Source organism: Notothenia rossii (genome assembly GCF_949606895.1).
Source record: "Notothenia rossii genome assembly, chromosome: 7".
In the NCBI taxonomy this organism is placed as follows: domain Eukaryota; kingdom Metazoa; phylum Chordata; class Actinopteri; order Perciformes; family Nototheniidae; genus Notothenia; species Notothenia rossii.
The window spans coordinates 5047138-5119226 of NC_136905.1; the positions used below are offsets into that span (position 1 = coordinate 5047138).

At 41.5% G+C, this 72089-nt stretch overlaps 2 protein-coding genes and 1 long non-coding RNA gene across 3 annotated transcripts in view; 2 read left to right on the forward strand and 1 right to left on the reverse strand.

Annotated features, from left to right (window-relative positions):
- atg5 (ATG5 autophagy related 5 homolog) overlaps window positions 1–12255 on the forward strand; it is a 49189-nt gene extending 36934 nt beyond the window's left edge. Inside the window, exon 8 of the mRNA XM_079640032.1 lies at window positions 10531–12255. Coding sequence (XP_079496158.1) covers window positions 10531–10667 — 137 coding nt within the window. The 3' untranslated portion in view covers window positions 10668–12255. The remainder of the gene's footprint in view (window positions 1–10530) is intronic.
- A 23265-nt stretch (window positions 12256–35520) lies between these two features.
- Window positions 35521–51634, reverse strand: prdm1a (PR domain containing 1a, with ZNF domain). The gene is made up of 7 exons (XM_079694812.1): window positions 51275–51634; window positions 47539–47859; window positions 45132–45251; window positions 44297–44549; window positions 38839–39899; window positions 38569–38697; window positions 35521–37821 (listed from the first exon to the last, which is right to left on the reverse strand). Exons 1-7 carry the CDS (start codon window positions 51299–51301, stop codon window positions 37243–37245), a joined length of 2490 nt encoding a protein of 829 aa, XP_079550938.1. The 5' UTR covers window positions 51302–51634; the 3' UTR covers window positions 35521–37242.
- LOC307012883 lies at window positions 39789–54711 on the forward strand. Its single transcript, XR_013800758.1, has 2 exons — window positions 39789–39925; window positions 54173–54711. It is a non-coding gene; the product is annotated as an uncharacterized lncRNA (long non-coding RNA).
- Window positions 54712–72089: the final 17378 nt, after the last annotated feature.

Genomic DNA, 72089 nt, shown 5'->3' on the forward strand with positions numbered 1-72089 from the left:
GTTAGTCAAACTGGGAAAAGTAAATATCATCATCCATCACTGTTTTCTTCTTTCACGTCACATATCTGCCGATGGTTGTCATGCCTGTGGCTTTCAGCTTGAGCTGTTCCTGAGAGGGTCAAACAGAACGAGCCCTAAACACGGAAATAAGTTAGCATTTTAACACCGGTTCCCTTGTTTTAAAGGTCACCTATTATACAAAATCCACTTCTTCATGTCTCTTCTACATCAACATGTGTCCCCTCTTCTCCATGTCTCTTCTACATCAACATGTGTCCCCTCTTCTCCATGTCTCTCTTACATCAACATGTGTCCCCTCTTCTTCATGTCTCTTCTACATCAGCATGTGTCCCCTCTTCTCCATGTCTCTTCTACATCAACATGTGTCCCCTCTCCTTCATGTCTCTTCTACATCAACATGTGTCCCCTCTCCTTCATGTCTCTTCTACATCAACATGTGTCCCTTCTTCTTCATGTCTCTTCTACATCAACATGTGTCCCCTCTTCTTCATGTCTCTTCTACATCAACATGTGTCCCCTCTTCTTCATGTCTCTTCTACATCAACATGTGTCCCCTCTTCTTCATGTCTCTTCTACATCAACATGTGTCCCCTCTTCTTCATGTCTCTTCTACATCAACATGTGTCCCCTCTTCTCCATGTCTCTTCTACATCAACATGTGTCCCCTCTTCTTCATGTCTCTTCTACATCAACATGTGTCCCCTCTCCTTCATGTCTCTTCTACATCAACATGTGTCCCCTCTTCTTCATGTATCTTCTACATCAACATGTGTCCCCTCTTCTTCATGTCTCTTCTACATCAACATGTGTCCCCTCTTCTCCATGTCTCTTCTTCATCAACATGTGTCCCCTCTTCTTAGTGTCTCTTCTACATCAACATGTGTCCCCTCTTCTTCATGTATCTTCTACATCAACATGTGTCCCCTCTTCTTCATGTATCTTCTACATCAACATGTGTCCCCTCTTCTTCATGTCTCTTCTACATCAACATGTGTCCCCTCTTCTCCATGTCTCTTCTACATCAACATGTGTCCCCTCTTCTCCATGTCTCTTCTTCATCAACATGTGTCCCCTCTGTGGAAAGAGACTCTGAAAGTTTCAGGAACAAAGATTCTCTCTCTTTTTGATCCATTTCTATAAAAACCTGTCTGAAAATCAGCTGATCAGATTTTGGCCACTTTATGATGTCATAACGATGTTTTGTCTTGAGTAACCATTAGCCAATCAGCAACCAAGGTACCCCCCCCCCCCCCTTATCTCCTGAATCTCCTCCTAGAGCAGAGTTTTTTTTCCCAAGAGCCCCCCCAAATGACTCCGGTTGGAAGTTGCTCTCCTCCCACACACACACACACACACACACACACACACACACACACACACACACACACACACACACACACACACACACACACACACACACACACACACACACACACACACACACACACACACACACACGGATTTTGCCGACGTGTTTATGTGGATTCAAAAGTCATAAATAATCTACAAAATGGAGGAGACCGATCTGATCGGAGCAACTGAGACAAATAATCCAACTGAAACCGGCATGGACAATGACTATGTTTTAAAAATGCGCTTATCCAGACAAGCCCAGTTTGGACGCTTTACGGGCAGAAGAAACATTTCTATTTAAGAAAAAATTATAAATGTCTTTCTTTTTATGCCTTTAATACTAACTTGAATTTGTATTCAAATGAATGAATCAATTCTTTTTTATATTTTATTGTAATGTAGAGACAAGGCTTTTTAGTGACAATCATGTATTGCATTACAATTATATGTAAAAAATATGATATTTGGCCTCAAATCATCTGAGGCCTGGCGCCCCCCTGCGATCTTTTGCGCCACCCCGAGGGGGGGGGGGGGCCCAGGTTGGGAACCAGGCTGGGAACCAGGTTGGGAACCACTGTCCTAGAGCACCATTGAGTTCTTTGTAACCAAATGTCTCTCAGAGGGGCGTGGGGAGGGGCTCCTTATTTTCATCTAAAGTAACAGACAGAGAATCAGCACTTTTGAAACAGGGCTGAAACAGAGGGGATTATGGGTAATGCTGCATTGATCTGTTTGGTGTTTCAGCCAATCAGAGACATGTTCTGGATATATCTGAGACCTATAATATATTGATGAAAAACAGTGTAATAGGGGACCTGTAAATTCAATAGTTTTTTCAATAAGGTTTTGGTTAGACTTTGGTTAGGCAATAACCCAATGTTGAATCCCTGCAGACATTAACAACATATTTGTATCAGTAATTCATTCTGATGATGACCAACATCCAGCATTTTTCCCGTGTACATCATTGTGATCGGTATGTGCGTGAGACTGTACGTGTGTGTAATGATTTACAGAAACTGTGTGTGTGTGTGTGTGTGTGTGTGTGTGTGTGTGTGTGTGTGTGTGTGTGTGTGTGTGTGTGTGTGTGTGTGTGTGTGTGTGTGTGTGTGTGTGTGTGTGTGTGTGTGTGTGTGTGTGTGTGTGTGTGTGTGTGTGTGTGTGTGTGTGTGTGTGTGTGTGTGTGTGTGTGTGTGTGTGTGTGTGTGTGTGTGTGTGTGTGTGTGTGTGTGTGTGTGTGTGTGTGTGTGTTTTGAGGGGTTGTGGGGTTGTGACCCATTGTGAATTTCCCCCATTTCTCATAATGAGACTGTAAGATGTAAGAATACACCCACTCCGCCCACATCAGCCAACTTCATCAACAAGTGTGAAAGTGTGTTATAGGCAGGATCACACCTTTTGCTTTCATTTAATTGTAACATCCGTTTGTCATCTCCCTATAAAATAATACAAGCAAAAGGTCATTAGAATAAAATAACACATGATAACGAAGAAACGTGGATGTTAGAATGTGATGCTCCAAAGTGTTTCTGCTGCACAGTTGGGTTTAAGCTGGTGATTTTATTTTTGCTCACCCTTGTGGTTCTGTGGTTTTGTGAAGAAAGCCAACCATGCAAAACAAGTCTTCGTATGTTTAAACAGGTGTTGGTTTGGAGTACATGTATCACGCTAAATCAGTGGATTTTGATATTTTTTATTCGTCATATTTCACAAAATAAATTCTGACTCAATTTAGTTTTTAAGTGCACTTGTTATCTACTCACTTGGCCTTGCTATAGTGACTTTAAAATCACCTACAGATACTGAAGTTAAAGTTGAAATGTTATTTAATTTACTACATTGTTTAACTCTTCACTTTCCACTTACACATCTGCTGCCTGCATTCAACAAACAATCAGTAAATTAAATTATGATTACTAATAATACACTTTCTGGTTTATGTTGAAATCTAGCAGCCAAGCTATTAAGGCCTTCACTTGCTAAACTTTAAAAAACAGCTGATAAATTAATCAATACACAAACCTACTTCTTAAAACAAATCTATAAAAATATCCAAAATAATACGGTTATTGTTTGCTTCTGATTACAGTAAAAAATCAGCATTTTATTGCCGATTAAAATGTAAATATTTAGTTTTTTGTTGGAATCCCTTCTTTCGGTGCTCGAATAAACCAGTCATGTCTAAATCTGTATCATCTTTTTAATGTTATGTCTATATTAGGTGGCAACAGTGAAGATATTAATTAAAAAATAAGAGAAATAAATAGAGTTGTTGAAAATTAAACATTATGATTTGTGTTGAAATATTGCAGCCAGGCTGTTATAATAGCTTTAATTGCACAACTGTAGTTTAAAAACAATTGGTACAGCTGATAAATTATCATTAGTATGTATTTATTTATAGGACCATGCATACAAATACATTAATCTCAGAAAAGAGAAGAAGTGAATTATGCCAGATTGTAGCTAATAGCTAATTTCCATCTGCAGTCCTTAGGTAACAATGTATACATCTTATTTTATTCAACTAATTCAATATGAATATACAGTCAAGGTCCTGTGTCAACATTTATATTTTAAATAAAAACATTTGGAATACATGACTGTAAATTGTATTCCATCTATTTCAATGTAAATACTGCTATATTTTATTTTACTATCTGTGTCATTATTTTTTATGTTAATATATTTGTCTTAAAATATCTGTGTTTTTAAAAATCGTTTTACTTTTATGTATGCACCACGACACCAAGTCAAATTCCTCGTACGTGTGAACCTACCTGGAAATAAACCAGTTTCTGATTCTAATCATTTTTTCACAATGTTTTGCTTTATTACACGTCCACAGTCACCTCTGACCGAAACGTTCACATCTGTAATTTAGCAGAAAGTAAACTGCTGAGTTTTGCTGCAGGTGCCGGGTGGAGTCGCCTCTCACATCGTCGGTTAGCGCCTCGTCTCAACCGTCCTCCTGATATTACGTGGAACCAAAATGTCGTGTGTGTGTGTGTGTGTGTGTGTGTGTGTGTGTGTGTGTGTGTGTGTGTGTGTGTGTGTGTGTGTGTGTGTGTGTGTGTGTGTGTGTGTGTGTGTGTGTGTGTGTGTGTGTGTGTGTGTGTGTGTGTGTGTGTGTGTGTGTGTGTGTGTGTGTGTGTGTGTGTGTGTGTGTGTGTGTGTGTGTGTGTGTGTGTGTGTGTGTGTGTGTGTGTGTGTGTTTGAGAGAAACGTGGTAGACGGGAAAATGCCCACTGTCTGTCTTTCTCACGCACATGCAGAACATCCTGAATTGAAATTAACATGTTTTTGTTATTTTTCAACCAACGTTAATAATACTTCTGTTAAAAACAACAACGAAAATACACATTTTGTAATAAGAATATACAATAATTAAACATATCACAAGGACTTGGTTAAAAGGTGTGTGTGTGTGTGTGTGTGTGTGTGTGTGTGTGTGTGAGAGAAACGTGGTAGACGGGAAAATGCCCACTGTCTGTCTTTCTCACGCACATGCAGAACATCCTGAATTGAAATGAATAATACTTCTGTTAAAAACAACCAAAATACATTTTTTGTAATAAGAATATACAATAATTAAACATATCACAAGGACTTGGTTAAAAGGTGATAACTTTATAAATTAAAATTATAAAAAATCCGGTTAATCATATTTTTCGGACTATCAGACAATAGTTGTGAATAATGGGTGAGATATAGAACATTATTTGTTTTATAATTAATATTATTTTCTATTATTATTTTATAGAAAATTAATGTGTATTAAGTATGACAGAGTATTTATGTTGTATGAGTTATATGTCAAGTATTTTAATTGTATTTCAATCAGGAGAGACGGTTTTGATGTAAGAATACTTATTTATTGCCAGGAATACACAAATGAATGTGATGGAGTTTTGGCGATTAGGCCCCGTTGTGCTGGAGTATCATTCGGGAGGGGAGAGCCGATCCGATGAAACCCCCCGGGGTCTAGACCCTGGTGGTGGTGAATGGATATTTGATTTCGTTCTGAAGGGGAGGGGCTTAGCTTGACCCTGGTGGTGGTGGTGAATCGATATTTGAGTTCGGTCTGAAGGGGAGGGGCTTAGCTTGACCCTGGTGGTGGTGAATGGATAGTTGGGGTCAGTCTGAAGGGGAGGGGCTTAGCTTGACCCTGGTGGTGGTGAATGGATGGTTGGGGTCGGTCTGAAGGGGAGGGGCTTAGCTTGACCCTGGTGGTGGTGAATGGATATTTGAGTTCGGTCTGAAGGGGAGGGGCTTAGCTTGACCCTGGTGGTGGTGAATGGATAGTTGGGGTCGGTCTGAAGGGGAGGGGCTTAGCTTGACCCTGGTGGTGGTGAATGGATAGTTGGAGTCGGTCTGAAGGGGAGGGGCTTAGCTTGACTCTGGTGGTGGTGGTGAATGGATGGTTGGGGTCGGTCTGAAGGGGAGGGGCTTAGCTTGACCCTGGTGGTGGTGAATGGATAGTTGGAGTCGGTCTGAAGGGGAGGGGCTTTGCTTGACCCTTGTGGTGGTGGTGAATGGATGGTTGGGGTCGGTCTGAAGGGGAGGGGCTTAGCTTGACCCTGGTGGTGGTGGTGAATGGATAGTTGGAGTCGGTCTGAAGGGGAGGGACTTAGCTTGACCCTGGTGGTGGTGAATGGATAGTTGGGGTCAGTCTGAAGGGGAGGGGCTTAGCTTGACCCTGGTGGTGGTGAATGGATAGTTGGGGTCGGTCTGAAGGGGAGGGGCTTAGCTTGACCCTGGTGGTGGTGAATGGATAGTTGGGGTCAGTCTGAAGGGGAGGGGCTTAGCTTGACCCTGGTGGTGGTGAATGGATAGTTGGGGTCGGTCTGAAGGGGAGGGGCTTAGCTTGACCCTGGTGGTGGTGGTGAATGGATGGTTGGGGTCGGTCTGAAGGGGAGGGGCTTAGCTTGACCCTGGATTCAGAGGGACAGGAGGTGAAGAGGGGGGGAGGAGGGTTGCGTTCGAGTCACCTGAAATGACAGCTGTCGGAGGGGAGAGCAGATTTAAAAAGCTTAGCAGAGCGCTATGATAGGCTTGTGAGAATAGAGCGAAGTGATTGGTTAAGCTGGGGAGTGACGCCCCCGATCACTTATTGAGAGGAGAGAGAGTGGTAACATGGAAATAGTAAATTAATGAGTAAAGACGGTCTCCCTGGTTGAACTTGCGCTGAGCTTCATTTAGTTTTACTGTATCTCATTTTGTTATGTATGAGACCATAACCTTTCTTCAAATTCAATGCATAAAAAAAAAAAAAAAGAAATACAAAAATATTTTAAAAACTACTTTTTTTAATATGTTTTTTCCAGCAGTGCAAAAATAACTACCTTGAAATATGATCAGGCTGTAGATAATACACAACTGTTTTCTGTGTTTTGCAAAATGTGACTTGTTTTTATTGAAAGTGAAATCGAAACAGTTTTATTTTCAAACACACAGATTTGCATTCGGACATTAAACACCTGATCTAGCCAGAATGTTTCATACAAAGACAAAGGAGAATAATCACAGAAAATGGCTAGACTAGATTACATTGCCACTAAACATTGCTATTTTGAATATGTAGGTATAATTGTATTCTGCAGCAGGGATACAGTCGCTTCAATAACTGAGTAGAAATCAACATTTGAAGTTGTCATACGAATAGAAAATGTTAATAATGTGTGCGGGAGGTTTTTTAATACTTCAATTATCTTGACTTTAGCTTCAAGAGGGCTGTCGAGTTTTCAAGTCCATTGAAACATGGGATACTGGTGTATTTCATTTTAAGAGCATGGATGTAGCTCTGAAAACAATACGTGTTACTATTTAATTTAATACATTTTTAAAAATATAGAAATAACGCATTAAACTAATAACAGGTTGTCTTTAAGCCTTAAATTGAAAATCACACACGGACTGCAATATCCTGACTAAGTTCCAAGCTCGAGAAAGACTGGATCCTACATTTCCCATGATGCATCTCTGATGGTTATTCCATTTGAATCTTCCTGCTCATGTCTTGCTGACTTTCTGAAACGAGCTTTCTGTAAAAAAAAGCTCCTAAATGTTTCTCTCTGCAAATCAAACAACTCTGGGTCGAGAAAGTTGCTCCTCCTAAACAACCATTTTGTTGAGGTCGTGGCCTTTCAGCGCCGGGCGGGGTCGGTCACAGGAGGGCATCACACACACACACACACACACTCTCTCTCTCTCTCTCTCTCTCTCTCTCTCTCTCTCTCTCTCTCTCTCACACACACACACACAGGCATTCTGAAACCACTAACTGTCAGAGTGAGAGTTAAAAGTTTGAATCCTATCAACGACAAACACAAAAAACAATCAACTGTCACTCTCCTCCGCTCTGTAACTGAACACACACACAAACACACACACACACACACACACACACACACACACACACACACACACACACACACACACACACACACACACACACACACACACACACACACACACACACACACACACACACACACACACACTCACACTCACACACGTGTACTTTCTCTCCTCTCTCTCTCGCCCACCACAGCAGTGTCTGATGTGGTCTCTCTCACCTCATGTAACCATCTCTTCCTCTGTTCTCTCCACCACCTTCATCTTTGTCTTTTTATCTTCTCTTTCTTCTTTCTTTAGTGACACACAGTCTTCATTTTCAATCTATTATCTTCTCTACATGCTCTCCTTTCTTTTTCCTTTTCTCATTGAACTTACATATTTCCTCCTTGACCGCGTATTCATTTCTCTCTCTCCATTATAACGTCTTCCCGTTATGTCCTCCCATACTTTCAGTTCCTATGCTGGCTTTTGACAACAGTTTTTAATATTCAACATTTCTTCCTCCCAATGTTACTTTTCCTACTTTTAAAATATGAACTAGAAGCACAGAGAACGGTGTCATGTCCCACCACGTTAACAAACGTTAACCAAACACATATTTCTGGTATCCCTTTGCACAAACGTCATCCGTCAAACCAGTTCAATGAAAATCAGAACAGTAGTTTTGATGGAAATCCTGATGCATGATGCAACATCCAGGAGTTTAAGTTAGAAGTAAGCCAGTTACAAAAATATTGGAACAAGACCCCAATTGCTGTAGATTAAAAAACTTTTGAAAGATATTGAAGCGACTGTTATTTTGTATATATTGATTGTTGTGTCTTAATGTGTGCATATGTATAAATGTGTCTGTTGATTGTGTATATACAGGTATATACATGTTTTTATATATATTTGTATTTTTGTATTCGGGATTGTGGGAAACGGTATTTCGATCTCTCTGTCACAAACTGAAAAATTGACAATAAAGTGGGGGCGGGGACTAGTGAATTAATTTCAGTTTTCCACACTCTCGCGGGAATATATCCGCAATGGAGCGAGCTTAAGTTTCACTTTCGATTGCACGATACGGCCCAGCGCAACACCTTCGTCAAACATGTTGCCACTTGTTTGTACCATTTTCAGGCGATTTGTAATCTGTCCTCGAAAAACAATGTGTTTTTTTGGATTTGAAGAAGCATATAGAACAAACAATGGATGTATTTCATGAACATTTATCCGTGCTGAAAGTAGATTTAGATGTTAGGAGTGAGATTGAGATTATTATCTAATATATGCATCTGATGAAGCAGTGCATGAAGTCTGTTGATGATCAGAGGCTGTTGTTAGACCATGCAGGCCTCAGAGAGTTCAACTTGGGCCTGCGACCAAAGTTTTACTGTCTTTTGTTTTGAAAATCCACAGCGGAGGTTTGTGTCGTACTACATGCGGTGCATTTTGCATTTCTCTCAGTAGCCAACAATCTGTGAGTCTGTTGGCTCGGACATAAACTCGTGTTTAAAATAATACTACATAATAAATGTAGTCTACATTTCATAATAAGAGGTGTAAAACCTGAGAGGATTTTAAATCGAATTTGAACTAAATGCTTATACAATCTGTAGTTTTATTTGTATTGTTGATTTAATGTGTGAACGAGGCGATATAGAGAAGGTTAAGCTGTCATTATTAGGCTGTAATTTGTTATATACTGTTGGAGTGGGTAAGCAGGCCTATTGTTTTTGGATATTTGTGGAGTTAGAGATTGTCAAAGGGGGAGCCTCGTTGCGGGGAAATTATACAGATGGCTAGTCCGCCCCTGAAAATGTCTATGCAAACGTTATTATTAATAATAATTTAAAAAAAAATGTAATTATAAAAAAAATGAATCCATTTTTTTTTATAATTACATTTTTTTTAATTTTCCATTTTAATTTTGTAATCATCTCGCGACCCCCACTTTGGGAACCCCTGCTCTATCGGGGTTGTGGGTTACGACGCGCTTCTCTTTGCTTCGGTCAAAATACTTTACCGCTTCCCGTCTAATCACACACTCAGCTGTGAACCAATGTCACGCCATATATAGGCATATAGACATGCACGTTGTACCTGACCATTTGACATCAAATAAGTGACCCTAACAAGAGCTTGCAAAGAATTTAATAAGGAGAACGTTGCCCATAAACTACATGTCCCACAATGCATCTCATTTTGTGACATGCGCAATGAAGAGACTTGCAATTATTTTCCCTAGACTTCTGCTTTCAGACGTAGTTCATTATGAGGTTATTACCCTATCCGATAATAATCCAATGCAGAGGAAATATTGTAAAGTAATACATTATTTTACATTGATTATGTATATTTATATAGTCTTAAAGTTACCACCGGCCCTTTGAGTTTGACACCCCTGCCCTATCCCTAAATCAAAGTCAACTTTATGGTCAATCTTCCAGTTTGTGTGAACAGACGGAGAGATCGAAATACAGTTTCCCACAATCCTGAACACAAACATACAAATATATATAAAGATATGTGTGCAAATGTGTATATATACACAATCAAAGACACATTTTTACACATGCACACATTAAGACCTAAATAAAAACACAACAATCAATATATACAAAATAACAGTCACTTCAATATCTTGAGAATGTGCATTAGTGCAAGATTTTCCAAACATCTTTTAAACCGTAGTGTGACTCACACAAATAAATAGTTACTCTAAATCCTTACATTATGAAGCCAAACATTCAAGCCATAACGATGAAAGGAAAATGGCTCTAACCCTCCCTCCTCTCCCCTCTCCTCCAGGCGGGCCGAAGCGCTTCCAGGTGGTGATCCACGGCATCGAGCCGCTGCTGGAGACGCCTCTGCAGTGGCTCAGCGAACACCTCAGCCACCCCGACAGCTTCCTGCACATCTGCGTCATCCCCGTGCCCTCGGACTGAGGCCCCGCCCCCCCAACACCTCGTTGTCTCCGTGACAACAGACCAACCCGACCCACGCCTGCTCGGTAACCGCGGCGCCGGCGCTAAAACGTTGGGGAAAAACTCTGAAACTCTTAAAACGAGAAGGAAGCGTATTGATAGAGATGAACAAAAGGATGAAGAGGAGGAGGGATTTAACAAGCCTCCTTTTCGTCTATTTATATTTCTACCACGAAAGAAAGACATTTGTTTAGGTGGCTGAGGATTCCTCCTTTTTCTACTCACTTCTTCCCCTCCTCTCCCACCAAACCCTAGGGAGGAGAGGAGGGGGACAGATCCCTCGTGTCCTTCATCCATCCTGCCACACATCTTTCTCCGTGTCACGATATGTTGGGCGATTTGGGGAATCCTCTCCTTCTGAAGTTGCCTTAGTTTCCACGATCATGCACTAACCCCCCCCCCCCCCCTGCAGAAACACCTCTGGACACAAAGTTTACATCACAGCCTACGAACGTTATCGCCATCTACAAAAAAAAAAACTCTCCAGGAACTTCTGGTGCTTCGTGTTTGACTTTTAACCGAGGATTTTTCTTTTTGTCGGATGCTTGTGTGCTAACGCTTGATAAAGTGCGAGGGACGGACACTTTGGGTTTCTCTCCACTGATCCCAGAACACTTGTTGCCACTGTTTAAATCGTATTTTTAAGTTATTTGATGAAGCAATTTAACAAGCAGACATGTGTCCTCATCTGGTACTCATCCATAATTAGCATTACATTGCAGCTTTAACAAGAAAACGAGATTTCTTTGTTTCGTTTTGTTGTTCATTTCACCTTTAAAATAAAAAATTCAAACTTATTTTCAAAGCTGGAATAAACAAATAAATGTATCCTCAATGGGTGATGGGATCTGATACCATGAAAGAAGGAAGGGATTAACAATAAATGACATGTTGTTCTTTGATTTTAACTTGTTGTTTTTGCAGAAGACAGATGGGTGAACATGGTTTTTCCACAGGGTGTCTTATGAGAGCCAGCTATTTTTATGGAGCTAAAAACAAAAAGGGGGTCATGGGAAAAAAAATCCACACGTGTTTTCAATAACAGGTGTTGATTTCTGTCCGTCAATACAAACACAGTTTAGCGGTTTCACTGTCTGTTTTTGTCAGGTTTGGCTCGAGCCTCTTTGTCTGCAGCCAAACTTAAACGAGCATCTGGTTTTCGTTTCGTTTTAAGAACTCTGCGTCGATAATGAGACAGCAGGAAGGATTAGCGCTAAGTCTGCAGGCTGTCGGGGTCCACGGTGGTTCGACATATGCTTTCGTTGGCACATTTTTGTTTGTTGTTGAAAAAAAAATGGCAAAAGAAGACATGACTTTTGGCAGGACATCACGAGGACCGCCCAGATCGGAGGACTTCGCCGGATATTAAAACCATAACCAATAAATCACTGTATGTTTATGTTTTTTTTTAGCAAAGTTTGCATTGTACAGCAGCCTCTCGTCATCTCTGGGGTTTTTTTTCTACATATCTTCATACTGAAATAAAATGTGACTCAAAGGATTCAACTATTAACCCGGAAATGACTTCAAATAAAAGTTTATTCAACCATTTGATTGTCAGACATTTTTTACTGAAACCCATTTTACTTTCTCACATTTTCACTCACAGCAGAACTCTCCCGAATCACAAATCTCTAAATATTTGGCGACAACATTAAATTGTAAACGCTTAGAGCAGGTGCACTGACTACCAGCTAGATTTTGCAGTATGGATCAAATGTGGTATCTCCTATAATAAGGCACATTGCATTTTGTGATTTAGACTCAAAGGAGATCAATTCATCTTTCAACTGGACCAGAGAAATTCATATTTAATACAAGAAGAAAGACTTTGGGTAAGGTGTCCCTTATCCTAATGAATTTATCCAGTTTTGTTTCTTCAGTTTTGGTGTCAAACTGGTCTTGAACTTTATTCTGAATGACATCAAAACGTCTTAAATTAAACGGGCATTAGGCTGCAGGAATAAAGACTACATTGTCCAGCTGGACCTAACTGGAAATGTTGTTTTAAAAGATGTATGTCTCCAGGAACCAATGGTCTTTGAGCTTAATCCACAGACAGGAAGTCAGAAGACAGAGTTACACATTTTTGGTTTTGGTTTTTCAAAGGGATTTATTGACTGTAAACAAAACAAACTATTAAATAACACCAGCCTTATGATTAAAAGCACCCGTCATCTTCAAACTGTTTTCCTGTCATGCTGCACATCACTGTATCCCTGTGTGTGTGTGTGTGTGTGTGTGTGTGTGTGTGTGTGTGTGTGTGTGTGTGTGTGTGTGTGTGTGTGTGTGTGTGTGTGTGTGTGTGTGTGTGTGTGTGTGAACCCGTCAGACAAGACAGTCCGCTTCCTTTCCCTCCGGCAGTTCACCGTCTTTTCACTTTATCCATCCCATAAAGAACATCTCTCTCCTGGGTTTTTACTGCTGACACTCGCCCCCTCCCGCTCTTCATCTCTCCTGTTAATTATCTGTTGGCACTCCTCCCGCTGCTAATGAGACCGCTAAACTGTCAGACAGGCCTCAGGCTGTGTGTGTGTGTGTGTGTGTGTGTGTGTGTGTGTGTGTGTGTGTGTGTGTCGACGTGAGCAAGCATGGTTTCGCGGAATCAAACCGTGCAGTGTGAGTGTGTGATTTGTGTGTGTACATAATTACAGACGCCATTTATAGCTCCCCGCAGGTGTATGTGTTAGTATGAACTCCCTCACACACATTGGTCTCATGTAACTGCCAGTCTGCCAATTCAAAGTGTGTGTGTGTGTGTGTGTGTGTGTGTGTGTGTGTGTGTGTGTGTGTGTGTGTGTGTGTGTGTGTGTGTGTGTGTGTGTGTGTGTGTGTGTGTGTTGTCTTGTGTTGTGTGAGTGATGTCACACACATCATGTCCTCACACCAGGCTTCCTCACCGCTGATGCTGCCGCCGAGCATGATGGGACGGCGGGTTTATGGAGTTGAGTCAGGGCTCGGGGCTCGGCGTGGGGTACTGTGTGTGTGTGTGTGTGTGTGTGTGTGTGTGTGTGTGTGTGTGTGTGTGTGTGTGTGTGTGTGTGTGTGTGTGTGTGTGTGTGTGTGTGTGTGTGTGTGTGTGTGTGTGTGTGTGTGTGTGTGTGTGTGTGTTTGTATACACACTGCAGCCCTAGACGCAGTGATGTCTGTCTCATCTCGCTGACACACACTCTTTTATGGGATTTCCCCGACCCCTGTACTGTACACACTCTGAGGAGAGAGTGAGATGCTCACCGAGGTGTTTGGATGGGATGAGTCAAAGCTAAATTGTTTGCAGGGATGTGTGTGTGTGTGTGTGTGTTTTTACAACTCTGTTTTCTCTCTCCTTGAATCCCTGAGTGTCAGTGGAAAAGTTGACTCGAATTGTTGTATTTTTGTTCATCATAGCGACCTGTTTCTTTAGGAAAAAAAAGATTATTTGACAGTTTTTAGAACACAAGGCATTACTACGTCTCTGTAAATCAGCAGTTTTCCAAACCTACGGTCAGCCTTCCCGCTCTCACCACTTTATATTTAGGACTGCATAAAAGAAGTGGACAGAACCAGCATCGCCAATTAGGTTGTGGACTACGGTTTTGTAACCTGTCTCAAATACTACGCGTAGCTCACTGCTATATCGTGCACTGTCTGTGTCTACACTTATTAATTACATTACATGATAGACGCTTGTATCCAAAGCGACTTACATACTCAATACTGTGGACAATCCCCACAGGAGCAATTTGGGGTGAAGTATCTCAGGGACACAACGACATGCTGACTGCAGTGGGACTCGAACTTGCTACCCCCTGATACGAAGTCCAGCACTCCATCCACTGAGCCACAGCTGTCCAATTATTATACAGTGAGTGGGTCAATTTCGTCCATAGCATTGGCGCAAATCAGCTGCTTTAAGCTCTTTTTTTCCCATGATGGCAAAGCGTAGGTAGGGGAGAACGGGGTAAGTTGAGCCAGTGGGTAAATTGAACCACCCCCTGTAACTAGGCAACCCCTTATAGTTGTAATCAAGTGACCAGAAACTATGCAAGCTCCACCCATTTCTCATTTCCTGTGAAAGAGAGATACTCATTGTGGTCTGGTAAGTAAACATTTTTACAAAAAAACGTGTTTTGCTTGTCAAAGTGCATTTTCTAGATGTCAGCTGTATCGGATATCATGTAAAAAAAAAAGTATCCAGGTTTAAACACATATATTGTATATCTTGATGTGTTGGCAGCGTATTAAACCATGTGAATCCTTAAGCTAAAGATGACTCTGAATTTTAATGCTAGGCTATTTTTTCTAAAATGGTGGCTATGGGGTAAAGTGAGCCATGGGCCTTGGGGTAAGTTGAGCTAGTTTTTCAATGGAGAAATGAATGAAAGTAGACCAAGTTGATAATAATATTTAATTGAACTATTCATATCTTAAACTGCACTGTAACTTTTATCCATGTATTTTTTCTTTTAATGTTTATTTGATTAGCTCTTTTTAATGACTGATTTTAAATGCCATTAACTTAATTTATTTCATTTTTTGTAAAGCACTTTGAATTGCCTTGTGTTGAAAAGTGCTATATAAATAAACTTGCCTTGCCTTGCCTTACCTGTCAATCACAAGGTAGCCCTGAAGCATATCTCTTTTTTACTCAAAATGGGAACATCATTCACAAAATAAACATCATGTTGTTTTGAGGAACACTTGGAACTATAGTAAAAAAAGTTATTTTCTCACAGACTTCTATTCAATTATATTTTGCAACCGGTGAAGTCGCCTCCTGTTAAAATAAAAACCTTCATATTGGCTTCACTGATGTTGCTTAAAGTGTGCAATGCTCTTTTTTCCATGCATTCAATCACAGCACTCATCCACACCTTCAAATGTATTTCCTCAATCAGAGTTTGAGCAGGTTTGTCTTTTCCCATGAGAGATGTATCTATGTGTTGTTTACTCACTGAGTCACTGGTTTGTAGTGGGCTCTTATGGAAAGTAATGATGCAATGTATTTCTGTGACATATTAAGCAACATTTGGATAAAACCTAATGACCGTTAAGGGTTTGTTTGCTTATGTTGCATGGTTACACCACTAACATGCCCACACATGATGACGCAGATTAGCTGAATTATTACTAACAATGTTTGTTTGTTTGTTTTCTAAACCGTTCATGTTTCTTAATGTCAAAGATATTTAATTTAGTGAGTTTTTAAGGGGTTTGTTTTTTGTCGCAACTACCCTGATAAAAAGAGTATTACAATCAAACAGGACATTTTTTATGTGTTTTTAATAGTGTTTAGAATACAGAGACTGTGAGACTGACCGTTGAGCGGCCCAGACCAAGCAAGGAGGCAGAGGCAGAACGTCCAAAAATATAACCCGACGTGGGCATTTATTAAAATAATGTGCACAAAGTTCACAGCCTCAATCCTGCTGTTCTCCGTGAACACATCCTGCAGCCACAAAGATCTCACATACACTACCAGCCTAACAAGAAACAGCACTTAAATACACAGACTAACAAGACACAGGTGAGGGGGAGCAATTACAAACAGGTGAGGGGGGAGGAGACAACACAGGGCACCAGGTGAACACAATTGGGTAATCAGTAGGAGGGAACACAGAGACGACCGGAAGCAACAGACAAGATGGGGGTGAACACTTATACCAAATAAATACTACATCAATAAATTATATAAACATGTTCACGAGAGCTCTAGTAACGGCGTCTCGTCGTTACAGAGACAAAGCAACATCAGGATGTACCTACGTAGACAGACAGACAGGGGCTAATATTAGGGTTAAAAAGCACGTTAATATAATACCAACGCAGATGTGACAGCAGGAATGAGTCTGAAAAACATGGAAATGAGTCAGCATTTCAGCACTTGCAGACCCCTCCCCCATTTGGTGAGAAGCCTGAAATAATGTCTGTGGATGTGTGACACAAGCCGAAGAGATTTTAACGTTATGTTCATCAAAATGAAACACATCAGTAAATACTTCACTGGTGAATTTAAAATTGTCGGTTGCTAACAAGTGACGGCAATTACGCTTTGACAAAAATCATAGTGCTTTTTTTTTGGAAGATTTTCGAAGTATCATAAACTTTTGTTTGCCATAAAAAGTATGGAAGAATCCCATTGGCTCTTTGCAGAAGGAACCATTGAAATTAAAATGTTCTGTCAAAAATGTCTCTGTCTGTTTTGAAAATTAGACCTTTACCTAAACTTTACCAGACAACTGATTTCCTGCAGATTCTGCGAAACACACACACACACACACACACACACACACACACACACACACACACACACACACACACACACACACACACACACACACAGACAGTCAGTCACATACACTTTTACCATCAGCTCAGACCGCAAACTATGCCCTCAAACTACATTCAGTCCCTACTGTCCTGCCTTATTCCGTGAAACCACAGTCTCTCTCACACACACACACACACACACACACACACACACACACACACACACACACACACACACACACACACACACACACACTCTTAGTCTTTCAAAGCGTCCCAGGGGGCCGCGGCGCTCCGCTGTGTATCAGACAGCAGAGCAGAGATCAAGAAGATCAACAGATGAGAGTGATTAGTGATGAAGAGGAAGTCATGAGTGTGTTCCCACTCTGAAGCCGCACACACACCCACACACACACCCACACCCACACACACACACACACACACACACACACACACACACACACACACACACACACACACACACACACGGACCATATGCGGCGGGTGTAAATGACAACATTGTGAGTTATAACGTGTTAAATGTGAGCACGATGATACAAACTGCAGGATGGAGTGAGAGAGATAGAAAGACGAAAAACAGAACATGTGGAAGAAACCAAATTATTGTAAATAACACAATATATTATATCTTTGTAGACAGGTAGCGTAAGAGATCAAATACGTCACACATTTATCCGCACTAAGTATCGAGGCTGTTTGAAAATACACAACCGGAAAGAATCTGCCCCAGAATGAAATTATTCTCACATTGGCTTTGCTCGGTTCTCAGCCTAACGACGTCAACTGGTTCTCTATAGCCCAGTTTTATTACAGTTTATTCCTGATTATTCCCAATTAGCTGCCTAACAAAAGGCCTGAGCTTATTTACAAATCCCTGTGACATTTGACCTCTTGCTTCCTGTGAATAGCATTGCTAACACCTGCAGTGGTGGGATGTAATAAAGTGCGTTTACTCAAGGCCTGTTATTAAAGGTAGGGTAGGTGAGAATGGAGAAACCAGCTCGAGAGCGCTAGAATTTTAAAATACACAGACGAAAACAATCTGCCCCTTCCTTCAGACTTCCTTACAGAGCCCCTCCTCCTACACATACGAACGCGCACATGACCAATGAGGGCACGAGATAAGTTTGTGGTGGAAGGCTGACAGGCAGGTAGGCCATCCAGTTATTTTAGCCGGACCGGTGTCAGTACCGTATGTGTTCGCCCTACCATATGTGTTCGGGGTCCGTCGCTTACCAATGACGTCACGCATTGTGATTGGCTGTACGGTAATCGCACGCTGATTGGTGTAACTAGGGGCGCTGACTAGGGTATGCCGGGGGATAGCGGGTCACAAGCGTAAGCGACCTGTTATCATTCAGGAAACGACAGCGAAGCATCTGGGGTGTTTTCTGGCATTTATTCTGAGAATGAACACAACATTCTCTTTACATCCGCGTTGCATTTCACATCTCCACATAACTGCTCACGTCACTGTCACTAGTATTTATTTATACAAACTAGGGTTGTACCCGAATATCCGAATATTCGCTCGTTGGAGTACTATTCAGGTTTCAATTTCGTTTTTTGGATATTCGTTTCGGAATTTGGCCATATAAAATGTCCTCTTGGGTTGCCGTACAGCCAATGCGTGACGTCATTGGTAAGCGTAACGGACCCCGAACACATCTGGTAGGCCGAATACATATGGTACCTACACCGGCTCAAATTATTGGTCGTGCTTTTTACAGCACTACGGCTTCCACAGATGACATTTTTTTATGGATTTAATATCAAAGCATTTAATATATTCTTTGCTCTCGGGATGTTAAGAGCATTCCATGGAATATAACAACAAGTGTTTCTGAAGTGAATTACCTACCCACCTTTAATTTAACATTTTGTACCTTAAACTTATCTTTGAAGCTCCTGTTAAGTAACCATTGACGTCCATGCACAAACACATCAACTCAAATCAAATCAGAACTCGTCCTAAAGACTCAAATAAAGCATGATTAAGAGTCATTCATCATATTTATTTGACATCAGATGTCAATAATCCACGTGTAGTTTGTATGAGTGTGTTTTGGTGGCCATTGTTATAAAATTGAAATTGTTCGTCTTAATATTTTTGGGGAAAATTTATATTTTTCACTTAATTCTTAAGAAATATAACCTTTCATTTGCAATATTTCTACTGTATGCTAGATCTAAGATACAACCAATTGGAAAAGTAATACTCTGCCATAAGTAAACTATTACATTTCATTTGTCTCATTTACAATCTTATTTGAGGGAACCACAGAATTTTCACTCCTGCTTAAAACCCAACATCACCAACCTGCGTTTTATTTAATTTCCCATAATCCCTGAAGAAAAGCGAAGTTCTGTTTATTTATTTATTTTAATCTTTTTTTTATTGAGTCAGGCACAATGAGTTTACATTTATACAGTCAATATTTTCATTTATTGTTCCCCCTTTCCCCCCCTCCCGGTCCTAGCTAGTAAATTAAATAACTAACTAATAAAATAGATACATGTATGGGTAAAAGTTAAGTAATGTAGAAAATAATATGAAAAGAAAAAATGTATAGATAAGGGAATAAAGAATAGTAACAGTAATACTTGTACCCATATACTCACATATACCCACATATACACATACGTGTGTGTACATACCCACACACATGTACACATGCACATACATACACGTACCTACATACATACATGTATACAAAGACAGAACAAATAAATACAAATAAATAAATACAAATTAATATAACAAAAACAAACAGATCAAAAGAGACACAAGAAAAAATAAATAAATAAATAAGTCCTGTTTATTTAGCTGACTTTGTGTTGGTTTCTTTTTCAGCTCTGAAATCCTTTGTGCTGTGTGCAGAGGTAACTGGATAATGAGAGTGATTACTTGTTAACAGTTTACCGGCAGTCCAACTTTTATTTATTCCTGCTGCAGGCAGTAAACACATGCTGCTGCACTTTCAACTCATTATTGAACTGTGTTTCTGTGGCAAACAAATGTTTCATATTCCATATATGTTTGTTTTCTATTTGTTGTGCGGGTTGTAAGTGTTTTACATGTTGAACACTACCAGTCTCTCAGGAAACGTGCAGAAAGGAGCCGTTAAGCTGCTTGGGAACACTGAATCTGTGGGTATCAAAAGTCATTTGAGATTATAAAAATAGTGAGCAAACAAGTGACCTCTGATTTTGTAATCTGAAACAAAAAAACATCCACAAATCTGTGATCGAACGTGGCTAAATCGGGTTGAAAATGTTAGGTTTGAACAGCTTTTGAATAACATTTATATATGGTTATAAAACATATTTCTACAGAACAGTTGTAACCTAAATAACACACAGATTATAATCAAACTTGGCCCAATTTGAACTGTCCAGCATGTCAGTGTGTGATTAAGGACAAAAAATTAACCAAAAATAAAGGAACAGATCATTTAGTTTTTCATGAATATAAACGCGGTTTGTTTTCTGAGTTCATAGTTCAAATATGTTCCACTTTTGGGGCTGAAAATACCTATCAAACTTGCCTGTGACACAAATGTAGGTTTGAAAACGTTGTACTGTAACAACTGATCGATGAGACTCCACTGAGTGATTTAGGGATTTCATTCCCTCCATTTAAACCAGTAAACGATTAGTGTTTTTTTTAAACTTTCTTTTCCTGGCAGTGTGACACACACACACACACACACACGCACGCACGCACGCACGCACACACACACACACACACACACACACACACACACACACACACACACACACACACACACACACACACACACAAGCTCCCCTCTGTGGTTCTCTCTTCTTTCTCAGAGGATGGAGGACTGGACGTTCATTTTTAACGAGAGCGACAATCTTTTGAAGTTTGTAATAACTCAAAGGAAGCAGTTGACTCTCTCTTCTTCTCTCTTTTTCTCAACACACACACACACACACACACACGCACACACGCACACACGCACACACGCACACACACACATCTCCTCCTTCTTTCCTCTCACTCTTGTATTCTAATAAAAAGTCCCTCTCTGTTTCCTCCTCTGCCTCTCAAAGGAAAAACATCCCATCTTCTCCGGTTTGTCCCGTGATGCAAACATACGTAACTTTCCTTTTGCTGCACGAGAGATATAACTTCATCTAAACCATATTAATGACAATCAGAAAAAGTTCCTCGAGCATTTCTATTAGTTTGTTATATATTATAGCTTAAGCAAACATTTACCTCTGAGTTTTGTTACTTTAAGGCCCAATTCCAAACCGACCCTGTTTGTGTCCGTCATGAATCACGCTGTTTACAAAAAGTCCCGTACAAACATTTACTATCAAACTGCACGAAACAACACAGACATTTAATATCGTCACACAGATGTTAACAACTTCATGATGACCTCGTTTTTTCTTGACTTAGGATCATATACCCGTGTCCAGTCTAGAAAACGGTAGATGTGTGAATTTGATTGTAAAGAGTTTATATTTACAGGGACTGTTGCAGAAATCAAGCAGCTTATAAACATCAGATTTAAAAACAAAAAAAGGTTTACAAAAAATAAACGCCACTAAAGATTTTGGGAGTTTTATTTTATTTTTGTTAAGATTTCTTGAAATAAGACGGAATATTTAAATATATATGAGATCTTGTTATTAGCCGGGAAAACTTATTTTGAACCACCAGGATCAGGAAATGTTCTGTTACCAAATAAACCAATAGCCTCTGATGTCAGTTGGTGATTTTCCAATAAAAATGTCTGAGATACAGACAACTCCAAATAACATGTTTTCAGGAGCGTTTGACTAAACAAGATACTTCTGTCTAAAAACCAGACCCTATATCTCCCTGCATTGTAACTTATTAAAGGTCCCATGTCATGCTTTTCCGGTTATTACCCGTCCCCTTGTGTGTTATCAAGGTGTTTCTGCATGTAAACGGTCTGCAGTGTCACAAACCCTCAAAGTACACCATGTAGCCGTAGCGAGTACAACTCTAACACAGAAAATACCTGTCTATGCTGCCTGTTAGTGTATTCTAGAACCCTGAAGGCAGGAGAGACTGAAAAGAGTCAAGGGAAGCTTATAAAAGTTAACAGCATTTAATTACATAAAAGACACGGTGGTGTACAAATGAAATGTGCGAGTGGAGACGGTCTCCTCATCCGACCGGTCAGTACAGGTCAGGGGGTAGAAGAGATCAATTATTGGCTTGCTCTTCCTGTTGTCATCTGAGGTCTTCTCCTTTTTGCCGGCGTCGTCGAGGGGCGGGTCCAATGCAATTCCTGCGTTTTTCTGTTGCTAAATTACATCATTCTGGTGTCTGTGGTTATTTAAACATTCCCTGATAAACGTTATTCAGCGTCAATAAATGAGTGCTAAACCCAGTGTGCTCAGTGTACAACATCACATGTTATTTCACCTTCGATTCACGGTTTGAAAACGTAGCATTTCACCACATGCTAATGCTAACCGGAAATGAAGAATTTTCAGAATAAAAGTGTTAAACTAATAGTGTGAAGTTCCGGTTTTTCAGAATAAAACTGATTTAAATTAAATAGTGTATTTAATTCAAATTACGCCATATCAACATTGATTTTAACTTCTAACATGCCCCAGAACGCCTCGTTGGAGATTTCTCTTTTTCTTCCTGGGTACAGTGACGTGCCCATACCCAAATGGACCCATTGGACGGCGGGACGCGGCGAGGCTGTGAGTCAATGTGTGAGCACCCCAGCCAGGCTGTGGGTGTGTGTGTATGTTCGGGCTGGTTTCGGGCTGGGTTTCGCTCTCTCGCAGACGGCCACTAGGCTCACAGGGAAGGGAGGGGGGGGGGGGTCAGGAGCTCCAAGAAGCCGTTTAGGACAGAGAGTGAATACACATACTATACAGAGATGCTGTATGAGAAACCAATGTGAGTTTGGAACATTTAGCACAATTTAAATCTGTTCTAGTAGACCTCAACAATGTAAAATATGATCAGTAGAAATGGCCATGACGTGGGACCTTTAAGTTATCAAGTCTTATATCAAGTGTGAAGAGATATTCTCACTAGAAATTAGACGAATATTCTTGGCAATATTTAAAGTTTTTAGTAGTGAGAGTGGGAGTGGATAGGGGGCGGTTTGGAATTGGGCCTTAGAGCACATTTACTCTCAGTCGTGTCTCACTGAGAAACCAAACAGACCTCCATGGATGTTTTTCTCTTAATTTAAATCCTATAATCTCTCCTCTTCTTTCTGGAGAGAGTTGTGACATCCCAGGAAACAATACTGCCTCAATAATGAGTGAAATAAACTGTCTTCACGCAGCATTAAAATGTTCCTTTAAATATTTGTGCTTCTGCACCACAGACTGAGCGGACTGAGTCACAGGGCTGAGTGCAAACACCTGTTGGCTCCAACAAAGACACAGGACAAGGAGAAACAAACACAGCTTGTTTATTCTACGTGTGCATCGGTCTAATGTCTTATTAGCTTTGAAAAAAGTAGTCATTTTAATGTGTTTTAATGGATCAACCATTTATCACATTAGATGTATATTTATTGTTTATTTGATATGCTTATATTTATGCTTATTATGCTTTGTTTTTGTTGGTAAAATCACTGCTTTTCAGACAATCCACAGCAGTTGGTTGTGACAAATTCCAGCCAGCCAGTCACGCACACACACACACACACACACACACACACACACACACACACACACACACACACACACACACACACACACACACACACACACACACACACACACACACACACACACACACACACACACACACACACACACACACACACACACACACACACACACACATGTTGCCAACTCTACATCCTGATCCCAAGGCTACGAAGGAAAGGGACAGACACTGTTTTTTAATAATAGTGTTTGTGTGTGTGTGTGTGTGTGTGTGTGTGTGTGTGTGTGTGTTTGTGTGTGTGTGTGTGTGTGTGTGTGTGTTTGTGTGTGTTTGTATGTTTGTGTGTGTGTGTGTGTGTGTGTGTGTGTGTGTGTGTGTGTGTGTGTGTGTGTGTGTGTGTGTGTGAGAGAGAGAGAGAGATCAAAGTGTTAGAGCTCACCAGCACCCATCATCCACATCCTCCTGTCATTCTCTCAATCTGTGTGTCCATCTCCCTTTCTTCAGCACCTGCCCATTAAAGTGCGGCGGGGTTAATAACAGGTCCCTCTGTGTGTGTGTGTGTGTGTGTGTGTGTGTGTGTGTGTGTGTGTGTGTGTGTGTGTGTGTGTGTGTGTGTGTGTGTGTGTGTGTGTGTGTGTGTGTGTGTGTGTGTGTGTGTGTGTGCAGGGGGAGCTGCTCTTGACAAAAAGGCAATAAAATGGCTCCCAGTTTTAGTTTCCTTGTGTTATTTGTTGTGTTAATTGTATGGCACAATGTTCAAACATGTTTTTTAATATACAAAAGATCAGCAGTAGGCCTGTAAAATGTGCTACCGATTGAAAAAAACATGCAGCTTATAACTCATACCGCACATACAACATAAGTGTAAGGTTAGTCTAATCTCTGACCCTCAGTGACAACCGGGAGATGTTAACTAGCAGCACTACGCAGCAGTTGCATCACACACACACACACGCACGCACGCACGCACGCGCGCGCGCACACACACACACACACACACACACACACACACACACACACACACACACACACTCCTCCCGTGTTCCAGTAACCGTATAAAACACCTCCCCAGTGACCGGGTCAACATGGCGCAGGAACAGCAGCAGCAGTTTGTACGACATGTGGACGTCTGCAGGAAGAGGCTGCTGCGGTTTAAAGATGAAGAGAAGAAGAACCAGGATCCACATGTGGAGATACAGGAGGGGTCAGCGGGCGACGCTTTCTGCTGACTCATCCTCCACACATGTGTGACAGTGTGTGAAAGGCACAGACAGATTAATACGATTTAACAAAAGTGTACATTTGTGTTTGCCCCATGACTCCAATCCTCACTATAATGTAATGGTTCCTTCCTTGGATCATGTTCAACATTTTCATTAAGTTTCATGAAAATCGGGTCGGTATTTTTCTCCCTAATCTTTTTGAAAAACAAACTAAGCTGTAAACATTTCACCCTTTTTGTTCATCCCTGTGAGTTTGTCTTTTATTTGGTTCGGGGCTTTCAGTGTGTTTGCCTGAAGTCTACGTCTGTGTATTGTATCATCTCATGAATGTCTACATTACATATTGAACAGATTAACAAGACACATCTCAGTGTATGTGTTTGTTTGTGTGTGAATGTCATATTTATATATTTTGTATTTGTATTTTTTTTAGCAGAACAAAATCAAATGTATCTGTTTTTGTTTCATATTGGTTTGATTTCCTCTTTAATTGTTACCAGATGTCCATGATGAACAAATGTAAGGACAAATATAACTATAATCAGAAATGTTCCAGTACTTCAGGTTTCCTTCGTTTGGGAGACTTCAAAAAGACAAAAAACAATAGAAACATAAGTATTATTTGGATTATTAAAGAATAAAGCTCAGACTCTCCTCCAGACAGAAGCACTGTTTGGTAATTTCCCTTTTCTTGTTTGCATCGTCATCTGTTGAACTGAGATGAAACAAATGAAGGAGTGTGTGTGTGTGTGTATGGAATCGTTTCATGTTCATGTACTTGTGTGTGGGCGTGTGCATTGGTGTACTGTATGTGTGCGTGTTTTTCAATAATATCCATACAGAGCGTGTATGTAGAAAGATTGCACGGGGGTGTCTTGATTGAACAGCTTGTGATTTTTATGAGCCACATGCAATTTATGAATTATTGTACACACACTCACATCCTGTCTTTTATTGTAGGAGATGCCTGTTCATATGTCTGCATATTGCAAACACACACACACACAAACACACACACACACACACACACACACACCCCCCCCCCCCACACACACACACACACACACACACACACACACACACACACACACACACACACACACACACACACACACACACACAAAGCTACTGTATATTGTATGGAAGTATATGAGAAAATCAGCCCATTATTGTTAGCATTCAAATACTTTGTTTATTATGTCAGTAAACATTTGCTGGATTTAGGTCTTCATCTTTTGCTATGTTGTGTTCTGTTACATTATGCTATGTTATGCATTATATATTATGTTTGGTTATGCTGTGATTTGCGATCCTATTTTATGCTATGCTATGCTATGCGATGCAATGCTATGCTATGTTATGGCACAGCATTTTTGGGATGGTGAGAAACTGAATATTGATCGCCCTGTCTAGGAATATAGGAATTGAAAATGAAATTGACTCTGAATTTGACAACGCTAACATCAGCAATGCTAACATGCTGATGGTAGCGTAGCATATTAGCTAGGGCTGCATGATTTGGGGAAATAATCTCATTGCGATTTTCCTGACAGATATTGCGATTCGATTTGCGATATTTGTTTTTAAGCGACCCAACGGAAGTTTATTGTAAAATGCGGCCATATCTCCGGCTAGGAAGGTCGTATCAACGTGCTCCCGTCTCTAGCACCCCCGCAGCCCGAGCTACGAGTGAAAGAACTAAACTTCCATGAAACTTCCGTTGGGTTGCTTTAAAGTCAAGCTTCAGTTTAAGATTCACCCTGTGATAGAAACATGTAGCATTACTAACCTGACTCAGATGGTTTGTTTCACCATCTAGGAGAGCTCCATTGGAAGCCATTTGGAAAAGTATTTCAAAAATACTTGGCAGGTGATTGGATCAATCTGTCTATCACCTACTATCATGGGCCACTTCTGATTGGTTAACAATGGCTGGTATGCGGAACACTGCAATTCTGATTGGTTAACAATGGCTGGTACATGTGGAGCACAGCACTTCTGATTGGTTAACAATGGCTGGTACATGTGGAGCACAGCACTTCTGATTGGCGTGGATGACTGACACACAAGAAGCAAAAAATATATATATATCGCAGGCTTTACGATTTGATGATCGCATCATTTAAAATCGCGATTTAAAATCGATTAATCGTTCAGCCCTAATATTAGCATGCTATGTCTTCTCATAAGCACTACACACATTACAGCAGAGGTTGATGGAAATGTTGTTGGTTTTGCAGATTTTCGATCATAAACCAAATATATTGGGTGTATTAAATAGTTTGCTCTACCAACAACGTGATCATTTGTCACAATTATCAACTACAGAAACACAAATACATTTGGCATAAATGTCTGCTGTTCAAAGGTTTCACTGTAACAGCAGGCGACAAAGACCAAAGAGAAATTCATGACCAACATCTTTACTATCTCCTGTAAAGACGAAGAGGCAAAGCTCTTACTGGTGACAGCTTTTATAGGAAACGTGGTCTTAATTTAAAGAAACATTTCACTCCCAATTGTTTCCATAATACTCTCATTTGTTTTGAATTACTTCTGATGATGTACTGCACTAAATGTAATTTTGACATTTTGTTGTTTGATATTGTCCCCGTCTCCGACTCCAACTGTCTCTGTTCACTCTGAGCCAATCGGAGACTGTATCCAACACAAAAAAAGACTTGTGACTTCCTGTCTCAGAGATTTTGGGAGGGGAAAGTGAGTTTCGGGAAGTGGGAGGGGGGTGATGAGTGTGAATCACCCGTCCTGAGCGATGACCTTCCTCGAAGCGACGTGATGATGGGCTGCGGCGTGTTTACGGTAAGACAGGCGCCGGGGACGCAGAGAAACTTCTTCAGTGGCGTCACACTGGAACACAGCATGGAATAGAGACTGTTTGTGTATGTGTGGCGTGTGAGTGTGTGTGTATGTGTGTGAGTGTGTGTGAGTGTGTGTGTGGGCGTTGAAGGGTTTGTATAGATAGTGGTTTCGTTATGAGAGAAACTAATCGCAACAATTCAGGGGAAACTGACGAAGAAGATCTCCTGAGACAAACGAATCAGAAAATGAAGACATGAAAGACAATAATTGTTGAATGTGTGTGTGTGTGTGTGTGTGTGTGTGTCTGTCTGTCTGTCTGTCTGTCTGTCTGTCTGTCTGTCTGTCTGTGTGTTGTATATGCCTTGTGTTTGGATTTGTATCTATTTATAATTTTACAGTAAGTGAATGCGCATTTCCTGGTTTGTTTGTGAGTTTATTTAGATGTTTCCTAATAAGTGCTTGTGTGAATGTGTGTGGGCATGGGTGTGTGTGTGTGTGTGTGTGTGTGTGTGTGTGTGTGTGTGTGTGTGTGTGTGTGTGTGTGTGTGTGTGTGTGCACGTAAATCATAAAGCCTCTTCTCTGAAACGATGCCAGCAGGCTGTTGCTGTTTAGAGTCGAATCTCTGCCTCACAGTCTGAAGCTGCATCCTGATGGAAGACGTTCAAAGGACTTCGTCGAGGGGAGATTTCGGTCATTGTGAAAGCACATGAAAGGTCAGGAGTGACCAATATTTCTAGTATTGATACTACTATGAGTGTGCAAAACTAATGACGCGGCATTCTGTCTGAAGGGTCTTACTTTGTTCCAAGAGTCTTTACATTTGGTTCCCACCATCTCTGCTTGTTAGCAAAAAAAACTTTGAAAAAAGCAATCAGAAAAGATCAACTTCTGCTGCACATCTTCAGAATTTGTAATTGTGATAATAATTATTCTTTTGAATTAAAATCTTTATTAAAATGCCGTTATGGGATACATGTGATTTATTGGTTTTCATTTATAGAGTTTAAAACATTATTCCAAAAAGACCAAAATCGGCATAAAAAAACGACTTCCTTTGTGAGATAGTTCAACTCAGTCTCACGGCATTTCGTGTTATAGTCTCAAAATCTATTTAATCTATTGATTCGGGTTCACCAACATGATTTTTGCATTTTTTTCATGTCACACAGAACGATTTTAAAAGCAATGTATTTCTATTGGTAGCATGTTTCGTGTCCACCACGTGTTTTTGTCCGGTCGGGTCTTGGGATACCGGAAGCTGTGTGGTTCATAAAAACATTTTTTACTCAATATCTTACCCTAAGCCTAACCCTATCCATTTTATTTTGTATAATATCTGAATTTTTTTGCCATCCGCGAGGAAAATAAATGAGCCTCAGAATACTGAAATCTGTATTTGTTGCTATTTGGTGCAGGCACGAAACATGTAGTTACCAATAGAAATACATTGCTTCTAAAATCGTTCTGTGTCAGAATACTGAAATCTGTATTTTTTTTAATCAGTTTTTTCTTCTAATTTGTTATTATTTACATTGCTTTTAAAATCGGTCTGTGTGACACAAAAAAAATGGCGAAATCGTGTTGGTGAACACGAATCAATAGATTAATTTCGTGACTATAACACGAAATGCCGTGAGACTGTGTTGGATTGTTACTGATCTCCTATCATAGCTGCATTTCAATCAGGAGAGACTTAATTTTGTTTAAAGAACATTTATTGACACATGTCATAACTGATAAGTCTTTGGCGATTAGACCCCGATCCTGAAATGGTATATCTAAAGGGGGAAATGCAGCCGTGAGCATATAGGGAACCCCCTGGTGTCTAGACACTGGTGATGATGCTGAAGATCTGGATTCCATGAGGAGATGGGTTGAAGAGGGGGTGTGATGAGGTCTTTGGGTTAGCTCTCCTGGCTCTGGATGAGATGAAAGGAGGTGGATGGGGAGGAGGCGGGCGGCAGCATGAACACCGGAAATCACAGCTGACTGCAGGAGAGAGGAGAACCATTTTAAAGTTTGGCTGCAGCTCAGTCATTGGCTGCTGGAGAATGAGGCGAAATGTAATAGCTTAAAAGAACGCCCGTGATGAGCTGAGTACATGCACCTGCGGAGTGAATGTATATATGTGCCCAGGGTGTAATGTCCAGCATACTTTGAATTCTACCGAGCCCGGCGTACTTCGTTTGGAGAAATTTCGAGGCTGCACATGTGTACACTCCGCGGTCTTAAAATCCCCACAATGCTTTGCGCACGGACCAATTTCCCCAAATCTGTGGCGGAAAATATAAGGCGGGGCCTCTCATATGAAGCACACCTGCACACTTGCTCGCCTGTTCCACTCTTCGTTTTCCGAATGCCAGGAAGGATTCTTGCCTCGCTTCTGAAGCAAGACGCTCAGAAGACGTGCTACCAAGCAAGCGTACTCGACATTGAGAAACACCCCCAGTCTTCCTGAAAGAACTTGAGCTGAGCTTCATTTCAAACCCTACAAAAACAAATCTAATCGAAATGTTTCAGTTTTTCCCAATTCTCCGCAAAGCCATAAGACCTTTTATTTTATTTTCTGGTAATATTGGCCTATTTTGGCTAAATCGTTTGGTGTCCTTTGGAAACATTTACATAATCATGATTCCATAAAAGAGTTGAGCAAAACGAAGCAAACAAACCAACACAAGGGTCAGGAGGTGTATTTTTTCCAAACTTTGTCTAAGGGTTGACCTACAGTCTCACACTTTGAAAACCCCTGGACTACACAAATGTCACCTGTAATCTCCCCTATACCACCAGCTGTCAGATGGACATCAGTTTAACATTTAGTTTGTGGGTGTCCCTTTTCTTCAAAATCCCAGGTGGGACCCAGGTACCCCTCAAAAACACACCTGTTTGCTCTCATGGCTCCTGAATGGTGGAATGAGCTCCCCATAGAAATCAGGACAGCAGAAGCTCTTCATAAGTTCGATCTATCTAATCTATTTCCATTGTTCAGTACCATGGCAATTACATTTAGCACTTTAGAAATTCCATTTGTAACTAATTCACCAGCACTTATAATGTTATGACTTGCTTGATGTGAATACTCTTCACTTTCATGTTGTTCGGAGTTTGAATCTTTATCGTTTTTTCACTTATTGTAAGTTGCTTTGGATAAAATCATCAGCCAAATGTAATGTAATGGACGCTCTTCATGTAGAAGAGAGGGCAGTGTTAGACGAGGTACAGTGGAGGAAATAAGTATTTGATCCCTTGCCCACTTACAAAGACATTAACAGTCTATATTTTGTATGGTAGGTGTATTTGAACAGTGAGAGTAAGAATGTCAAAAAGAAAATCCAGAAATGGACATTATGTTGGGAAAATATTGAATGTCCTCTTCCAACATCAGAGTCCACATGATAACAAAGGTATCCCAACTGTAGCTGTGAACATGACAGGATGTGTGATTACCTAGAAGAGCATCAGGACTGTTTGAGGCATATGATAGCTATGTGATTAAAATGATGATTCAGCCTCTATGGAGAGAGACATGTGACAAGCATGATCATTTCTGACGTGGAGCTAATCTGAAGTAAACATTGAATACTGCTTTCTATTCCTCCATCTTGTGACTGTGGAACTCCCTCTCTTGGATATCAGCATGTGAAGGACACTGTTCAGGAACTACTTGATGCTCGTATGTGATGACTCCTTCCATTCTGGAGAGGATCACAGATACATGGATCCTGAGATGGAAGCTCAAGCCGGGGACCAGTGATTATTAACATTTAAAAACTCGGTACATTACTTGGTACATGACAGGATGTATGATGTATGATTACCTACAAGAACCGGTATTCCTCCATCTTGAGACTGTGGAACTCCCTCTCTTGGATATCAGCATGTGAAGGACACTGTTCAGGAACTAGTTGATGCTCTGTATGTGATGACTACTTCCATTCTGGAGAGGATCACAGACACATGGATCCTGAGATTGAAGCTCAAGCCGGTGACGAGGGATATTTTCCTAACACATTATATAAAAGATAACAATTGATATGCATTTCACTGTGGGAAATAAGTGTTTGATCCCCTTGCAACCAACAAGAATTCTGTCTCCGGTTACATACGTCCGCTGTAACTCTATCAAAGTCTCTGTGGAAATTGGACAGCAGAAGAACAAACCAAACGTCACCTCAGGCGAGTTGAACGCAGGCCTGGGGTTTCGGTATATGTCTGTCTGTGTGGGATATCCCCCCTCCCACAGTGGAGGTGGGTGTCGTCCTCCCACGTTCAGAAAATATCTGTGAAACCCCGGCGTCACTGATCCGATGCAGTGGAACCTGCTGTGTCAACGGGTGACTTGAGAAGTTTCCCTGATAGTAATAATAAGACGGAACAAACAGGAAGGAGAGACGCAAGTGTGCAAAAGTGAAAGATGCTGACTCAAAGGGTGGGGGTGCACAGAGGCCTTTTCTGTTGCCTCATGATACTACTTTCTCATATGGTGACTTTATGGTCTGCGTGGGATCCTTAATAACACGAAGAAGGAATGGGTTTCATCACTTCCTTTCAGTCAGTTAGATAAGATTCAGAAGAAATCTGCTTTGGACGTGTCAAATATGAAGTTGGCATAGTCATTTAATGATACAGGATTGACACTGACAGTGTGTGGGTTAATGTAATGATATTGGAGGAAATAATATGTATAAGAAGCGTTCAAATGAACTGTGGGGATCACAGTTATGTTGTTTGAATTCGATGTTTCAAAGACAATTTTCCTGCAAACATGGCCTACATTAATTCATAGTCTTCCTTTCTTTGAATAACTCAGAAGAAACCCGTTTTAAATTGACCAAATTTGAAGTTGTCATAAATCTGAATTGAAACATTGAAACAGAAAATCTGCGAGTATGGAGTTGTAATCTTAATGAAGGACACTTAAATAATAAATACAGTTACAAATATATATTCTATGGGAATTTATCTCATTTTAAAATTACAGCGGTCAATTTATCTTACATTGGTGATTTTATTTATTTAAATGTAATTTCATTATCATAATTATTTGTATTTATTCAATCAATTTTATTTTAAATTGTTCCCAATAAATTGCATATGACTCACATAGTCTACATCTTTGTATGTTGTTGATTTATTATTTGTATCAATAGTTTTTTGTGATGTATTTAAGTTGCTTTGCTCTATGACATGTAATGTAATGTAATGTTATTTAAACCCTAAGTGGTTCCTTCGTGTCTCTCTTACTAATATACGATCAGAGAGTTGAGCCTTACGGTTGGGTGTCAGGACAGGATGCTGAAGTCCACTTTCTACTGAGATTGAGGACTACATGCAGGCTCTAAAATGAGTCATGTAGTCTGCATGTCTCCAGTTTGCAGGATAAAAGACAGACCACAGTTACTGCAGCCCATAGGGCACAGAGGGCTGGGTTCCCATTTCCTGCTCCAGTCTTAAAGTTCGGCATCGCACGGAAATGGACGTTAAGATTGACGACTTTCCACCAGAGAGCCTGGTTTACTACAGAGGTAAAATATGGTGATCAATGTGAAAGGAGGTTAAAACATGGCTGGTGATTTTTTAGCCCGAACTGGTTGGTCTGCAGTCTCTTTATTTTAGTTTATTGTCTTCCTTAACCCTAACCTGGCCTTCAAAGGTGCAACAGCAGCCAATCAAGCAGAGTTTGAACACACCCAAAGTGTTTTGAGAAGAAGTAAACCCAGGTAAGTTGAGTGAAAACACCTGTGTGGATTACAGGCCTTTCTTGCCTTAAATCATTTTCTTAAACATGTTACAGATCACACAGCAATATTATTCTTCTTTTGAAATATTTAATGGTAAACTGGTCTCAAAGTGGCAGCTTAGAAGCCACAACCTGTTAAACCCCGAGCCTGTTTTCCAGGTCTCAGGCTCGAAAATGACATTCCCAGAACAAATGACCATAACTTCCCTTCTAAAAGGGGAGAATTAATAATCTTGGAGTTGGATGTAGAAGAGTCAGAATCAATATAGATTTTTTTATTTTAAAGTAATTTGAACATAGTAAAAAAATGTAAATTATCGTGTCCATCCAAAAAAAATAAACATTACTTATAGTTTCATTTCAAACCTTTATTTATCCAGGTGTATCCCATTGAGATCATTGATCTCTTTTTCAAGGGAGACCTGCTCAAGTAGGTTCCACATGAAACATAAAATAGTGAAAACCACCCTTGAATGATGGGATGGTAGACTAAAAGCTTGAGGAATCTAACATATAATAAGCGCCCTATATCAAGATTGATGCAAAACAAGTGAAACGTGACCTTTTTAGTGAGTATTAGCAAAAAAAAAACATTTCTGGGTTCATTTGGGTGGATTTTCCATATATCTGGCCCCCTTGGTCGATTTTGATGATTGACATCTCTTTTTAACCGCTAGAGCCAATAGAATCGAGGGGAAGTTCCACACGCACACACACACACACACACACGCACACACACACACACACACACACACACACACACACACACACACACACACACACACACACACACACACACACACACACACACACACACACGTTACCAAATAAGGAGTGAGAGTGACGGGTAGCCCAAACAGGAAGCTGTCATACACTCTGGAAGCTATCATTAGCAGCTAATATAAAATCTCCATTTTTGACATAAAAATTGAATTATGGATTATCAATAATTTTTCAAAGTGACAGACACATTGGATTAACCTACGGATTAACCTTCAGCCGCGTTTTTCTCGTTTTATTGCGATTGAACAAAACTTTTGATCAGAATAACAGCTAAGGTGAGCATATCTCCGTGTTTTGCTACCTAAAGCTACGTCGTGTGTTGTCTGTATTTGCTTCCCCTGTCGCGAGTTCTGATCGTTCAGTGATGGTACTTATATTTCTAGAATCTGTGGAATCTCAGCATGTTAGCTAAGCTTGTTTGTGCAGATCCGATAAGTATATCGATCGATTCATATCTAGAGTTTTGTGCTAAGTGCGTTAGCATTTTTTCGCTCAGGGCTCATTTAGACCCTTCTTGTGAGACTTTTGTTTCGATAAAAATGGTTCATATCATCAGTTATCTGAGTTTCTTCCCGTTAGGAGGATATGACACATTCATAGTTTTTTAAATATTAGGAAGCCCAGAGACACAGTGTCGTGAAAAAAAAAAGTCTTTGGGGCTTAACAGGTTAATTCTAATCCTGGCTAACCCTAGAAAAATGTCTCTTGTGATCCAGACTTGGATGAAAGCAGTCCAAAATGCTGTTAAGCTTTTACCCAAATCCTATAAAAGGTGTTGACATAACATGGCCTTGTATAGTTGTATTTTACAATTTGTAGTAAGTACGTATGTATTTAATTTGCACCTTAGTGCTGGCAGACAATGCATCCAAGTTTATCTACAGCTAATTTGACTGAACACACTCCAAAAAGTTGTAAATGGAAAAAAAAGGTCTTTAAAAAGTCAGGATATATTGTCAGCAAATTAAAACAGTGGTACAGTAGCAAGTAGTAAACTTGCTAGGTTATGGCTAATTAGTCTGTCGCTAAATAGTTAGCATTCATCTAGCATCCACGGTGGATACAGGTATTACAACTACAGAATGAGTCTTTAGCTGACTTCACAATAATCTTAAAATATTCTAGTAGGAGTTAGGGTAGGGATCTTTAGCATTTTTCTGATGAGTTTCTATAAACTACGTTCTCCAAATTGCTGGAAAAATGTCTGCCGAGTAAAAAAAGGGCAAAGCTTTATACAAAGAAACCTATTAGCTTCACCACTACATAAATAGTAATATAATCTTATACCAAAGTAATACAAAGAATAAACACACAGAGTCGTAGGGTTTAGATTAGAGCAGTGAACATTTATATCATAATTTACACTTTTGGACATTTTTGCACATAAATAACTATGTAAACCAGTATGTAAACAGAGACAGTCCTTTAGTGGATTCTCCTCTGGAGTTAAAGCTCTGATCAGAGAAAGAGATGCTTTGGTCGAACATTAGTTAGAGAGAAAGAAAATGAAACAGAGTAAAGAGAGAGAGAGAGATAGCGAGCTACAGAGTTCAGGTTGTTGATGTACAACTGCTGCAGAAAATCACAGTTGCTTTTGTAACATTAAGTTGACTCTTAATGCCATTATGACCAGTTTCAGTGATATTGTAAACAGTGTAAATGGTGCAAGCATCGGCACTGAAGTTATAAAGTAGGAGGAGTAGAGAGAGGGGGGGGGGGGCCAGTGCATAAAAGAAGGCCGAGGTGCTTTGGTGTATGCCAGTTCAACACGATGGCGGACGGTGGGGTTTAAGAAGGGGCCATTGCTTCTCAACCGAAATATTAACAAAAAATAAACAAAACATCTACAAAAAACCACAGCGAAAGAGTGAACACTTCATCGTATACACACACAGTAAATCTCCCCTTCTTCAGCATTTTGATTCCTCAAGTCCTTCTTTTCATTTTCCTTTCTTGTATTTTTTTGGTGTGCATTTGAATTTTAAAGCCAAGTGTACTTTGGTAACTAGCGTCAAGCGTGAATCCCAAAATCGGAGGGAATTCACTTCCCTGTCGGGGGGGTTGACAGTGTTGTTAGAAAAACGAAACGAAAGGAGGGACTCGGCGACTAGCCAGCCTCCCGAGTCCTTTATGTGCTACATGTTGCCGCCTCGTTTGGACCAAGCCAAGAGCTGCAGTCCAGTTCAGTTTGGTTTCTTCTTCTTCAAGTAGCAAAAACGCAAATAAATAGAAAGCTCCCACCTTTAGCTGTCCCTTTAAAACACACTCACAAACACACATACTCTCATATCATCACATGCACACTGAGGTAACCGTTGTAAAAAATATACAAAACAAATGCCCTTTTTTGTTTCAAATTAAATTAAGTAGGCATCAGAAAAAGGACACAGACATACTTTAGGGAAGCTATGAAGCAGGGTTGAAATAAAGCTCTTCTTGGTAAATTAACAAATTCATGTGCCCCACTTTGGCAAGTTTTTCAACCCTTTCTTTTAACCTGCAATATTGGTTTCTAAATCTTACATAGATAAAACCCTGAAGAGTGGACACCCCTGGTTCTATAGGTCAGAGGTGTCATGACGGACGGCATAGAGAGAGTGACTACAGAGAAATGGCCACAGAGAAATACAAAAACAGAAAGTACAAGTATTTTACATTGATTTCACCCCGTCAGTGTAACCATCCCTTCCACTTATTGCGTTTGAAGACAACAAATAAAAAGTATAATAAATTAAGGAGGTTATATAACAACTAATTGATCAACAAAAAAAACAAAAACATTTGAAAATAGAGACCAAATAATACAACAAAAATAATTATAATAGCATTATATTAATTACATTAAAGGGTAGATGATTGTCTCTAAGTATAATAAACGCTAAGTAGTCATGGGACAGTGTCTCTTGAGCCCTGAGTACGCGAGTCCCTGAAGACCTGGTGCGAACAGGAAGTCACTCCTGAACCAGGTAATTACGAATTTACAGCGGTTGCTCCTGGCAATGAAGTCTTTGAGTCTTAACTCAGTGTCTTTTGGGGTTAAACGTCACTTAAGCGTGATCCTCCGACTCCTGCTTGACGGTGACGTTGGCAGGATGCGGCAGGACGGGGCTGCTGTTCAGCATCTTGATCACCGACGTCTCATTCGGGGAATCGTACGCACCGTAACCGGCAGAAAGAAGGTCGTTGGCGCCGCCCTTGTGGTGGGGAAGGAAGTGAGAGGACTTGAGGTCGCTCTCCCTCCACAGAATCCCCAAAATCTGCTTTTCCAAAATGGCCTCGACCTCCGCGCCGCCCTGGAGCTGCTCCAGCTGCTCGGCGTGCTCGCTGACGTCGAAGCGCTCGATCTCCTCGTTGGCGCGCTGTACCTCCTCCGGGTCGCCCTGATTGGACGCCGTGGGGCAGTAGCCCTTCAGGTGAAGCCTCAGACTGCACAGGTGGATGTAGTGGCGGTGGCAGTGGGAGCATTTGTGCGGGCGCTCGCGGGAGTGCAGGCGCTTGTGCAGCTTGAGGTGGACGAACTGGGTGAATTTTGCCGGGCAGAGCTTGCAGTGGTACGGCTTCTCCCCCGAGTGCAGACGCAGGTGAGTCTTCAGGTTGCTGGTGCTGCTGAAGCGCTTGTGACAAACCTGGAAGAAGAAAAGAGACAAATGTCAACACCTTGGAGCAACAAGCAGAGGTGGGAAGTAGTAGAGTACAAATACTTTCTTACTTCATTTTTCTGGTGTCAGTACTTTACTCCACAACTTATTGTTCTGATGACTTTTTACTTTGACTTCTTACATTTCTAACACAAATACCTGTACTTTCTACTTCTTACATGTTGAACACTAATTCCTGTACTTTCTACTTCTCACATGTTGAACACAAATACCTGTACTTTCTACTTCTCTCATTTTCCAAACAGGCTGGTTCCTTTAGTCTGAATGTGTGTTTGGTGGCGTGATCATTATTATTTAGAGTCATTGCGTGCCTATTGATTTGAACACGATCCGTGTATCCATCATTTCCTGGTCTTCTCTAAAGAAGAGGGACCAATGGAAACGTTGTCATGTTGCCGTTGGTCACCATGGAAACATTCATTAGCTAACAATGACATTATTGTTCTATTAATATAAAGGGAGGTCAGGTACTCTTTAAAACAGCTGCTAGTTATGGGTACTTTTTACTGAAGTACATTTCAAAGCCTCTTTACTTTGACTTTAGTAAAGAAGTTTAGTCAGTTCTTCTACTTTTAGTATTTTTAAACAAGAGTATCTGTACTTCTACTTGAGTAAAGGATGTGTGTACTTTTGCCCTCTCTGGCAACAAGTCACATCGTGCAATTAACTCATCTGTCTGGTAAATAAGCCGATTGAATTTGCATTGTTTCTCACCTGGCATTCATGTGGCTTCTCCCCGGTGTGGACGAGGAAGTGTTTCTGCAGGTGAGCCAGCTGGGTGAAGCCTTTGCTGCAGGTCTGACATGTGAAGGGTCTTTCGCCACTGTGGACACGAAGGTGAACCTGAAGAGGAAATAAAAAGATTTGCTTAGACATTTGGGTATTGTAAATACATGTATATCTTGAGGAGAGCTTGCTTAGTGTGTGTGTAATGTGTTTCCTATGAAAGCCAATAAAATAACTCTGTAGCGTTACTAGACTCACCTTGAGGTTCGACAGTTGTCCGAAGGTCTTGCTGCACACGTTGCACTCGTACTTGATTTTCCCGTTCTGCTTCGTCAGTGGGTACGGCAGCGCCTTGTATCCCGCTGACCCGGGGCCACGCTTCATTTTGGACAGGTTCATGGCCTCCTCGTCATCGCTCGAGTTGCACAGCATGGCAGAGGTAGGCTTGGTGGGCAGCCGCTCGCTGGGAGGGGATGTGCCCGCTGTCGGGGAGCCTCTGGAGGGGGCGGGTCCATGTGGGTGTCCGTGATAATGGTGCTGAGGCCCCCGTTTGTCCTTCAGATAGGCGGCAGCTGAGAAGGCACTGCTGGGCCTGGGGAGGAGGAACTCCCTGTGGGCCGACATGGAGGACAGGTGGACACGATCGGGCATCAAGAAGCGCCTTCCTGCTGCGTCGGCGGGCAGGTGGGACACGTGAGGGGGCATGTAGAGGGGGTACATCCTGGGGAAGATCCCTCCTACGGTAGGGACGCCTCCGCCTGGAAGAGGGTAGTGATGGGGAAGGAGGTAGCGTGAGTACGAGGCTCCTGGAGGGTAGAAGGATGAAGATAAAGGGGTTGGTGGTGGGGAGTAACCAGGGTAAGAACTGAGTCCAGTGGGGTAGAAAGACCCTGTTGCCGGGCCCGAGGGGCTTCCCTGAGGACTGCTGTCTGGGCTGCTCCTCGCCGACGGGCTGGGCGTCGCCGAGGACTGGTTTCCTGGCGACCGGGTAGCGGGGTAACCGTGTTTGTGTCCGAGGAAATCTTCGGGGATGTGAGTGTGGGGCCTGAGACCCGGGTAGAGAGCTCGAGGGTACAGGGGCCGCTCGGGGCTGTCGGCGCAGCGCGGGCGGGTGGGAAGAGGCCGGCTCGGCTCCCTTTTGATCGGCAAGGAAGGAGAGGAGGAAGAGGATGTGCAGTTGGTGCCTCGGAGGATGGAGAGGACGCTGTGTTCCCTCTTGGGTTGGGCGGGGGTTACCGCTGCGGGGGACGGGCTGGAGGCGTCGACCAAGCGCTCCTCACTGCTCACCTGCTGCTGCTTCACCTCCAGGAGGGACTGCTCTGGAGAGACAAGAGGAAGATAAAAGGTCAGTGGAAGTTTCACCAGATCAAGAAACAATTGTTTTCCATTTATCATTACTTTTTATTTCACAACACACAAACTGAAAGTCTTTCCAAAAAACGAGTCAGCTTGTAAAGTAATTCATTTTAGATTCTGTTAAAATTGTGTCTAACTATTTATTTAGTTTCTTGCACTGATTTATTTATATTTCTTGTTGCACTAGCTGTATTTCTCTTTCGCCAACTCTACGCTGTAGTGCATGTGACAGTAAGCCTCTGAGCCCCTGAGTGTGCCAGGGACACCATAAGTAACTCTGCGGGCCAATTAAGGTGACGGGTTTGACGAACGATCATGGGGGGCCAGGAGCGGGGGGGGGGGGCAAAAGACAGGAAGTGATGCGTGACAGCTGCCTCTGGGCATTGTGTGTGTGTTTATATCTCAGTGTGTGTGCCTATAAAATCAAGATAAAATCAAAATGGTGGCAGACAGACAGGGCTGATGGAAGGTTTCCTGCTAACGATATCCTCCGAAAAAAAAAGGCTTGGCCTCCACCTGCCCTCCACACTACACACACACACACACCAACTCATCCACACCATGTCACAAGATACACACACAGAGGCGCCTTCAGACAAAGGCCTCTGTCTGATGTGTTGACTTACTCTTGACTCACTTTTAGAACTGATGTGATCCAACTTGGAACCAAGTACGTTGAAAACCACTTCTTCTAAAGCACAATCAAATCATTAATAATTAGCCTGCATTGCAAAGTGGCAGCCACTGTTTGAATACAAATGGGCAGCTAACACACACACACTTTTGATCAAGCTCCTACTCTCCTGATTTTTGTGGCCGTTTGCTTTTGTTTCCAGGTCGAAGGTTAGATTAGAGAGCTTCCTCCTCACTCTCTCACACCTACTGTCTCCCCTGCATGATGAAAGAGTGGATTAGGAACACACACACACACACACACACACACACACACACACACACACACACACACACACACACACACACACACACACACACACACACACACACACACACACACACACACACACACACACACACACACACACACACACACACACACACACACACACACACACACACACACACACACACACACACACACACACACACACACACACACACACACACACACACACACACACACACACACACACACACACACACACACACACACACGTCAGCTAGCTGCATCTCGGCTGTTAAACGGCTGCAGACCCGGCCCTTAAAAAGCTGCTGTCTATTATCTATAAGCTCATTTACTGCCCGTTCAACTTTTTACCACAGGGTCACCCAGAGTGTGTGTGTGTGTGTGTGTGTGTGTGTGTGTGTGTGTGTGTGAGAGATGGAGTTAATCCTGAGTGCCAGCACTGATGAAATTAGTTTGACTCCCCCTGATTCACACACACACTCAGTCAGTGACCCTTCATCAGTAGTATAGCGGCAGTGTAAACACTGAGGCTATCACTTAGCCTTCCTCCTCCTCCTCTTCCTCCCCCCTCTTTCTCCTTTTTTAGAATACAAACAGGGCGGCCATCTTGAGATATCAATCTGTCAACACGGCCCTTCTGCCAGGAAGTTCAAGTAGTCAACAGAAGGGGGGGGGAGGCGCACATCTACCTCCATTACTCCCTCCTCCACCTTCTCTTTTAGGCAAATGGCCGACACACTCTCACACACACATGCATGTGTTTGAGATGAAAAGACATGGGTGTGAATGTGTTGGCATGCCAAGCTTATGACTGTGTGTGTGTGAGAGTGTTTTTATCGAGAGCGTCTTTGAACACACACACACACACACACACACACACACGGCTGACAGGTGCTTTCAAGTGCTAACACTTGAAGAACGCTAAACGCCGGCGACAAAAAGAGAGAGAGAAGAAGAGAGAGGAGAAAGTGAGACAACCTAAGTCATTTTGCTCACACACACACTAACACACACACGTCTGGTTTTGCTATGACTGCACTGGAAAGAGCAAAAACCGGTGAGAAAAACACGAAGCGGCAGACGTGACTTCGCTCATCCGGCAAAAAACGCAACATTTTGAAAATAAATGCGTATTTAAAATAAATTTGAATGATTTTTTTTTTTTTTTTTATATATGTAATCTATGCTAATTTAAATCAGTAAAAAAGCTGGATAGCCTGACTATAAGAGTGACCTTCTCTTCTTCTATCTTTTGCCCTTATGGCTTGGTTTCTGTTTGGCGTTATTCAGTCAGAACGTTTGGTTTCATCTTGTTTTTACTCAGCCCGATAGATTATTTCGGACTTTCTGTGCGGCTCAAACTCCGGTCCAACGTTCAAAAGCCCTCATTTATTTAGCTACGTAAAATAAGGAGCTCTTTAGATGAACAAAGGTAAGTGTTTCTGCTGCAGGTGAACCTTCAAGTCAGTGGCAGGTCAACAGGAGCCAGTGGGGTGGGGGGGGGGGGGGGGCAAATGACAGAGGCAGCTAATTAAAGGCAACATATAGTATACTGTACTGACTTTAGAGAGGGAGAGAGGATGGGGGTTTGGTGAGGGAGAGGGGGGGGGGGGGGGTTTGAGGCTATACCTCCTGCCTCTCTCCCCCAGGTCATGCGCATTTTTCCCTGGGCAGTGGAGTCGCTGAGGCTGGGTCTTTGGATCCCCTTCCACCTTTACACTGCCATTAGCCTGCAGTCACACCTGGAAGCCCCTGAGCCCCTCTCATTGTTTCCCGCTCAGCTCCCCCTCCCTTTGATCCACAGCTGAAGTGCAGTTGGTGCGCTGTGTCATGTGACTTCACTCCTGCATGCACACATCTGTGCCCCTTTGCACAGAAAAGCTCATTCTCATCTATGATAATTCGTTTTAAAGGGGGACTGCAATATATGTCCAGGGTTAACAGATGATAGAGAGAACAATGTTTACATGTGCAATGTCTCTGTGTTAAATAAACGAGTTAATCAATATATATCTAATAAGTTAGAAACTAGTTTGTATATTTAGCTTGCTGTTTGTTTAATGCTGCCTCACAGCTCTTCCACTTTCAATGTTGCATGTATTTTTATTATATAAGTATTGCTTATTATTTTAATTTACAATATAAAATTTAATTTGTAAATTAAATACTGAACAATCTGTGCTTATTGTATTAGCTGTAAAGTGTCTCTACTGTAGGCTATTTTTTATTATATGTGCAGCACTTTGGCTCGACCAAAAATCGTTTATAAATGTGCTATATAAATAAAACTTGATTTGATCTTGTTAATATGTTTTTCTTAATTTTTAAATGTTTGTTTTGTTGCTTTATTAAAAAAAAAGTTATTCCTCTTACTATAATGCCATTATAAACCAAAGCTAATTCATTCTGATTCTGCCAAACAAATAACATCCATTTAAAAATAATTGTCATTTATGATGTTATTTTAAAATGTGTATATTTAGTTTTTTGGTTAATATTAGCAGCAGGGGCTAATTTAGTTTTTTTTAAAGTTAACAAGAAAAGCAAAAGTATTTTTGATGAGTAAAGGAGAAATCCAGCGCTGACTTTTAGACCTTTTTCATCAAAAGGTCACTCACAGACAGTCATGCACACACACACACACACACACTCTCACACACACACTCACTCTCTGCTCCTTTTATTGAGGTTGAGCAAGGCCGTGTGTGAATGTGAGCTTTCATGTTAAAAGCGGGGTCTTTAAGTGTGTAAGACTGGCATTAGGGGCCATATCCCCCTGTCTGTGTAATTACACACACACACACACACACACACACACACACACACACACACACACACACACACACACACACACACACACACACACACACACACACACACACACACACACACACACACACACACACACACACACACACACACACACACACACACACACACACACACACACACACACACACACACACACACACACACACACACACACACACACACACACACACACACACACACACACACACACACACACACACACACACACACACACACACACACACACACACAAATACTACGATGGCACTGACAGAGATGAAAGGTTGTTGATCTTGTAGTGTGTGTGTGTGTGTGTGTGTGTGTGTGTGTGTGTGTGTGTGTGTGTGTGTGTGTGTGTGTGTGTGTGTGTGTGTGTGTGTGAGATAATAACAGGCTAACATGCAGAGAGGAAGGAGACACGGCTACACTCTAAAACACTGTTAGGCTTTAAGAGCGGCGACAGGACCCACTCAAGACACACACACACATCCTAACACACACCTGCATTGTCTATTGATTTTATGTTATTTATTAAACCAGGTCAGAACAATAACTAAACTTCCCCGTCCTTTCAAAATTAAAGTCTGATTATTTCCCTCTTTAAGAGACAGAATAGACACTCACTTAGTTTCTGCATCATCAGCTCCCCGGACGGCGGGTAGTGGAGGCGCCGGGCGAAGTCGTGGCAGTACCAGACGAGCAGCTCGGTGCCGGGGGGGACGGGCTTCACGGTGTAGAAGTAGATCTCCATCCCGTTCTGACAGGCGGCGATGTTCTGCTCCGCCTCTGAGTGGGCCGGGTTCACGTAGCGCATCCAGTTAGAGCGGCTCTCGTCCAGCCCGTCCACGAAGTGGTGGAACTCCCGGTCCTCGTAGATCTGGAGCGAGAGAGGGAAGAGGTGTGAGTTTAAGGAAAATCATTATTTAATTCCTTTGAACGACTTTGCCGACACATTGACTTTGCTGACTAAATGAAGTACCGTGTAATGACAGGCGCGTGGGTGGGTGTGTGTGTGTGTGGGTGTGTGTGTGTGTGTGTGTGTGTGTGTGAGAAAGTGAGATATGAGCATGAATGGAACAGCTTTCTTGTGGTTGGAAGCATGGTCATTCTTTCTCTTCATGCACAGATGTGTGTACTCTCACTCCGAATTTACCGGTATGATGGAGAGTGTCAAACAGTGTGTGTGTGTGTGTGTGTGTGTGTGTGTGTGTGTGTGTGTGTGTGTGTGTGTGTGTGTGTGTGTGTGTGTGTGTGTGTTTGGACTTACAGGAACCACACTGTGACATGTTATTTGTGCGAATGTGACATCACATCCCCATCTCTCTGTCTCAACAACACAGCAAAAGCAGCGAGCCCCGTTTCCTGTTCCACTGAGTGAAGACGTGTGTGACGTCACAGGAAGGGGACCCTCCTGCTTCTGAGGAAGTGTGTGTGTGTGTTTTTCTGTTTGAGGACTCACCCTCCAAAAGTACTTCCGGTTGGCGTCTTTGGGCACGCTGTCGGCCGTGTATATCTCGCCCACCAGGGGTCCGAAGCGAGTTCCTTTGGGGATGTACTCCCTGCTGCACACACCGAAAACCTGCACAGAAACACACACACAGGTTACACGAGAGATCGGAGGGCTGTTTGAAGTGTGTGACGTGTGCAGCCTTCAAAGTGTCTGGTGAATGCCTAAAGTCAAATGTACATGCTTTTAATGACAGAATGATATATCGTTATGAACAGCTCATGGAAATACGATGCTCTCTTTAAGATAACACACATGGACAATAATGTTTTTACTGTAGTTATGGAACGTGTGTTTCATGCTGTTGTGCAAATCCATCTAATTAAGTCTTATATGTTCAATCAGCCGTCAACTCACACGATGATTAATGGACCCACTTCACACTTCATTTCATTCAGAGTGTATGTGTGTGTGTGTGTGTGTGTGTGTGTGTGTGTGTGTGTGTGTGTGTGTGTGTGTGTGTGTGTGTGTGTGTGTGTGTGTGTGTGTGTGTGTGTGTGTGTGTGTAGGAAAAACTGTAAAACCTCTTCTCTCTTTCTCTCGTCACACCTCCACTCGTCGCCACATCAAACTAAAACTGCTGCTCCTTCAGAAGCTTCAAATAACATCCAAATACTCAAAAAGAAAAAAGTGTTCTCCTTTGTTTATTTTCTAATTCAATCAAAGAAGAAAAAAGGGAGGATGAGTGAGAGAAGAGAGAGGGATTATGTGGCGACTAGACGCCAGGCTCCAGTCGTGAATGGTGGAGAAACACACACACATTGTATTCATGCATGGCGCACACAAACAGGCTTCTTTTCCAAACCCCTGGTGACATGGGAAATCCCCCTTTCTCTCCCCCCTCTCCAGACATGAAGTGTTTTTGACTTATTAACAGACTTTTACAATGCTTCTTCCTTTGACCCAAATCTTCTTTGATCAAACTCCCATCCTCAGCCTTTCCCTTCTTCCTCTCCGGGTCCAGATAAATGTTAGCTGATAGCATATCAGCGTCTTTCTCTCCCTGCTTCTTTCCTCAGTTTCCTGAAGCAGCAGATAAGCCCCTGATGAGAAAATCCATGCGATCACGCCACTTAAAGCTTGCAAACAAACTCAAAAAGTGTGAAAATGGCCTCAACCCCATTGACTTGCAGTCTGAGAAACAACGCTTACATCCACCGTAACATCAGGGGACTTACTCCAAGTACTTAAAATCTGTTTGATATACATACATTATAGTTTTTAAGGTTCATTTGAATATTTTTGGTCCCATTCGTCTTAGTTTTATAATTAAAGTTTTTTGTGATTTAATGCTTACGTTTCAACTTTCAAAACCCCCTTCTGTTTTTCACTTGTTCATTTTACCAGAGAAACCTTTCTGTCCCTCGCTGTTATCACACCTCAGTTTCAACCTTTGACGCGTTGACATTTTGACTTTTTAACCTCCAGTTGGATCGATGGCTAGAACTCTATCGGAGCAGCTTTGTGAAAAAAGTCACAAGGTTGCTGTTTGTTTAGTTAAGAAATATTTACAGAGGAAATGGGTCTTGCAAATCAGATCTTTTTTTTCTGCCTGGTAACAAAAACTGGGATTTCTCACCACAAGTCATCTGTGATCTTACAAGCTACTGTTTCTGCCTTCCAAAAGGTGTCCAATTTGCCATCAAATCTCCAGGTTTCAAAGCACACAGATTCCTTTTTAAATACAAAAACCTTAAAGGCCAATACATATTTAACTTGTGAAAATCTGAGGCGTCAAAATTGACATTAAAACCTCATTAAATGTCACTAAGGGGCAAAAACAAATCTGCCGTTTGGCGTGATTTTAAAGAAAATGCGCCCCCTGTCTGCAGGCACAGGAACTGCAGCCGTCTGACGCGACATGTAATGCATGAGATTTTTTCTGTGTGTTTTTGCTTCAGGCGTTTCACTCTCACACAGATTCCTGTCTGTAATGTGTGTGTGTGTGTGTGTGTGGAATTTTATGGCGAGACAAGACCCCCTCTTCATTACATGACTGACATCTGACTCACGAGTGTGTGCAGATGGTGTGAGAATAATGGAGACTGTAGAGAAAGTTTCTGTGTGTGTACTGAAAAAACTGAAGTATTGACTTTAATTAAATGTATTATGTCAACGGATTACACATCACAGTTTTAGGTTAGTTGACAGTAATAATCTTAAGTATAAATAGGTTCAACTCAGTTATTATTCTTTATGTTATCATTGCTTTCAGCCAACCTAATACAGTTATGTGATTTTTTTTTTATACATAAAACCTATAATTAAAGTCAATGCTACAGTTTTTTCAGTGTGTGAGTGTGTGTGTGTGTGTGTGTGTGTGTGTGTGTGTGTGTGTGTGTGTGTGTTTCTGACTGACCTCCTTGCTGTCGGCCGGGTGTTTGAAGGCGAGGTTTCGGGGCAGCGAGGCCTCCGCTCTCGTCGTCGTCATGGCGTCGCCGTCCGTATCCTTGACCATGTACGTGCACTTCCCCTCAAACTCGTCCTCCGTCCACCGGGTCATGTCTGCGTCGTCCATCTCCGTCTCCATGTCCATGTCCACGTCGGTCATCGTCTCTGAGCCGGAGCTGGCGGTGGTGGTGGTCGCTGTGGCTGCAATCTTGGCTCCGTGGTGGGCTTCTTCCTGCTCCATGGTGTGCGCCCCCTCACTGGTCAACATGGCCGAGCTATGAGAGGTCGCCTGTTGAGAGACAAAGAGAGAGAGACATATTAGATATTTTAATTCTTTTTTTTTCTTGCATACTTTTCATTTAGAACCGTAAGACCCTGATAGGGAGAGCCCTCATTTCAATGCAAAGGTATAATAAGTGCAGACACAATTAAAGAACAGCTAGTGGTCATTTTTCTAATGAAAACTCAACAAATCGTGACTTTTTAAATTATTTTTTTACGGTTTTTCTTGTAATTCAACAGACAACAGGGAAATAGTAAAAATAAAACATGGCTATATTAAATGAAAGTGAACCACATTTAAAACAACTATAAGAAAAGGAGAGAAACAGACGGAACGAAAGAAAGCAGAGACAAGAGTGTGAAGAAATAAAAATAGGAGATAAGAAATCTAGAGGGAAGAAAGGAGGAGGACAAAAGATACAACAGACAGAGAGATGAAGGAAGAGCTGTGATTATTGTGAGGGGTGAGTCAATGAGGGGGGGGTCTGACACACACACACACACACACACACACACACACACACACACACACACACACACACACACACACACACACACACACACACACACACACACACACACACACACACACACACACACACACACACACACACACACACACACACACACACACACACACACACACACACACACACACACACACACACACACACACACACACACACACACGAAGCTGTTTGTCTTGTCAACTATTTACAGAAAACTAATTTGGGAATCGTCGAACCCAAAACATCAAATATGTGATTTTATTCGTTCTTTTCACCCAATTTAATGAAGACGTATTATGCGTCCATGTTGCCCATATTCCAAAATGAATTCGACTGATTGATTTCTCCTTGATCTTTCTTCTAAAAGCCTCGGTGTAAGATTTAAGATGAGTCAGGCGGAGACACTTTGATCAAAGAGGAACAAAGAGGAACTCAACACGTGTCTCGTATAAAGTGACAAAAAAACTTCCTCTTTTTAAGAATTTAAAGTCAAACAGACGTATTTAATAAGTTCTAAACCAAGACATCCATTCCTCAGGAAATAATAACAACCAAAGAGCAACAGCTGGTGGAAATATAGCAATGAATCCATGTGTTCTGCTTTGTTAACTTACTTCTCAATAAGGCTGCTTATCTTTCCTACCTTTAATATGTACTTTGGTTTTAATTGTATTAACGTGTGCGTACCTTTATTTAACATATTGAATTCTATTTTGGCTTTTATCTGCCGATCCCCTTTGTGGGGCAAATAAATAATTACTTCATATTAATTCAAAGTTTTGCTTCTATGTGTTTTTCAAGACTCTTAACTTTTCTACATTTCCTTCGCAGTCGTTTTCTGTTTGTTTTTCACAGCTTTTTCTGCAGGAATTGCGCATAAATAATGAGTTGAAGATTATTCAGATTACGGATCTTAAACTCTCCCCTGTTTCCTCCCTCTGTCTCCCCCCCCCCCGCTCTCCTCTCTTCCTGGGGTTGAAGCTGGAGGAAGGAAACGCTGTCTGCGTCGGAATGAAGCTAAAATTGGAAGCAGGGTGGCACTGCAGCGGAACCGGCAAATCATCCCGACTCCCAGCATGTGTGTGTGTGTGTGTGGGGGGGTGTGTGGGTGTGTGGGTAATGGACAGGGGGGCCGATGAGGAAAAGGGAGCGCCAAATCTTTTCCATTTGGGGGGCCACAGCAGCACAAACAAAACTTCAAACGTGATCCCACCCAAGACACACACACACACACACACACACACACAGATATCCACTCAGGGAAAACATGCTTCTCATCCCACGCAGGCGAGTGGAAAAGCATCAGATCTTTTCAGTGACCACACTCAAGTCTGTGAATGTTTCTGAAGCCGCTAGAAAGACAATTATTTGACATCCAACTGAAAAAAGTGAACCGTTGACTTTAATGACCGGTGTTAGGTTAGTTGAAAGCAATAATATTCAGTTAAATACTAAATATTAGGTTCAACTTAACATTATTGCCTCCAACTAACTTAATATGTGATATGTGTTGAAGTAATTCATTTAATTAAAGTCAACGTTTCAGTCTTTTCAGTGTGAAGTCACAGCTGAAGCCACTTCTGCTCCAAACAGCAGCGAGAAAAGACACAAAGAGAGGAACTAGAAGTCACCTCAAATAATTAAGAAAATGAAATGTTTACATTTTACTTCCTTTAAGGGAACACACACTAATAAGTCAGGAGCTTCCTCATGTGTTCATATTTACTGAAATGCAGTTTGTGCACAGACTTTCCTGTTCCAACTTGCAAGAAAAACTCTTTACAGGATTAAAAACCCTCCAAAACATGAACATCTTTAATAAAGAGTTGAGCTTCTTTGCTTCAAACACCGTCTGCATTTACTTTAACACAAAAAGTCATCAAAGCAAATCATGAAAATGTATTTAAATCCAACAAAAGTCATTTTTTAAAGTCTAAAAGTAGGAAATGTACAGCAATAAAATGTCATTTCACCCATAACAACACTTTCTGCTCTGTTTTCCATTTAAATAACGCATTTTTCTTTTAAAAACTGGCCAGAAAGGAAAATGTTTCTCAATATTTCAGTAGAATCCTCTTTGCATTAACAGCTGCAACAACGAGAACTAATAGTGAAACCAAAAAACATGACAAATGTCACCTCTCACACATTGAGACCAACCGAAAACACAGAAGCTGCACAGTCAGAGGAATCTTTAAATGATGATGTGCTCATTTCATAAAGTCAAGATGAAACTGTGTGAGCTGTTCAACCAGAGAGACATTTAATATAAATCCAAGAGGAGGAAGACATTGGGTAATAAAATACGAAATATGATTGGGTACATCGTTACACCCTCTCAGCAGAAAGGCTAAGGGTAAACTTAAAGAAAGTCAAATTCTCAGTGATGAGTAGACACTTTTCTAACAATGTACAACTTTTTAATCTTGCTTGCTTCATTAAAAAACAAATAAGAACTCCTTAAAGTGTGCAACAAAGCCCATAATTCAAAATGTAGGTGCTAAAGAAACATCTTGAAATTACCCAAAAGGAAAACACGTCCAAACAGACGTCCAAACTAAATCAAAATACATTTTAAAAAGTGCAGAAAAATCACCAATAGCAGCTTTTAAATGATATGGAAATATGGAAAGTCAGGAATAAAAACCTCTTTGAATTTCCAGTCAGAAAAAAAAGCACCAAAAAGAGAGAAATCGAATTTCAAACACGTCAAATTGTGGATTGAAGAAGCCAAAACAAGTCTTGCATTTTACTTACTGGTGTTTAGTTCTCAATATCCCCAAAAAATAACTCAGTTTTTACATTTAAAATGACAAGGAAACTACAGAAAATAATGTCAAATCTTTCTTTTTTTTTATATAAAACAAACTCCTTAAAAAGTGTTCCCTTCCTCTCCGTGTGCTCCGTACTCACCGTGTAACTTTGGTCCCATCCACACATAGGGACGACCGGTCAGATCCTCTGCGCGCGTGTGTGCGTGTGTGTGTAGGACAGGTGCAGTTCTCCCCTTATGTCCGTCCTGATCCGAGCGCTGATACTCCACCGGTGTGTGTCAAAGTGTGTGTGTGTGTGTGTGTGTGTTATGAGTGTGTGTGATCCACTCGGTGTCCTGTGTTCAAATGCCTTACAATGCCGACATCCCTCTGACTAAGCTGGAGAGAGGGCCGGCTCTTTCGCGACAGGCCACGCCCTCCGTGCTTACCCCTCCTCCTGGCCCCGCCCACGACATACAGAAACACACACTTTTCTCCAGAGGCAGCAGGAGCTTTCACCTTAGGCCATGACACACACACACACACACAACTTTTTATGCATGTAAATAAAGTTTTCTTACAATGATATTGCTGTGTGTGTGTGTGCTAAAATGTGTGTGTGTGTGTGCTAAAATGTGTGTGTGTGTGTGTGTGTGTGTCTGTGTGTGTTTGTGTGTGTGAGGGGAAATGTCTGTTAGCAGCCTGAAAGAGGTAAACAACGCGTGTGTGTGTGTGCGCGTGCGTGCGTGTTGAGGGGGGAGCATTGAGTCACTGTCACAGGATGTCCCTCTCTTCCCCAGGAAAACACACACACACACACACACACACACACACACACACACACACACACACACACACACACACACACACACACACACACACACACACACACACACACACACACACACACACACACACACACTGCCTCTAGGGGGCAGGACTGGTCTGCCCTTGTTTCGTTCACTTAAAGTGACTCTCTTCTTATTGTCTCTGTCCCTCACCCTCACTTTGTCTCTCTTTCTTTTACTTTCTCTATCTTTACAGAGACTTTAGATCAAGTTTCTAAATTAAATATCAGTTATTTTCATTGTCATATATACGACACGTTGATACATACACATGTGTTATTAAAAACACAGAGGAGAAAGCAAAAAGGAACAACACTAAAAATATGTTTACAAGTTCATATATGTCTCTTCTGTGACACGTCTCGATGATTTAATGCCAGCTAGCGCTTGCCAATAGAAGCACAAGTGTTACATAGTGATGTCATTATGTTACAGAAGTATACATGGAACTTAGGGATGTTAGCCTTCGCAGACCATTGACATGCAAGCTGTATAACACACTACAGGAAAGGGGAAGCCAGACTAGGGCTTCTTGGAGTCTTGCAAAAAAATCCAAGATGGATGTATTTCTCAGCATGCAAACTCATTAATGGTTCCACCAATTATGTTTCTCAGCCATTTCACCTTTTGTTATAAATCCTCAAATATAGTTTTATTCTCATATATCCGGTAGCTAAATGTTGTCCCTTAAGAAAAAGACATACAAGAGTGCAAGAAACAAACTCAAATATGTCAAATATCAGGCAGCTTTGCAAAAACACGGGAGATGTTTGGTCCCTTCCTTCGACTGCCAAGACTTTTGCTGGACATGTATAATCGAATGAAAGCACTGTGCATGGACGAGGATTAAAAATAGGAGGAAGGAAATCCCCCTTTGCTCCCGACACTGCAAGAAGAAAAGCCTTTATGCTCTGGTCTGATGTGAGATTCCTCTTCCCTTCAAACGGGATCATTCCCAGTGTTTCCTGGGTCCCTAAACTCGTGTTCCTCATCTTGTTTCTTAAAGAAATGATGATACAATGATATCTTTCTTACAGTTCTTAAATGACGAGAGTTACATGTCTTTTCTGTTTAACATGAGACCCAGACTCAGGACTGGGTTGCAGAAGTTTTACTACAGTAAGTCTGCAAATGGAAGATTTCTGTCGTGATTATTGTGTAAAAATAACTTTTATTCAATTATTATTCTCATTCTTGTAACATTGATGTGAAATGTTCTCTGAAAGTTGTTTTTTTGGTCACTTTCTGCCTGTTTTCCTCCTTTATTTCAGTTTTAACGATGTTAACAAAATATATTTCTAAACCAATTGAATGTCGCATCAAACAGCTCTCACTCTTACTGTTATAACAAAAGCTCCCTCGCTCACTAACACTGGAAATTCCCATCTAATTGTCCCCCGACTCCCAATTTACCTCCCACTCACTGCCCACCCCCCCCCCTTCCTCCCTTTGATTTACCCACTGTATTTACAAAAATCATTTTCCACACTGACCTCTCTTTCCAGCTTTTTCCATCACTTTTCTCCCTCTATTCATTCTCTTGATGCCCCCCTACAAATTAAATCAATCCAGAAAAACAGGCATCGACGTCTAGGGGCACGAAAAAGGCACACAGACAATCATACAAATGTGGATTGGAAGAATAATGCTGAAATGAAAGATAACAAAAAAGAAAATGTGAATATATCGTAAAATCAACTCTAAAAATGTAATAATTATATAAAAAAAATTGAAGAAAAGTTAGGTCAGTAAAGGTTGATGTGACAGCTGTTCCTAAATATTGATTGTTGTGTTGTTTCAAATACATTGGAGTTAAAAGCTGGTTCAAATAAGACATCTTAAGCAGATAAACAATATATATATATATTGTTAAATATATCGTGTTTTTATTCATGCAAATTATTTTTCTCTCGGTAAAAGCTATCCAGTTTCAGTGGTTTGTGTCCAATTCAGCTGGTATTAATTAAAAAGACGATACATGTAGTTCTCCGAGACATTAACAATGTAGACGGTCACTCTGTTCCCGACTCAACTTAAAAAGAAGACTTGGACTAAACAGGTACGGTTCCATTTTGGGAGGAAAGTAGCATTTTAAAACATGTATTTCTATTGGTTGCTGGGGTTACAACGGTGACAGTCATCAGTATCGGCCTCCAGAGAAATGAGTCTCCGTCTGATTGTGAGTGTTCTTCTCTTTTCCTCTAATGAAGAACGATGATCAGGAAAAGAAAACAAGCAACAGGAAGAAGAGAAGAAGAGAGAGAGACACGGGACCTCCCTCTCTCTCGCTGTCTGGTGACAGAGGGTCTGACCACATCACTCGCTGCCTACTGCTTCCTGCCAACAGACGACCCCGACACACACACGCACGCACGCACGCACGCACGCACACACACACACACACACACACACACACACACACACACACACACACACACACACACACACACACACACACACACACACACACACACACACACACACACACACACACACACAGCTGCAGATCTGTGCCACAGCTGTCGGACATGTTGATGCTTTGCAACCGAGCAAGTCCTCCCTCGGCAAAACAACCGGAGAGAGACGGAGAGATAAAAAAGGGAAGCGCTGTCTCTTTTTAAAAACATTGGCCAATGGGCCTCGGATCACACACACACGCACGCACGCACACGCACACACACACACACACACACACACACACACACACACACACACACACACACACACACACACACACACACACACACACGCATAAATTACAGTCCATCATGTGCAACTATTTTGCATGAATAAGTATATTTCAGGGGGAATTGAATGCTAAACGGTGACGGGGCTTTCAAGTTGGCTTGTGTTTTCTATTTCGCTGATTAGTCTCCATCTGAATGACCAGCTTTTAATATATTCTATATTTAACTATTAAAGCCTGTTGACTGGACTTGTTTCAACAACAGCAGCAGCTAAAACACTCTCAGCTGTGCAATTAAGCGTTAATATATTTATAAACATGAATACACAGCTTCATGTATCTTACAATGTGCATATTTTTGCTTAAACATCTTATACCAATATACTTAAGTTACGTGACTTCTTATGTTTAGGCTACATAAATATGTTTATTGTTTGCTATATTAAAATAGAAATAAATCCCCCTGCTATAAAAAATATTATGATTTGTATTCTGATTGATTCTGTGGTATATTGATGAAAACACGAGCCAGTGGAAGTTCACTTAAAATCAATTATTTCTCCGTACTTTAAAGGTGGGGTAGGTAAGAATGGAGAAACCAACTCGAGAGCGCTAGAATTTGAAAATACACAACCGGAAAAAATCTTCCTTCAGACTTCCTTACAGAGCCCCTCCTCCAACACACACGAACGCGCACATGACCAATGAGGGCACGAGATAAGTGTGTGCACAGATGGAAGGCTGACAGGCAGGTAGGCCATCCAGTTACTTTAGCCGGGCCGGCTCAGATGATTGGTCGTGCTTTTTACAGCGCCACGGCTTCCACATTTATGTATTTATTGTCAAAGCACTTCAGATATTCATTGCTATCGGGATGTTAAGAGCATTCCATGGAATATAACAAAAAGTGTATCTGAAGTGAATTACTTACCCCACCTTTAAGTAACTAATAAGAAGCTTTTGGGTGTGAGCAGCCTGTTCACATCCTTGCAGCGTGGAACATATTCAAATAATAATAAAAGTTATTTTGACTAGTTGAGTCTGCTTTCGGGTTAAAAGCAGATACATCAGCGCTCTGTGGAGGTTTCCATTTTTGTTGCCTAGCAAAGGTATTTCCACAGGGTTCAACTCCAGTTTGATTTGAAAGGAAAACAATTTGCTAAAATAATAGGTTCATAGGTAAAGTTCAGTACCATGTGCAGTATGACCAAACTGTGAGAGGTCACTGCTGCTAACTCTTTCCTGAACCCAGTCCCTCTTTTCTGCTGCGCTCTCATTGGATACTCAACATTTGCTTTGGACTTCTCTACAAAAAAAATCCAACATCGTCCTGAAAAGTTCACGGTAAGAACTGTCCAGAATGAACTGTCGACAAGCACGTCTCAAACATTTCTGCTAGACGCAACAATTGCACTATTCACCCTGAACTACCACTGAACTACCCCCGATGTTAAAGGGGCCCTATCCTGCTGATGTTCAGGTTCATATTAGTTCCTCTACTGTGACATGTCTCCATGCTTTAATGTTCAGAAGAAGAAGTAAACAAAGACGTCGCTCTGGAGGAACACAGGGATTTTAGCCTCTGCAGACCGTTGACATGCACTAAAACCTAAAGATCAGACTAGAGAAAAGGGAAAACCCCAAAAAGCAGAATAAGGTCTCTTTAATATAATTTGACGTGAGGGTCATGATGCAGTTGAATAATAATTGTAACATTGATTAACAGTTTATTAAATCAACAGAATTCTCCGAATGTCAGCTGATTCAAATCAGACAAAAACATGAATATTGGTATCTTTCTCCCGTAAATTAGGTTTCTTGCTGAAAGGCTATTCACGATCTGTCAGATTCAGCTGGCTAAACGTGAAAACATGAATGATTCTCTCACCCGAAATACAACATTGTTCAGCCTCACGATGCCCCTTTCTTTACTTAGAGCAAGAAGCTTTGGACCAAACGGATCAGACTTAATGTTGCATGAAGACTGTTTCAAACTGAGGGAAACAATATGTGTGTGGGTGTGATTCGTTGTCAGAACAAAGTAGATCCGATGAATGCTTCTCAAAATATGTAAATTGCTTACATTCCCAAATTCAGACGGATAAAAGTCTTGCTTTATAGTTAGATGTCAGTTGCGTTTTCCTTTCCTTGTCGTGCAAGAATATAGAAATAACCACGTTTGTAAACATGAATATTTTGAAGCCGCTTCGAAACATCAGAACAACTGCCTCTGCAAAACACAACTGCAGACAAAACCCCTCAGTCACACAGTGCCATTCACCACATCAAATTCATGCCAATTAACTGGGAGGGGGGGTCTCCAGTAGGTTGGGGGGGGGGTATACTGTATGTAAGGGTAGTTTACTCCCCCTGCTACTCCTCTGAAGTCACATTGAAATGTGTCTTTTTGTTTCTCCGTGGCCCTGCATGCATGCCTGCAGGAGCCGGAGAGCGGAGACAAAAGAGGGTCCGGAGACCATGGGTCTCTGTTAGTTTAACAGAGGGCCTCTATCACACACACACGCACACACACACACACACACACACACACACACACACACACACACACACACACACACACACACACACACACACACACACACACACACACACACACACACACACACACACACACACACACACACACACACACACACACACACACACACACACACACTTTTTCTCTTACATAAACTTTTGACTCGGCTCTGCGGTTAGTCTGTGTGTTTTCCTGAAATCTGCCCTGTGGGAGGAGGAGGAGGGGGAGAGGAAGAGGAGGAGGGAGAGGAGGAGGGAGAGTGAAGGTGAGCGGAGAAAGAGAAAGAGGATGGGATGGCTGAATGAGCTTCGGGGGCTACAGGTGGGATTACCTTTCCACATTCCTCTGGATGGAAACGTATCCTGTCAGTTTGTGTTCATCAGAATCAGAACACCTTTATTCGTCAAAAACATTTACATTGATACAGCACGTCAAAAGATAAGCCAAAGATAGATTAACATTAATTAAGGAGCATGCATTGAAATATTAAAGATAAAAGGAGAAGTTACACAATTTACAGTTTTCCAAAATACACGTAACAGTTGTGAAATAGCAACGAGGTGATATGAGGTGGAAGTAAATATTGCACAGTGTATGTGTTACAGAAGTTGAATTGTCTAACTAATGGACTGCAACCAGATACGTATGGAATCAAAATCAAAATTATAGCCAAGGAATGTGCAGAAACGGTACACAACTATTCTAAAAACAATCTATTAAAAGATTAAAGAACAGGAAAAACTGTTTACAAGAAATACAAAAAAAGTAGGAACAATGAAACTTTGACACGCATCGGAAATGTGTTAATTATACAGAAGAGGGTTCCAATGATTTAGTTTGTTTCCTCGCACACAGATAATCAACAGAGGTCCCAGCTTGACAAGAGCTTTAGAACAAATAGTCTCTTTTTCGGCACTGAATTTGGGAGAATTGCCGGTGTTGTCACTTTCCGATTCCCAAAAGATGAACTGCAGCAGTTTGAATTAAAGTGATCCTAGACCAACAGACCTGTGTGTGTTCTTGTCTCAGTCGTGAACTCTGAATATTGCCTATTTTCTGGCGAGAAATTCCACGGGAAAAACACTGGAATATTTGGATTTGACACAGATGCCTTTAAAAACACTGTTAAAGGAAACACACTCACAAAGAGGGAGAGTTCATGCTGATAAACCTCTCCTTTCTCTCTCCTCCTCTTTCCTCCCTTCCCGTCTTCCCCCGTCCTCCTCCTGAGTCCCAAACATTTTAATTGCAGCCCGGAGGCCATTTGATGCCAAATCACTGCGAAGAGATCAGCTATTGTCCATTTCCTTTGTGTGTGTGTGTGTGTGAGGGAGACGGTGTGTTACCAAATGATGGTTACACTGTTGGCCAATGCATGGTGGACTCTGAGTGTGTGTGTGTGTGTGTGTGTGTGTGTGTGTGTGTGTGTGTGTGTGTGTGTGTGTGTGTGTGTGTGTGTGTGTGTGTGTGTGTGTGTGTGGATTTAGGGAGTTAATCCCTGAATAGAGAAGCCATTAGGGAGAATTAGGCAGGTTAGACACAACCATGATCTGGTGTGTGTGTGTGTGTGTGTGTGTGTGTGTGTGTGTGTGTGTGTGTGTGTGTGTGTGTGTGTGTGTGTGTGTGTGTGTGTGTGTTGGGGCCAGCCGTGAGCGTGTGGCATGCGTCAAGGGTTGAGGCCATCAAGACGAGAAGACTGGAGGTGCATCGGGAATTGGGGAGGAGGGGTGTGGTGACCAACTCTTTTAATCTCGCCAATCCACACACACACACACACACACACACACACACACACACACACACACACACACACACACACACACACACACACACACACACACACACACACACACACACACACACACACACACACACACACACACACACACACACACACACACGATTGGGTACATCTTTACACCCTCTCAACAGATGGCTGTAGCAGAAAGGCCAAGGGTAAACTTGAGCAATACCCAAACCAGACACTCACCCCCCCCCCCATTAACTCCCCTCAGTGTCTACAGCTAATCACAGTGTCCTCAGGACGCAACCAAACACACTCTTCATTAAGAGGCAGCTAAACACACACACACACACACACACACATACACACACACACACACACACACACACACACACACACACACACACACACACACACACACACACACACACACACACACACACACACACACACACACGCTGTGATGAGGTACAACGTGTGACTGCGAACATGCAGAGATGTTTGTGGACAGGATGTTGACATTAGATGGTTGTGCAGATTACAGTCAGTTACCAACATGTTTTTTTAATGACTATTTCCAAATAATTAAATTCCTAAATAACAAATTGACATTTACTCATGTGTCCTGATTCCTAAAACCAGGAAAAGACTTTTACCACTTAAGGTTCCTTTGTCTCGAAGTAAACATTTTTTTTTTACGTAGTTTGACAGATTTATTGTAAGTTAGAGATTTGAACATTTTGTTCTAGATAAACCATTGTAAGTACTGGTGGGCTATTGAGTGTGTGTGTGTGTGTGTGTGTGTGTGTGTGTGTGTGTGTGTGTGTGTGTGTGTGTGTGTGTGTGTGTGTCTGTGTGTGTGTGTGTGTGTGTGTGTGTTGGGGTGACTAGCCAAAGTACAACTGAAACATCTTGGTTTTCAGTTTGGAACAAAGACGAAAAGAAAAGTCGAATCTTCTGCTGTCCTGAGCCAGAATTGCAAACAGCCATATTTAAGTTAAGGGGTTCCTGGATCTTAGCTTAGTTTAGAGTCTGTATGTACTGAATACATGCACTAGGACTAATGCTTTTTAGATCTCTCTTTTCGTATGGACAACACGTTAATGAGTGAGCTTAACACGGTCAGATTCCTAAATTTGTTTTACTTTGGAGCCAGCAAGGCTAGCTGTCTCCCCTGCTTTTATTCTTTATGCTAAGCTAAGCAATGCTAAGCTAACACAGAGTAGTATCAATCTTCTCCTTTGACGTTTTTGGCACTGGATGTCAATTGTTTCAAATTGTGTAATCTTCAAAACTTGAAACTGCGTGTCACCCTCAACCATTTCCTAACTTATTACACTACAATGTTTTCCGATAAGTGGAAGTATTTCACGTAAAAAAACGTGACTCAGTAAACATGGCAATGACGAAAAAACTGTCCCATGAAATGTATTTTCTCTCCTCACATGACTAACTTCTCTTTCTGTCAAACAAAGCAAACATCTGTGCTAAACAATCCTGAGTTATCTGGATACAATCAGGCCTAAAAATAACCAAAGCTGTGCAGTGACGGAGAATCTCACAGAACTCTGAAACGACGTCTGAATGTTGTGCTCGTATTTGTTTTTTACCCGTTCAGTCATGTGAGTGAGTTTCACTGGAGCGTACGTCACTCTCAGCCAACAGTGAGCGTCAGTCCTGAGGCGAGCCGAAGAAGCGTCCGAAGAAACAAAAATAAATCAACTTTTTATAAAGCACTTTAGAAAGGAACACAAAGAAGAAGAGGGACTGAGAGGCTTCCCGCACTCACTCTCAGGTAGCCATTAAAAACTTTAGGACGTAAACATGTTCCAGCAATATTCCAGTAAACAGAGGAAACGTGCAATGAGTCACCGCACACACACACACACACACACACACACACACACACACACACACACACACACACACACACACACACACACACACACACACACACACACACACACACACACACACACACACACACACACACACACACACACACACACACACACACACACACACACCTGATGTCACGTCACCCCCTGTCCATTATAACGAGCCTGAGGGACAAACCGCTGCAGTGCAACTATTACACTTAAAAAGACTCATTGTGTATTTGTGGTTGAAAAATAAATTCAATTAATAATGACTTCATACTCCTCGCGGTGTTTTTATCTCCCACTTTATGACCGTAATTACATTCCTTAAGTATTTTCAATACTCCTAAAGGGACTCACAATGTGTCTTCTTCTTTCAGGAGCTAAAAATAGTTCTCCAATATAGTTTATAGATTGATTATTGATCATGTTTTTGGGCGATAACTGACTTTTTTGATGAGCTGTATCAGAGAACAAACACTAGCTGCAAACTTAGCTTCTTGCTAATTAAATCTGTACAGTAATAATGAACTGGATTGTACGGCTAATCATCTTTTAATTTTTCCCAGTTACTTTATTATGTCTTTTGCAAAAAAAGCCCTGAAACAAAAAAAAGAGAATCATTTTGCTTAAAGGGGACCTATCATGCAAAATGCACTTTGTGATGTCTTTTATCCATAAATATGTGTCCCCGGTGCGTCGGGGAACTCACAAAGCGTCAAAAAATAAAACCCTTTCTCTTTTCCCACATCTTTTAAAAACGGGGGTACAACGGAGCTGATACAGATTTGCTGCCGATATGACGACATTTCGGATGGTGGGCTCACAGAGAGTTGCCATCAGAAACAATGCCTGACGTGTTTTGGACGTAATCTCGTCTTTGTTTACATTAGCAAGCCTCGCTAACACTCAGAGCTAACCTGTACTGGAGAGCACATGTGTTTAAAAAGCAGGAAATTAAAAAAAGAACTCACCTTGTGATAAACCCACAAGAGAAAAAGCATTTGAGCTCCATACTGTTTCAGAAATAATCCTTGATGTGGTTTAGAATAGGATTTCGTTTTATCACAGCAGAATTTAACTTTATCTCCGGTAGAATTCTGATCAGGCATTAGCTCCGCCTCCTCTTTTTCTTTTTTTCAAGCGAAGGACCCCAAATCCGCGTTTCTCCAACATCTGGAATAGAGGGATATGAGGGATTTCTGAAATGCATGATCTGTTTGTATTTTGTATCATAGACATGTTTTTATATATTTGTATATATCTGAGACCCATAATATATGCCTACAAAGCTTGACATTTAATATGTATATGAATTTATTTAAGATATCCTATATTTAAATAGTTAATAATCAGCAATCAGCTCCATCTTTCCTCTTTTTTTGCTAAAATGTGTTGGTATTTCCTTCCTCAATGTGAAATAAAGCCATTTAATTGAATATCCACATTAGAAAGCATATTTAGATTTTTACATTTGTGTGAGTTTGTTTATTTACTTCCTTTACACTTGTATTTATTCATCCATCCATTGATATTAATTAATTTTGCACACATGACGGATCTATTTTGATTTTCTTTGCCTCTCTAATGACTGAAGATGTTTTCACCTGCCATCAGTGTTTTAAACTAACATTTTATTAGATTATCTGACGAGAAAAAACTTCTCAAAGTGTATAAAAACTGAATTGTTGACGCTGTTAAGGTTACAACTAATTACAAAATGTCCCCATGCCTTCACTCAGACCCTGAAGTCCAACCTGTTGCACACACACACTTTTGGAACTTTTCGACTTTTATGATTTCAACAAATAAGAAAAAAATCATCCCATCAGAAGTAGAGAGGTAGCTATGGCAACATTACATTAATATCACCTTTAACTTTTGGGATCACAAACTCCCTGCAGCAACACAGTAATATGAGAGAACAGCAGGTAATTATGTAAAATGGAATTGCTTTAAACGACCTGAAGATACTGAAGGAATATTTTTTCCCAATAAAAACGATATTAAATGTTTTAACAGCAGCTATAAAATCACAAATTATTACTCAAGAGTCTTTATTGGCAACTCACAAATTTAGAATACATCTGTTAAACTAATTTTAACGAGTGGAAAATCATTACAGCGACTAACGGCGGACCTGAGGCAGTCTATCTAAACCCCTCCCTTAACCCCCTTCCCTTTTTTAATCCTTCCTTACTACTTCTCTCTTTCTCCTCCCTTTATCTTTCATTTCTTCTCACTTTTTTTTCTATTCCCTCGCCTCTTTCCAGCCTTACTTCCTACTCCTTCCCTCTCCTTCCCTTCCTTCTCTTTTCAGGCATTGGTTCCAATTCGAATTGACTTGAATGCAACAGGTTTTGGAATTTGTCACATTTCTATTGACTGACATCCTTTACCAAGGACTGGAGGTTATGTTTGTTTGTCTGTTTCTTTATCTGTCAGCAGGATTACGGTCAAACTACTGCCAATGAATTTTACATTTACTAGCGGTATGTCCTTGCGGCACCGAGGTGGGCCGGTCGGATAAGTCTCTAGCACCCCCCGTCCCCCCCCCCCCCGTCCCCCCCCGTCGACAATTTACTAGCACTAGCGGTAGCGGTATTTACTTGCGGAGGCGGTCCGACCGAGAGTCCCGGGCTGATTTGTAGTCCCAGTCCGGCCCTGGAAGAAGCCGTAACATTTTGGAATCACAAACAGTCTACACCCATTGTTTTTAACTTGTTGAAAAAGCCTTGCACTCAGAGAGGACATGCTTGTTGGAGGCTCTAAGAGGTGTGTGTGCTTTCCTTAAATGAAAACAAACTCTCAATACACAAACTTGACGCTGTTATCTGTCTCACATTATGCAAAGTAGTTCTCACACCTCTGATATTAACTGTCCAATTAACACTTTCTACTTTCACTAATGTGATCACACTGAACTCTCACTCTCACTCTCACACACACACACACACACACACACACACACACACACACACACACACACACACACACACACACACACACACACACACACACACACACACACACACACACACACACACACACACACACACACACACACACACACACACACACACACACACACACACACACACACACACACACACACACACACACACACACACACACACACACACACACACACACACACACCCCCACACACACACACACACACACACACACACACACACACACACACTGAATTCCTAATGGCCTGGGTGAGTGCAGGGGGGAGGAGACAACTTTTGACGCATCGTTGGCATCTCCCGTCTCCTTCGCCCTGAAAGACACACAGCGCATGTTTAACTTTCTTATCTCATCTGCAGTTCTCTAATTTCGGATTTTAACGACAATATTGACCATTTTGAAATCTGTGATCACTGAAAAGCATTTCAACCTTCACTTCACGGCTCTATTTGATTGGTTTGCACAATTATTTGCAAAAGTGTCATACATACAGTCGGAGGAATGTAAACTGAATATGATACTGTCTGTGTTTTTAATATAGTTATTTATTTCCAATTGAATCATAGAGAAAACAGTTAAAAAATGAAACAAAATCAAATCTGTAATATCCTTAGAAATATGTTGAAGAAAGTAATTGCATGAGTAATTGTGGAACATCATCTGTATTATATGTAGTTTGACTGATCTGAACTGTTTGATCAACAAAAACGGGCCAAATGTTGTAGATAAATCTGGGGAATCCAAAAGCTTTTTCCAACCACAAAACCTCTAGGTCCTTTCAGACGTTGTTTTGAGTGATTGCAGAACATTATCTGAAAGGTGCTACAAATCAACGCGGACACGCACATGACACACTCTCAACACACACTGCGCTAAATGAAGCAGAATGAAGTGAGACAATGACAGAAAGTGGGTCACGCTGCACACGCTCAACTGACAAAAGTGCAGCTCAACACGCGCACACATAATTACAATAAATACATTTAACACAATATCAGACGCTGATAGAAATCCAGAGAAAGAAAGAAAGCAATACGAACTGACGGAATATTTCACTTCAAGGTCACCAATTATGCAAAATCCTATTTTTCATGTCTCTTCTACATCAACATGTGTCCCCTCTTCTTCATGTCTCTTCTACATCAACACGTGTCCCCTCTTCTTCATGTCTCTTCTACATCAACACGTGTCCCCTCTTCTTCATGTCTCTTCTACATCAACATGTGTCCCCTCTTCTTCTACATCAACATGTGTCCCCTCTTCTTCATGTCTCTCCTACATCAAAATGTGTCCCCTCTTCTTCCTGTCTCTTCTACATCAACATGTGTCCTCTCTTCTTCATGTCTCTTCTACATCAACATGTGTCCCCTCTTCTTCATGTCTCTTCTACATCAACATGTGTCCCCTCTTCTTCATGTCTCTTCTACATCAACATGTGTCCCCTCTTCTCCATGTCTCTTTTACATCAACATGTGTCCCCTCTTCTTCATGTCTCTTCTACTTCAACATGTGTCCCCTCTCCTTCATGTCTCTTCTACATCAACATGTGTCCCCTCTTCTTCATGTCTCTTCTACATCAACATGTGTCCCCTCTTCTTCATGTCTCTTCTACATCAACATGTGTCCCCTCTTCTTCATGTCTCTTCTACATCAACGTGTTTCCCCTCTGTGGAAAGAGACTCTGAAAGTTTCAGGAACAAAGATTCTCTCTCTTTTTGATCCATTTCTATAAAAACCTGTCTGAAAATGAACTGATCAGATTTTGGCCACTTGATGATGTCATAACGATGTTTTGTCTTGTGTAACCATTAGCCAATCAGCAATCAAGGTAACCCCCCCCCCCCACACACACACCTTATCACCTGAATCTCCTCCTAGAGCTCCATTGAGTTCTTTGTAACCAAATGTCTCTGAGAGGGGCGTGGGGAGGGGCTCCTTATTTTTATCTAAAGTAACAGACAGAGAATCAGCACTTTGGAAACAGGGCTGAAACAGAGGGGATTATGGGTAATGCTGCAATGATCTGTTTGGTGTTTGCAGCCAAACACTTCAGAGCTGAGACCTATAATACATTGATGAAAAACAGTATAATAGGGGACCTTTAATGTCAGTTTAATTGAAATGTTACCAAACCGACGTTAACGCTGATTAGATTTGACGTGCCGGAGTCTGCAGCCGCTCAGTGCGCTCAGCTGTAAACTCCTAATCACATGATGTGTCTCTACGAGCAGCACTTTAATTGTTCCTGAGTTCATAATGTTCCCGTGTGTGTGTGTCCAGATTGAGTGACCGGTCATTAGGGGGTTAAATAGGGTCTGTTGTCCGAGTGCTGTGCTGATTAAGCTGGACTGGTCAGGACTGGTGGGCACCTGCCATAATCAGCCTCAGCCTCATCCATCACCGCTGACCTGGCCCCTGGAGGCTCCTCTGCCCAGGAACTGACCACAACTTACCCCCTGGACCTGGAGCCACTATGACCCCCCCCCCCATCACACCCCATTCTCCTTTCTAACCCCGGCCACCACCCTCGCTCTGACCCTCCAAAATGACCACTTCCATAACCCCCAAAAACAAGGATAAATGTGGTTTTCAGAGGTCCTTCTAAGCTCAGAGGTTGAATCCAAAAATGCTGACCGAGACTATGACTATAAGCACTGGGTATCGCTTAAGAATGAGAATATTGGTACCCTTAAAGTTATATTTCGAACCAAGTCCCATGTAGAACAACACAAGGTGACCACAACCAAAGTTATATTGAAAGTTATAATGATACCAATAAAGTTAGACATTTGAATCCCTTTTCCATATCCCATACCCATAAATGAAATGGAAGCAGTTGAAATTCCACTCCCACTTAACATCAACCAAATGATTTATACACATACACATTGGAAATAATTCAAATGATTTAGTTTGTATTAAACGTTACCCTATCACAGATTGCATGGTATCCAGCTGATGTGGTAGTGGGCCAATCACAAGTCAAATAAATTAAAGAACTTTACAAATGGTATTTTTTCTGGACTTGGACAGGAGAAGTTGTGAGACTACTTTGCACTGGGTTATTAAGGTCAATACATTACATTTATACTAAACGCCAGCCAGCGTCCTCTCTAACTTGGACTCAAAACCATCTGGATCCAAACCTTAATCGGACCAATGCCTTTAACGCTGAAACTGAGAGTGAAATTCCCCTTTCTAACCAAGTCCCATGTGCAACAACACAAGGTGACCACAACCAAAGTTCTCCAAGATAAAGAGCTGTGCAAAGCTTTTGAGAGACCGTTATAAACTCATATTTTGACCTTTTAAAATCTTGGTCCTCTACATGCCAAGGTACAAAGGAAAAATATCTCCAAGTCCAAAAAACGGACACCATGACACTGAGTTACGCTAAAACCAAAAACATCTTCTCAATCCTGTCCTGTGTTCGATCCTTAATAGAAACTTTTGTCGCTGACCGGTGCCCAGACCTGGAGATCAGGCGACCCTCATAAGCCCCTTCTCCTTTTCTAACCCTGGTTCAAACCTGGGTCCTAACCTTCACATCAACCCTAAAAGCTCACCAGTGCCATAACCTCTGCGACCTGGGCCAAGTTGCCCCTCGGAGGGTCTTCATGGCAAAAAGCTGACCAGGACTGTAACCTCCAAGACCTGAGGCCAAATGACGTCTTATTGTCCGGGCCAAACGTACACTGCAGTCGCTGAAAGGTTTCAAACGGGTTAAAGGTGCTACGCTGATACTTAAATGAATCATTCACAGACAGATATTGTTTTTTGAAACTGTTATCAAGCAAAGTTAAGATAGTAAGGTTGTTGGAGCCATTTATGTTAACACACCTTTACAACACTGACGTTTTAAATCAAAAGTAAAACATAACTACAAGAAGCTACTTTGTCATGCTTTAAGAATGATATACCAGGGTCACTTCCTAGAACTGAAGATGGATATTTACTTGGTGTGATCATTTCGTTTTAGTTCAGTTATATTTGACTAACCTTTCCAAATGAATGAAACTTAAGTATGTGCTCCGGAGTTCAACCATACCAAAGACCCTGTGGAGAGAAGTGTGGCAAAAGCAGAAGTATAATTGTACGCTGCTCACTACAGCTTTCCTTTCGTTTGTCAAGACTCCAGACCAGCTTCAAGTTTCATAACTGCAATCAAGGTAAACCAGTAATAGTGGCAAAATGAGCGATTACCGAAAAGTGGGTGAATGAAATGGATACTTTTCATTCACCCCTGTTCTTTGGTGTTCTTTGGTGTCAGTTTGGTGTGTAAGGACCTTTAGAGCAACATGGAGGATGTGAATATTCATTTTAATATATTTGGAGAGCACAGTAATTTGGACGAATGGTTAGTTGCTGATGAGTCCCCTGGGAAGAAAAGAAAAAGACAAGAGGGACAAGTAACGGGGCAGAAACCCTCCTTTTTACGCAGCGGTCCAGACATAGACATCAAACTGCAAAACATATTCAGTTGCCAGTTACTTTGGCATTAGGGTAGGGATAGCTCGATACTTTCCAACGTTTGACATCATGAATTGTGCTACGGTTTTTCGACATGTTGGAAAAATGATTTAAAAACAGTTTAAGATCATGAACAGGACTTGGCCCAATGGTGACTTTTGGACAACTTCCACTAATTGTTGTCAAAGTGGAAGCCAATCACACATTTCTTTATATGTTTCCTATTTAAGGTAGGCAGGATTTGAGTCTTTCAGAAGCAAACAGTATGCAGATTTTTTTTAAATAAAAGCACTCGTCCAGGACAAAGCTTTTCTCAGACAACACAAGCTCAGGGCACTCACCTAACCCAGACTCAACGCTTAAATATCATCCGCCTTAAGGGGAAGAAATCAATAAAAAATCATCAGTGGCCTGTGTCTTCCACAGTGCCCAGCTGTCAGCTATACATCAGAATCAAATTAATGAAAAGATTAATAACAATACATCTATTCAACGGCTTGTGTTCATTTTGTAATTAGGCCAAAAGGAGGCAGGGGGTCGCAACAAAACATCCCGCAAGAGGTGAAAGTCCTGTTGGTTTGACAAAGACTGGACATCACAGCAGGGAGTTTGTGTTCATAATTCAAATAATAATGGCGCAAGAGAACAGCATGTCTTGAAGGGATTTAAATACAAGGGTAGGGGTTATAATGGCTGTTGAGAAATCCTGAAAACTGTGTATTAAGTATAATGAATGCCACTATACTCAAACGTAAGAAAGGGGCTTTTGCAACTCTTGAGATGCAATTGTTTTTATATATCTTTGAGTGATATCCCTTGAGTCAGCATTGGGTTGGGTCTTTTATATACGACAAGCTTGAAAACCAAAACAAATCTGAAGCTGTTGAGTCTTTGAGTTAATTTAAAGTGCACCTTTTTGGATTGTTTTGGTGTTCAGTTTGAAGTGAGATCAACAAAGTACTGAGGATTAACCTCTATATCCATATCACTTTGTTCTGGGATAATATGACTATGAACGTCGACACAGATATCTTGGAACCCCTTTGTAAGCCTTACGCCTCACAATATAATACACTATACAATAAACACTGTTATTACATGGCTTAGTTGAATACTCGATTCTGATTGGTCAATTCAGATCATGTGACACGTTGTTAATCCAGTAGTACAGACCGTTGTCAAGGATTTATTGACCGTTGTTAAGGACGCTCACATCTGCAGAAAGAAGTCCGGTCGATTTAACTGTATACAGTTTGGCCTGTTTCAAACTGTTTTCTGGTCCTTAGTTTTCCGTTGTCTCCCGTCTTAAATCCCTTACACACCAAGCCGATTTCGGCCGTCGATAGATGTCGATAGATGTCGGGCCGTCGATGAGCGTTGTGTCGCCCTACTCAGATTGGTGCATCTTGGTGTGTCCCGCACCGTTGTGTGTTTTCGGCCGTGTCGACACCTTCCGCCGCCGATTCGACATGTTGATTCGGGAGGCTGTCGGCTAAAGGCCGTCGGCCAAAGAAATCACTCTGATTGGCTGTTCAGTTTAGCAAATCAGTGCAGGAGAAGCGAAACGGAAGTGAGGGACCCAAACAAACTATTAAGAAGGCAAATCTGAGCAAAATACACACACACACACACACACACACACACACACACACACACACACACACACACACACACACACACACACACACACACACACACACACACACACACACACACACACACACACACACACACACACACACACACACACACACACACACACACACACACACACACACACACACACACAGCGTTGCCTGCGTCTTATCAGCATGTAGGGCAGCCGTGGAGCTGGTAACACTAACCCAGTGAACTGCTGGCCTTGAAAAGTGAAATGGATTTACTGCTCTTCTGTTTTCAGCCTTTTCCTCTCAGATTGGAGTGCTTTATTGTTATGGTCGTCAGGTTTTATAACCACAAGCAGTGGTTGTGGGGGTAGTAAAATATACAATGCGGGTTAATAGCCATTATCAGATTGTCAAGGTCCGTGCTGAAGTTCAAGCATTGTTACAGAGTGAGGCCCAAAATAAATCAAGTTAATGTCAAAACATGCAAAAAAAACAGTGAGATCAAAACATTTCTGGTTGTAAAATGGCAAAAATAAATACGATACAGCACTGCGCCATCACCAGTGTTTGATTTGTGAAACAACAAACAAAATACCCCTGTAGTACTGCTATGTTTAAACCACAAACCTGTCTTTGTTGAATCTGAGAGTTTACGGCAGTTAAGGTTTGCTTTACAACATTAGAATCTTACATATTATATTTAATTTGACTCACACCCCTGCTATTCTCGGGGTAAACGTATCACCATCAACTTTTTATGATTAACCAAGACCGTAAAGAAGAACAACACAACGTCTAGCACAAAGCCAGAGTCAAATCAGCTATTTTGATTGGCTGAGAAAAAAAACGACAAATGGGTGGATGTTCTCTAGTCCAATCAAAAACTTTTCAGAACAGAGCAATCGAGACATACATTGGAAGTAGATCTACAAATATGGACCTGAAAGGCAGACTAGGTTTTCCTACCAGCAGGAACAAGAAACCATGACACAATCAAATATGCTCAGATACACACACACACACACACACACACACACACACACACACACACACACACACACACACACACACACACACACACACACACACACACACACACACACACTGTGGCGCGTGGCTGCAGTAGGGAGAAGTTTGGCTTCAGTTTCCCTGGCAGCCTTCCAAGCTAAATACACTCTCACACACACACACACATTCGCTGGTAACACACACACAACCATTCACAGCTTAGCGCCAAGCTTAGATAAAGGCTTCCCCCGATCTGGCTGGGTGGTTGTGTGTGTGTGTGTGTGTGTGTGTGTGAGTGTGCGTGTGTGTGCGTGGATGGAGAGAGTGGAGAGAGAGGAGGTAAAGTTTAAGTACAGTCAGACAGGAGAGAGTAAACACTGATAAGTCCCAGCTGTATGTCTGTCTGTGTGTGTGTGTCTCTGTGTGTGTGTGTGTGTGTGTTTCTGTATGTGTGTGTGTCCATGCGGCCATGTGTGCACGCCCGCCCCCCCAACACACTTCCGAGCCCCCCAACCTTTGCATCAAATCCATCGTCCCACACACACTTCCACCACTTTGATGAGGTGGAGGAGTGTGTGTCCGTGTTCAGCCTTGTGTGTGTGTGTGTGTGTGTGTGTATGTGTGTGTGTGTGTGTGTGTGTGTGTGTGTGTGTGTGTGTGTGTGTGTGTGTGTGTGTGTATGTGTGTGTGTGTGTGTGAGAGAGAAAGAGAGGGAGAGCCTGATCTGTTTCGTGTAAAGATCAGAAGATTTGGCTTATGGGCACGGCGGAAGTGGAAGCCACACAGTTTGAAGAAAACACAGAGAGAGAGGAAGAAGAGGAGGATGAAGAGGAGGATGAGGAGGAGGATGAAGAGGGGTGTGGGTTGAATGGAGAAAAATGCAGCTCTGTGAAGTAAAAGTATCACTGATTAAGCAAAGTGATCAAAGAAAAGTTGAATATCGTTTAAAGCTGCACAGCTGCAACTCAGGCTTAGTTTCATTATTGCTGGTAAATGAAAAATGTCCATTCCAATTTCTCAAAATGATTTCATATTTTATAGTTTTTGTCAGTCCAAAACTCTAAACTGTTCCATCGAAAACGGTCATACAATTCCAAATAAGAAGTTATGAAGTACTTTTATCTCCAAGTGTTACATTTAGTTTACTACTTCTCACAGACTAGCCAGTGTTTGACCCACTGACCTGTCAATAACAAACAGTCCTGGATCCAACAGTCTTA

Excerpts from the sequence above, each read along its gene's own strand:
- prdm1a (XM_079694812.1), bottom strand. The coding sequence starts at position 51,301 with ATGTGTGGATGGGACCAAAGTTACACG. Across the intron at positions 47,860-51,274 it reads GATGGGACCAAAGTTACACG|GCGACCTCTCATAGCTCGGC; the intron begins GTGAGTACGGAG and ends GTCTCTCAACAG. Across the intron at positions 37,822-38,568 it reads AGAAGCCACATGAATGCCAG|GTTTGTCACAAGCGCTTCAG; the intron begins GTGAGAAACAAT and ends TTCTTCTTCCAG.